At 38.5% G+C, this 72,089-nt stretch overlaps 4 protein-coding genes and 1 non-coding gene across 6 annotated transcripts in view; 1 reads left to right on the forward strand and 4 right to left on the reverse strand.

The window, feature by feature from the left end:
• The first annotated feature begins 7,980 nt into the window (after nucleotides 1-7,980).
• On the forward strand, nucleotides 7,981-8,901 carry LOC107762814 (LOB domain-containing protein 21-like). The gene has a single exon (XM_016581207.2). The coding sequence runs from the start codon at nucleotides 8,206-8,208 to the stop codon at nucleotides 8,728-8,730; it is 525 nt and encodes a 174-aa protein (XP_016436693.1). The 5' UTR covers nucleotides 7,981-8,205; the 3' UTR covers nucleotides 8,731-8,901.
• TRNAI-AAU (transfer RNA isoleucine (anticodon AAU)) lies at nucleotides 8,018-8,091 on the reverse strand. The gene has a single exon. It is a non-coding gene; the product is annotated as a tRNA-Ile (tRNA).
• Nucleotides 8,902-17,993: 9,092 nt separating the features above from the next.
• LOC107762812 (pentatricopeptide repeat-containing protein At2g40240, mitochondrial-like) lies at nucleotides 17,994-19,244 on the reverse strand. The gene has a single exon (XM_016581206.2). The coding sequence runs from the start codon at nucleotides 19,203-19,205 to the stop codon at nucleotides 18,225-18,227; it is 981 nt and encodes a 326-aa protein (XP_016436692.2). The 5' UTR covers nucleotides 19,206-19,244; the 3' UTR covers nucleotides 17,994-18,224.
• Nucleotides 19,245-37,042: 17,798 nt separating this feature from the next.
• LOC107762811 (uncharacterized) lies at nucleotides 37,043-40,888 on the reverse strand. The gene is made up of 2 exons (XM_016581205.2): nucleotides 40,671-40,888; nucleotides 37,043-38,030 (listed from the first exon to the last, which is right to left on the reverse strand). The coding sequence occupies exons 1-2, from the start codon at nucleotides 40,710-40,712 to the stop codon at nucleotides 37,347-37,349; spliced, it is 726 nt and encodes a 241-aa protein (XP_016436691.1). The 5' UTR covers nucleotides 40,713-40,888; the 3' UTR covers nucleotides 37,043-37,346.
• Nucleotides 40,889-67,611: 26,723 nt separating this feature from the next.
• The window catches only part of LOC107801015 (clathrin heavy chain 1), a 13,314-nt gene continuing 8,836 nt past the window's right edge, over nucleotides 67,612-72,089 (reverse strand). For both annotated transcript variants that reach the window (XM_075225303.1, XM_075225304.1), the window contains 8 exons: nucleotides 71,779-72,057; nucleotides 70,690-71,692; nucleotides 70,082-70,567; nucleotides 69,800-69,970; nucleotides 69,484-69,669; nucleotides 68,944-69,066; nucleotides 68,318-68,428; nucleotides 67,612-68,174 (listed from right to left, as the gene is read on the reverse strand). In XM_075225303.1, the coding sequence (XP_075081404.1) occupies nucleotides 68,013-68,174; nucleotides 68,318-68,428; nucleotides 68,944-69,066; nucleotides 69,484-69,669; nucleotides 69,800-69,970; nucleotides 70,082-70,567; nucleotides 70,690-71,692; nucleotides 71,779-72,057 (2,521 nt within the window). In that variant the 3' untranslated portion in view covers nucleotides 67,612-68,012. The remainder of the gene's footprint in view (nucleotides 68,175-68,317; nucleotides 68,429-68,943; nucleotides 69,067-69,483; nucleotides 69,670-69,799; nucleotides 69,971-70,081; nucleotides 70,568-70,689; nucleotides 71,693-71,778; nucleotides 72,058-72,089) is intronic.

A 72,089-nucleotide genomic window follows, 5' to 3' on the forward strand; every position in this document is an offset into this window, starting at 1 on the left:
TGAACTACGTGAAAGACGTGTACACGAGGTGACGAGTGTGTACACGGCTTATATGTGGAAATTTGACCATTTTAGACTCTTAGGTTTCTTATGCACATTAAAATGAAGTTGCCTTATCATGTTATATCCTCCATTGCTTAATTTACCCTTACATGCCTCAATTTGAAGTTATTGGTTGAAGTTGTTGCCTCTTTATTGCCAAGTATACTCTTATATGATTTAATTGAAGTTGTTGCCTCTTTTATTGCCATGCTATCTTTTCCATTATTGATTTACCCTTAATTGAAGTTGTTGCCCCTTTCATTGTTACATGTTATCTCTTCCATTGTGATTTATCCTTACTTGAAATTGCAGTTACATGTTATCTCTCTTATTGTTGAGTTATTCTTATTTGAAATCATTGTTACATGTTATCTTCCTATTGTTGAGTTATTCTTATTTGATATTGTTGTTATACACTATCTTTCTCATTATTGAGTTATTCTTATTTGAGGCCATCATTACTTGTTATGTCTTTCATTGTGAGCTCATTCTTCTGTTTCATTGTATTTTTGTAATTCTTTTGTTGATTTACTTACCATACTCCCGTGTTATTATTGTTGTTGTTGTACTCAGTATTGTTGAGACGAGTTCTATATGTGGTTGTGGTGTTGGAATTGTTTTTAAGGAAATGTTGTGGCATATGGGCACATGTGGTGCGAATTGTTATATTGTGTTATATTTTTGGCACACATGGTATTATTGAGAGGATTGTTGGTTGTTTGCACGTGAGTTGTCCGTACTATTATTATCATTGATATTTGAACATACGGCATGACAAGGCGGGGTATATATGTGAGTTTGCGTATGTGGCAAGACAAGGTAGGAATATTATATGCGCGGGTGGCGAGACAAGGCGGGCACTTACTTTATTATTGCACACGCGGAGAGACAGGGGGTGCTATGTCGGGGATGATTTGTGATGACTTGTGATGGCCTGGAGGCAATGTTATTGATGATATTTGTATAGTGGTGTGCCTACCTTGTGTGAGTTATGCATAATACGGTTTTTGTTGTGTTGTTTCCTATGTGCCATTTGTTGTCTCTTATCTTACTTGTTGACACGAGCTATGATATAACACTTGCACAAGCATACACCATAATTAGTCACTCATATCAGTCTAAGAAGATGAACCTTGATGTTTATTGATCGATTACATGTATTCTTGTATATCTTCTTTCTGTGTGTGAGTTGCACCATTAGCACGTGAGTTGTCTGTGCGGTTATGATATATTATTACTACTAGCACATGAGTTGTCCGTGTGGATATGCGATATTGTTACTATCTTAGCACGTGAGTTGTCCGTGCAGTTATGAGGTATTAATGATATTGGGACATGAGTTATCCGTACAGCACGTGAGTTGTCCGTGCAATTGTGATTTGTAATATGGGCACAAGATGCCAAGTGATTAGGATTCATGATTTGGGACCGGTGATTTGTGATTATAAGGTGTGGTACCTTGGGGAAATTCTTGTATAAACCTTGTGTGAAATCGGTTGTTTTATCGGGTTGTTACTTGTTTTCCCTTACTTGGTTTCTCCGGACTTTAACTGTATTCCGCTTACTTTACGTTGTTATTACATGTTTGCTCCTTGTTGCTAATTGTTGCTTTCAATTCTATTTGCAAGTATTATATTGTCATTCTCACCATGTTTAGCTTGATACTGATATTGCTCCCTGTTAGTTTTATGTTCATACTTGTACAGTTTAATATGTTTAGTAGGTGTCTTCACTGTTCCTCGTCGCTACTTCATTGAGGTTAGTCTTGATACTTACTGGGTACCGCCATAGTGTACTCATGCTATACTTGCTGCACATTTTTGTGCAGATCCAGGTACCTCGGAGCGTGTTGGTCATTAGATAGTTGATCGAGTATTGCTGGGGAGACTTCAAGGTATACCTATCATCGCGTTCGCGGGCCTCGGAGTCACCTTCTGAAGTTTATTTTGTACTGTTTATTTCTATTCCGGAACAGTTGTACTTAGATATTTTCTAGTGAACTCAGTAGAGCTTATAACTTGTACTGCCCGGTTTTGGGATGTTGTATATCTACCTTGGATTGTCGGCTTTGTATAGAAAGTTCTGGTTTATGTTTAATAGTCGATTGGTTAAAATTTGTTATTAATTCAGTAAGTGTTAGGCTTACCTAGTCTTTGAGACTAGGTGCCATCGCGACTCCTACGGAGGGATTTTGGGTCATGACATTATACCCCAAATATCTGCCAAAGTCCATCCAATAGCCTTCTTCCTCTTTTGCAATACCGCCAATATGGAATCAACCTGCAAGTTAGTCAAACAAGAGGAAAGAATAACCGGTAAAGTAGAGCAAAGGTCAAGAAATTGATACCGAAGGTGTGGAGGCAATGGTTTCAACTCCAAAATAGGTGGCTATTAAATAGAATACTTTGTAGGAGGAGTCTTCTTATTCTCAAGATCTAAAGATAATTTTTCGGGTGCATAGTTACACGACCCCATTCCTTCGAAAGAACTCACACACTCCATGAAACCATCCATCTCGTCATCATCAATGTTGAGCAAAACAAGTTCCAACATATCACCAACATTGATTGTAGCACTTGTATCATCAACAATAACATCAGTCACCAAATCACAAAAGAACACATCTCATTGCTATTTGGTTGCCACATAGACTTACACACATGAAATAGTAGTTTTTTATCACCAACCCAAAAATTAAGTTCTCCAGCTTCCACATCACAAAGAGCCTTACCCGTAGAAAGGAAAGGCCTCTCAAGAATGATAGGCACTTCATAATCAGCTTCACAATCTAGAATAACAAAGTCCACAGGAAGAATGAACTTATCAACCTGGACCAAAACATCGTCAATCACTCCAAATGGCCACTTCATGGTACGATCGGCCATATTCAACCTCATAGATGTGGGTCTTGGTTTCCCAATTTCTAAAGTTTTGAAAACCGAATAGGGCATCAAATTTATATTCTCCCTAAGATCACAAAGAGCTTTAGCAAAATGATCACTCCCAATTGTACAAGGAATCGTGAAAACACCGGAATCCTCCAACTTAGGAGCCATGGAATAAACAATTGCACTCACTTGATGAGTGACCTTGATAGTTTGAAAATTTATTGAACCGCCTCTTGGTCACAAGATCTTTCATAACGTTACATAAGCGGACATTTGTTCCAAAGCTTCTGCCAATTGCACATTAATAGAGAGACTCTTTATCATTTGAATGAACTTCTTGAATTGATTTTCACCATTTTTTTGGCAAGTCTTTGAGGATAGAGAGGTGGACAATGGTGCCTTAGCCTTTTATACTACCGGCTCCGGTAAGTCAATGTTGTGCTCCCTAGACGGGTTTATCTCCTCTTGATTCCCTTCAACACTATCATCAATGCAAATCCGAACCTCATCATTTGCTTGAACATCATTTTTTGGAATTTCCTCTTCTTGTATCACTTGGTCATCATCCACAAGTCTCCTTTCACTAGTTGTGGGTGCATTCTCGCATCTTCCACTTTTTGTGATAACTGTCATAGCATGTCCCGTATTGTTACCACCCTTCGGGTTCACCACCATGTCACTTGGTAGTGCACCTTTAGGATGAGAATTAAGAGCTTGAGAGATTTTTTCCATTTGAACTTCTAGATTACGGATTGATGTGTTGTGTAAGGCAAGTTGGGCATCCGAATTGGCATTTTTCTCCATCATTTGCTTAAACACTCATCTAATTGCTTGAAGAACTTGAACCATGGGAAAAATAAGGAGGTGGGTTGCTAGGTTGTTGATACATTAGGTCCTTTGAAAACTCGACCCCCAGTTTCTTGATTGTTTCCCCAGCCACTTTGATTGTTGCCTCTCCAATTTCCTTCATTGTTTCCACTCCAATTTCCTTGATTGTTATTGCGGTGCCAATTTCCTTGATTGTTAGAATTCCAATTGCCTTGGTTATTTTGTGGTCGCCATTGTTATTGATTGAAGCCTTGGAAGTTGTTCATTTGCCCTTGGCAATTGTTCACATGTTGAACCTCTTCTTCTTACTCATGATAAGAATCATCTTGATCAAAACCACAATCATCTTGCACATAACTCTCCACTCGGATTTGCATTTGTGGACCCTTGGTCCTCTCCTTATTAACCAACACATTTACTCCCTCCATAGCATGAACTTACTTAGGAGATTGCACTTGATTAAGTTGGGTTTTTCTAGTTGATACATTGTTGTTTTCAATTCAGTAATGTCTTGTCTATGGTCTTGCAACTCTTTGTAGAGGTGAATCATGCTGGGATCACCTTGTGGAACATTAGCTTGGGATTGCCAAGCCGACATCGTTTCTACCATCTCATCAAGAATCTCACATGCCTCCGCGTAAGGTGTTGTCATAAAGTTTCCACCGACCAATTGATTGACCACACATTGGTTTGTAGTATTAATACCACGGTAGAAAGTTTGTTGGATTATGTTGTCGGTCATATCATTGTTTGGGCACTCCTTCACTATTGTTCGATACTTCTCCCAAATCTCATGCAAATATTCATTGGGCTCTTGCTTGAAAGCCAATATTTCATCCCTAAGAGTAGCCATATGCCCCGGAGAAAAACTTAGCAATAAACTTTGCCGCCAATATATTTCTGCGGACTGCACTTTCTTCTGCGACTGCAGAATTACTTCTAGGGATCGCACTTTGGCATGATGCACTCATTCTTGCCTTTATAAGATGGAACACTCTTTTTTGAGTTAGAATTCTTCGTTAAACTCCAATCCTCCAACATGCCTGCAACTTGTACAATTTCATTAGTTCTGGAAACAAGAATCAACACTTTCGGACTAAAACTAAAGCAAAAAGGTACTAATAAGTGATTAAATCCACATTTATCGGGGGCAAAAATACTATAGAAGCTATTTTCAAAAGACAATTTCCCACTCTCATATCACTATAGAAGGTATTGAGTTTTTTTTTAATAAATAATTCCATAGATGAAATACTAATATTACTTTCCAAAATCAAGTCCATGAACCAAATGATAAAGTGCAGATATGGTTGTTTAAAAGTTTATTTATATTGGAACTATACATGCGCACATATGGGAGAACGTAAGAAATAGGATATTTTGATGTCATTACTGAGGTAACAGCCTCTCTGCCCCTCGGGGTAGAGGTAAGGTCTGCGTACATATTACCCTCCCCAGACCCCACTTGTGGGATTACACTGGATTGTTGTTGTTGTTGTTGTTGATGTCATTACTGATTTTTTGATTCCGATAAGAAAAGTCCTGGGAAAATAAACTTTGTCAGAATTTTGGGAAATGCTCCTGGCAATCGCCAGAATTTTTGATATGGTGATCATCAGATTTTTCAAAAAAAAAAAATGTCAATCGCCATAAATTTTCATATAATGATCACCGGGATTCTGCCACAAAATATGGTAATCGCTAGAAATTTTCATGTAGTGATTACCAGGATTTGTAAAATTATGACAATCGCCAAAAGCTTTTATATGGTGATTATCGGAATTTATCACAAAAAATATGGTAATCGTCGAAATTTAATTCTGACAACAACCTTCAAAATTCTCGCAGCAACCTCAAATCTAGCAGCGAGGTTTATCAAATATAAGTGATTTTAAAAGGATTCATTCGGCGTAATTTCCTGCACACACATTATAGTAAAGTTATTGCACTCCCAATCAGGTCAGAAGACAATTTAGTTAAATAAAATGATTTCTTTCCCTTAAGAAAAAACTAGACCTTAACCAAATTTAATGCAAACGAAATCCAAACATTTCTAACTAGGTTAGGAAAGTAAACTCTCACTAATTCAATTCTTAAAAGTTTCCAAACAAAGTAGTGATTGGAGAATCTTCAAATCTTGTTGACCTGTTGACTAAAATGATATCACGCTCAAATGTTGTAAAGCAACTTAGGTGGTGGAAAAGAAAATATGATACGCTTTCTTTAGAATCATTTCTTACTTCATAGTAGTAAATACTAGTGATATGATAATGACAGGCTTAGCTTATCACCATGTCTAAAATAATTAAAATGTTATAAGGAAAATATCCAAATTTACTTTTGTACTTTCGAATATTATCTACATCTAATCTCTTTACTTTCGAATATTGTCTACATCTTAACCCTCGTTTTACTATTCGGCCAAATTTACCCTATCGTTATACTATCCGGCCAAATTTACCCCTTCCATCAAACTTTTAAGAGAAAGAAATATTAAAATAATGCAATGGTTAGTAAACAAAATATAGTAAATTGAAGAATCTAAATTAGGTAGCTTGTCTAAATTCCAAAAGTATTTACAATACCCCAACTTTAATGAAATCGTTGCACCAAAGATATGGAGACTTTGCAAGTAATTGTGATAGAAGTTAAAGTTCTTTGGATACTTTATATTGTCGAATTCAACTTTGCTTTAATCAAATGCCTTAATCAAATGCCTACGCATTCTTAAGTTAGTTGATCGAACTGTATACTAACCAGACAATAACAATATATAAACATACATGATGAGCAGCTGCATAGAATAGATAATAAATAGACCCACTGAATTCTATGATGTGTATATGGTTGAAAACTAAATAGTGGAGCAAGAAGAACAACAAGTGATCTAAATAAAAATAAATTGGGAGATTTTGAATTACCTAACAGATTAAGGGCTAATTTTAAAAGTTTGCTGATGGTAGGGGTAAACTTGGCTGGATAGTATAACGGTAGGGTTAATTTTGGTCGGATAGTATAACGGTAGGGTTAATTTTGGTCGGATAGTATAACGGTAGGATTAATTTTGGTCGGATAGTAAAACGGGGTTAAATATAGACCATATCCAAAAGTAGATGAGTATATTTGATCATTTTCCCTACGTATAAACCTACTTCAAATGTTTCTTATTAAAGTTTGAACTCGACTCTACAATTATCATTTCAGAAAGAATAAAAGGACAAACAAAAGATTTAAAATGGGAGTGGCTTGTATAGGTTCTTTTTTACTAACAAAAGCAATGAATTGCTTGATAAGATATCTTTAGATTCTCACTTATAAGGACTAGAAAATAGATAAAAATCAAGATCCTACTAATTAGAAACGATGTTCGCTTTATTCCTTTCAAACTCGAGATCCATATAAAATGCAGTTCAGTCTTTGAATCTTTGTGTAGTCGAGGCGTGCATAGGTATTAGGTTTCCATCTTTTACAGAATATGACTTTGTGTAGGGTTTCCTATTCTTGTGAAATTTCTTTTCTTTCATAATCAATTGTAACATCTCATGTTTCTTTTGTGATATATCATGTCCCGTCCGCCTGTCAAGATATCAAGGAAAACTTTTATTTATTTATTTATTTATTCATGGAACAATATTGGTTAGATTTGCTCATATAATATCCGAAAATGAAAATTGCCGCTTGTTGGACTTTTTGTTTTACCTCGATAGAAAAAAAAGTTGTTGTTGCCCTTGATCCATAAGGGAGCTTTAATCTAAGGGTAATATCAAATAATATATAGACACAAGTTGGGGAATAAATTTTGATTGATTTTTGTCGAAGAATTTGAATGCATGGAGTTTATCCATTTCACAATAGAAATCCGTTAATTGCAAGGACAGATACAAAATGATTTGTTAACAACAAAGTGTAGAATAAACAAAAAATTGTTACATAGGGCAAAATTGAACAATTTTCCTTTTACTTATTTGTAGCTTTTTCTTGATCTGTCATATCTTATAATACTTCTCCAAGACACACACATACCCCATCTTGCACTACTTTCCATCCGCTACCCTTTTATCAGTAAAAGGGGTCAGTTTTTAGATTTGCTATTTCTTGCTTTTTCCTTTTAAAAATAAAAATAGAAACAGGACAAGAAAAAATTAGTTGCATTGCCATTTCTGAATTTTCCACAGGAAATACAAACGAGTACTTTTTCTTGGTGAAATAGGATAATTGTTTTGAGGAGGATAGGAAACTGTGGTAAAAATGAAAATAAATGGCCCATGCAGGTCTCGAACCTGTGACCTTCGCGTTATTAGCACGACGCTCTAACCAACTGAGCTAATGGGCCAGTTGGTTTGGTCACGATAAAGATTATATAAATTAAAATTAAAACACTGATACAACCCTACTTATAAAGAGCCAAAGTCGTGTGAAACCGAAGCTTTCAAGAAAAAAGGAAGCCATGAAGAGTAATGAGTCTCGTTCAAGCTCTTCTTGTGCAGCTTGTAAGTTGTTGAAGAGAAGGTGCACTTCCAATTGCCAATTTGCACCATATTTCCGGTCGGACGAGCCCAAGAAATTCGCCAACGTTCACAAGGTGTTTGGAGCTAGCAACGTGATCAAGATCCTGAATGAAGTGCCACAGGACCAGCGAGAAGACACTGTCAACTCTCTGGTTTACGAGGCTGAGGTGAGGCTCAGGGATCCCGTTTACGGTTGCATTGGAGCCATAGCGTCTTTGCAGCGGAAAATGGTGGAGCTGCAACATGATCTGATGGTTACTAGAGCTCATCTTGCTTACTATGAAGCTAAGCCTAGCACTTCTTGTTCATTCTTGGATTATGATCCCCTCAATGTCAATGTGCCTTCTGTTTTCGTGGACACGTCGCTGTCTGGTGGATTCTTGGATAACTTCACCCAGAACTCCTTCGGCATGGACAACAGTACTGGATCCACGAATGAATTTGGCCAATTCCCATTTCCATGATAACTTCATCTCGCTCTCTTCTTACAGTTATGGGTTGATTACGCATTTCCTTGTATATATAAGAGGAAGAGCGGCTCGTTAAAGGTAAATATATTCGTTTTTGTACATGTTATGATCATTTGCCTAGTAAATCAATCAAAGACTAATTTGGTCGTTTGCTTTTCTGATAAACTGCTATAGCCACATAATCATTTATGCACGGGTGTTGAAAACCACAAGCGCTTTGAGCCGATTCCCATTCTCCGGAAAGAAAACCAAACTCAACAAAATCACAAGGATATATTTTGAGCTTCAATAGTTATACTGATATGATTGATACAGAAAAGTATGAAAGAATTCATTTTTGAAGAAATTGAACATGTTTCATAAAGACAATCAAGAAAATAGCATAACCTAGATTAATTTGAGAAGGATGGAGCATGTAAACAATTTTTCAGCAACTAGCATGGCATTGCAGTTGCCCACAAGGCTCGATGCCCAAGCTCTCTGCATGAAACATTGCCACGAACAAATTCTGACATTGAATTCAAATTTGCGAAGTACATCATACATCAACATTGATTTCTTATCACGATTTATACAAATTCTGTAAATAAACTATGTTATGATGATAATCTAGTAGAATCTAATATACTGCAATGATGGAAAATTAATAAAGCAGTACTTACGTTCGATCACTGAAGCTCCACAAAAATTAAATCCAAATCCACAAGTATCCAGCAGCTTTTGAGAGGTACAGTACTAGTTAGCTGCTGGTACAAAGGATCCACAGTTCTTTTATTGGGGTGCCTGAAACTCCGTCCCAGCTTGCTAGGTGCTACATTATTGCTACATTATCCAGCAATGTACCCACCATGTGATAGAATCCTGTCAAGCTTCAGTGCTCTGCCCCAGCAACAATACAACAGGAGCCTGGAGCTGGCTTACACCATCAGTCCTTGTTCTCACATATGAAAACCAACAACAACAACCCAGTTGGAATTCCATAATTGGGGTCTGGGGAGGGTAGTATGTACGCAGACCTTATCCCTACCCTAGGAAGGTAGAGACATTGTTTCTTATAGACCCTCAGCTCAAGAAAGATGAGAAGAAACAGTAAAAATAAGCAAAAATATAAACAAAGAGCGATATTAACAACAAACACAGAGCTACAAAATGGATGGAAGGAAATAGTAGCAACAAGCAATAACAACAGCAAAATACTAAGCAACCGAAGCGAAGATAATCGGAAAACAGTAGGAAATACTAGCAATCTAAGACAAAAAAACTACCAGATTAACCTAAAACCATCGGTACGGAATAGAAATACGCTCGACTACCTACTAACCTTCTATCCTAATTCTCGACCTCCACACTCTCCTATCAAGGGACATGTCCTCTGTAAGATGAAGCTGAACCAAGTCCTGCTTGATCGCCTCCTCCCCAATACTTCTTAGGTCTCTATCTACCTCTACTTCGACCTACCAAAGCCAACCACTCGCACCTCCTCCTCACTGGGCATCTGAGCTTCCCTCCTCATATACCCGAACCATCTCAGTCTCGCTTCCCGCATGTTGTCCTCCACCGGGCCACGCCCACCTTCATCCAGATATCTCCATTCCTTATCTTATCCAACCTGGTATGCTCACGCATTCATCTCAGCATCCTCATTTCTGTTACTTTCATCTTCTGGATATAGGAATTTTGACTGGCCAGCATTCTGCCTCATACAACATAGTCGGTCTAACCATCAGTCTGTAGAACTTGTCTTTAAGTTTCGGTGGCATATTCTTATCATACAAGACGCCGGATGCTAGCCTCCATTTCATCCACCCCGCTTCAATACGATGTATGACGTCCTAGTCAATCTCTCCATTACCTTGGGTTACAAACCCAAGATACTTGTAACTTCCTATTTTGGGGATGACCTGTGAATCAAACCTCATGTTTATGTCTGTTTCCTCCCTCACATCGTTGAACTTGCACTCCAAATATTTTGTCTTACTCCTGCTCAACTTGAAACCTTTAGATTCTACGGTCTGTCTCCAAACTTCACTGTTGGATTTCGCTAAAGCATTGAGCTGGTGACTGCGAACTCTGGTTTTCCGAAGAGGGAGGAGCATTTGGTTACGTTCCAGAGTACGATGGCGAAGACTCAGATTGACTACCTCCTCCTCCGAAGGTGTGATAGAGGGTTGTGTAAGGATTGCAAGGTTATCCCGGGTGAGATCCTCGTGACGCAACATAGGCTCTTGGTGATGGATGTTGGTATCACGATAAAGAGGAAAAGAGGTCTGTTCAAGGACGATCGAGGATCAGGTGGGGAGCCTTGACTTAGGATAAAGCTCAGGAGTTGGAGAGGAGGTTATCAGCTGTGGGAGCATGGATGAGTAGCGGGGACGCGAGCGCCATGTGGATGACGACAGTGAATTGTATAAGGGAGGCGACGAGAGAGGTATTAGGGGTCTCGAGGAGTTACTCTGATGGCACAAAGGTGACTGGTGGTGGAATGAAGTAGTCCAAGGTAAAGTGGAAGTGAAGGCGAACAAAGAGAGGTATAAGGTAGCTAGGAAGGAGGTGAAGTTGGCAGTCACAGAGGCTAAGACTGCAGCATTTGGCCGTCTGTACGAGGAATTGGGGGACAAAGGCGAGGATAAGAAACTATTCCGGCTGGCCAAGGCGAGAGAGAGGAAGGCTTGGGATTTGGACCAAGGGAGGTGCCTCAGAGACGAAGACGATAGAGTATTGATGGGAGAAACTCAGATTAAGCGGAGATGGCAGACGTACTTTTATAAACTTCTGAATGAAGAAGGGGACAGGGATATTGTGCTAGGTTAATTGGGGCATTCCGGCAGTCACCGAGATTTTAGGTACTGTAGACGCATTAAGGTTGAGGAGGTCGTAGGGCTATGCATAAGATGAGTAGCGGCAGAGCAACCGGGCCAGACGAAATTTCGGTAGAATTTTGGAGTGTGTGGGTAGAGCAAGCTTGGAGTGGTTGACTAGGCTGTTTAATGTTATTTTCAAGACAAAGAAGATGTCCGACGAGTGGAGATGGAGTACGGTGGTACCGCTGTACAAGAACAAAGGCGATATCCAGAGTTGTAATAACTATACGGGTATCAAGTTACTAAGTCATACCATAAAAGTTTGGGAAAGGGTGGTGGAAATGAGAGTGAGAAGGACGGTGTCTATATCCGAAAACCAGTTCGGGTTCATGCCAGGTTGTTCGACTATGAAAGTTATCCACCTTATTAGGAGGTTGGTGGAAGAGTACAGGGATAGGAAGAAGGATCTATACATGGTGTTTATTGACCTGGAGAAAGCGTATGACAAGGTGCCTAGGGTGATGGATGCTCTGACGCACCATATTCAAGGGGAGGTGCCATGGTGCATGTTAATCGCGGATGACAAATGTCTGATTGATGAAATGCGAGGCGGTGGTGACGAGAGGCTGGAGGTTTGGAGACAGACCCTTGAGTTTATGGGTTTCAAGTTGAGCAGGACGAAGACAAAAATACCTGGAGTGCAGGTTCAGCGCCGAGTCAAGGGAAGATGGCATGGACGTGAGTCTTGGATCTCAAGTCATCCCCTAGAGAGGCAGTTTCAAGTACCTTGGGTTGGTTATACAGGATGGGGAGATCGACAAGGATATCGCACACTGTATAAGGGTGAGGTGGATGAAATGGAGGTTAGCATCTGGAGTTCTGTGTGACAAGAAAGTGCCACTGATGCTCAAAAGTGTTAGATCAGCTACGTTGTATGGGGCAGAGTGTTAGCCAGTTAAGAACTCACATATCCAGAAGATAATAGTAGAAATGAGGATGTTGAGGTGAATGTGCGAGCACACTAGGATGGATAAGATTAGGAATGAAGATATTCGGAAGAAGGTGGGTGTGATTCCTATGGATTTATGGATGACAAGATGCGGGAAGCGGGGCTCAGATGGTTCGGGCATGTACGGAGGAGAAGCCTAGAAGCCCCGGTAAGGAGGTGTGAGCGGTTGGCGTTGGCTGGTACGAGAAGAGGTAGAGGGTGGCCTCAAGAGTATTGGGGAGAGGTGATCAGGCAAAACATGTCGTGGCTTCAAATTTCCGAGGACATGGCCCTTTATAGGAAGGTATGGAGGTCGAGCATTAGGGTTGTAGGTTAGGAGGTAGTTGAGCATTTTTCTACTTCGTTTTGGGTGAGAGACTAGCCCGATAGGGTTTTGTCTTAGACTGCTAGTGATTGATGATGCGTCCACACTATTCTTCCATTTTTCATAGTACCGGGCCTTATTTACTTGTTATTGTTATTGTTTTCATCTATTTTCGGGTCCTTATATTGCTGTTATTATTTCTATGATTTCTGTTGATAAATTCTTATTTATTGTCTCTGTTCGTCTTCTTGAGCCGAGGGTCTTTCGAAAACAAGCTCTCTACTTCTCGGGGTAGGGGTAAGGTCTGCGTACTCACTACCCTCCCCAGACCCCACTTGTGGGATTACACTAGGTTGTTATTGTTGTATACAATGACCAGCTTGATGGAGCAAATAAGGGAAACCTCAAGACAAATATTTCATACACCGTGAAAATATTTACTTTAATAAATGACAAGTTACTGCACCAAAATTTACAAGCAACTACGTGAATTAAACTTCGATCAGCAGTGAACTTCACCGTCTGTCATTCAAGATGCAACAGCTGCTCATACCTACAACTTTCTAAATAATAAGCAAATAAACTCCAAGTGTATAGCAACATTTTTTCTTTTTCAAAATGGAAAGTATGTAGCAATATTAACATCATTAGCTGCAAATCATTAGGTATATAAGAAAACTTGGAGACCTAATTACCTAAAAACGCAACCACAGTGAGCAGAGGGATACAACTGGAGCCGGGCTTACATCATCAATTCTTTTTCTCAGAGATGAAACTATGATGTCAATTCTTTGACAGCATGCAGTGACCTGCTGATGGAGCAAATAAGGGAAGTCCAAGTACGTGCATTAATCATTCATCAGAGATAAGCCTCAAGGTGATTCTGTCATACACCCGATAAAAATATCTTTTTTCTACCTTAGAAAATGACAAGTTATCCACACAACAATTTACAAGCAACCGAGTGAATTAACCTTTGCACAGCAGTGAACTTCATTGGATCTCCTCTTTCTGGATGCAACTGCTGACATAAACTACAGCTTTTTAGAAAAGAAGCTAAAAACTTACGTGTATAGCAACACGAACATCATTAAGAAGTGCATACTTATTCAACTGCCAATCATGTAAGCAAGAAAAATTGAAGATTTTATTATCAATCCAAAAAAAAAATGAATGTTAAAAAGGGCATATCGAGAAATACTTCATACTATGTCCCATGTGCAAGCGAGGAGCAAGAATCCTATGGCAAAAAAGTGGTGCAAAGTACAATTGCACTATTTTTTCCAAGTTAAAACTGCTCAAAGTTTTGCATATGAGTGGGAAAGAAACCATGCACAAGCAGAACACATAACTCATATACAGTACCCTGGAAATTGATATGCACGAAATGATACTACAGAGGACACGATTCTGTATTACAAAATCCAGCAATTATTTAGTCTTGCTAAAACCGCTACTACAACGATGGAGCCACAAGCTCTGGTTCTGAGACTTCTTGACCGTAAATAAAAGTATGTTTTACTGAGATCAGACTAAAGAAGTAATGGGAGACTCATATGGACATGAACAGTTATTTTTTCCTTTCAAATGATGTACATTAATTTTTTTTATTTTTTTTTTTTTGAGAAGGAATTATGTATATCTATTTTAGTAACAAATAAAGCAGTTAGACATTCCACACTGATCTCACTGTGGGTTTGTCAGAGACTTCACTCACTATAACCTCTTATTAAAACTCATACCTTATACCAGTTGCTGTACCCAGCAGCCAAACACAAATACTAGTTTTCTGGATACTGTTTCCAAACCATACAAGAGATCAGACATTGAAGCCACAACCCAATCAAATCTCCACTTTGCTCAAACCAGTGTGGCTCAGACTAGCAAAATTCTCCAAATACAGTAAAAGCCTTTCTCATAGCAAAGAACTACTAGTCCAGCATATACTAATAAGTAGAAGTGCCATCTCCAACAGCAGTAAAGAGGTTAAGTAGGCTGTTCGACAGGATCAGCTACTCTTAATAAATTTGAACTGCATGGTAGAAGCAGCATTTCGAGAATACATTTAACAATCTCTGTTCACATGAAAGCCCAAATGCAACTTCTAAAATAATACCTCTTAGATCATGTGTATCCAGTATTTGAGCTTCAATTGCTTCAGATTTGCCGTAGTTACTTGCTCAATGCAAAAGCATGAGGAACAAAGTGATTACTGTACATAAATATAAAAACTGAGCTAAATTTAGTAGCTGGACATGCCCTCAAGGTACAAGTAGTTGAATGACCATATAGAAATAAAGGCATCTCAGAGATGCTTAATATATAAACAATCAAAAGAGAATTTAAATGGTAACCAGAAATTATCTTTATCAGTTCCAAGAATAGAAAGTTGTTTTTTTGGAACTTTAAAGAACACAAAATTTAATGCTCGAAAAGTTCAAAACTAATGAAATTGGATGGTGCCAAAGAAGAAAATTTAGGCCAAGTCACAAATGGCTGTAGTATTCATGGGGAGAACTTTTTTTTTTTTTTTTATACCCGTAGTGTCCGGGTCAGCTTGCGCGCACCTCCATTAATTTCACGTGATACCTGCTACCTCCCACTAGCAATAGGTACCAGGTAACTCTACCCACCAAGGCTTGAACAGATGGGAAGAAATCACCTAGTGTTTTTTTCCTTCACTGAGATTTGAACCTGAGACCTCATGGTTCTCATCACTTCACTACGCCACGCCCTTGGGAGCTTCATGAGAATAATTTTTCAGCAGAGGAAATATTTAGCAATAGGAGGGAACCTACAAAATGGCCAGCAGTATTTTCAACTGAAGTGAATTTAGTAGGATCAGGTCAATCAATAAATCATTTAATCAACCATGCATCGATCCCAAAATAGTCGGATCTTCTAATTCAATTAGCTCAGTGTGCATGGATTTCAAAGAATTGTAGGTCTTTCTACATAACTTCCCTCCATGTGAATTAAGGTCTGTGTCGTCCTTGAGCACTTCAATTATCATGGGGGCAAACCTACGAATTGGTGCATAGGTCTATGTAGGAGATAGGAATGGCAATGGGACGGTGCGGGTGCGGGGCGGTGTGGGTTTAAACATATGCGGGGCGGTGTGGGTTTAAGCATATACGGTTGCGGGGCGGGGTGGGGCGGGTTGAAATAAATTTTTTAAAATATTTTGCGGGTGCGGGTTTAAAATATTTATCAAAGAAGGAAACTCATTTTTGAGCCTTTCAGGAGATGAAACCGATGCAATATAACAAACAAAGTTTCATATTTGAAAGAAATGTTTGCACGTCAGATTTTCATCCTTGTATGGAAATTCTAAAACTGTAATATCTAACATATAGTTCTCAATTAATTCTAAATCTGTTTTACTAATCAAACTGAAATATCCATTAATTGATCTTGACATACGTTCTTTTCCAATTTCTAATATAAGCCTGAATACACGAAAAATAAAATAAAGATTTATAATATCAAATATAAAAAGTTAAGATGCATGAAATATTTATTAAGTAAAACGTGGGTACTGTCATGCTAAAGCAATAAAAATTGAACCGGTATTCCGCAATTGATTGTTTTAATTGTTCTTAATCTTTTTTTTTCCAAATGTATTCAGTTAAAAAATGAGCGGGGCGGGGCGGGGTGGGGGGGTGGGTGAGGGGCGGGGCGAGTGAATGCGGGTGCAAATACTATGCGGGGCGGGTTGAAATTTTGTGGGTTAAGACAAAACCCGCACCCGCCCCGCCCCATTGCCATCCCTGGTAGGAGATGATCAAAATATCCACAGGGACCTCTAATTTTACCCTCCACGTTCCATATTCTAATTTGGTCATCCTCTAAGACCACATATCCATCATAGTACCAACATCTCCTTTATTTTCAGCTGGTCTTAACATCCGGCCCAGCATTCACTCACAGATATCTCATTATTTTGATGAAGCATTCAAAGGTCTCTCATTTCAACCATCTAATTTGAATTAGTAAAATTTAGTGAGTAAAATGCCTACAAGCTGGTCAAGCTGAATCACACATACCTAGCATCAGCTTTGAGGACCATGCCAGATCTTCAGTTTTGCTTTCCAGGGAAACATGTACTACCTACGGAGACTTACAAGTTGAACAATTTTGTAGACTGAGTTAGTATCTCCAGAAACATCTAACATGCTGAAAACTTAGAAGACTGCCAAGGTTCCAGCCTTAAATTGATAATTTGTACAGCTTTTTTTACCACCTTGTACTTCAGTGGACTCATGGGGAAACAAACCCAAACTAATGCAAGGACGAATCAACCCTATAGAAATCAGATATCACATTGAATTAACAACAAGGAATATAAAACCCTAAACTTGCCTGCTAGCCAGCCAACTTGTCCGATCGACAGTTTCTGGAATAATGTGGAGCAAATAGACTGGGTAAGGCATTATACACGGCCAATAACCGATATCTAGCATTTTTAACTGCAACTTTAAAGGGCTTAAGGAACACCAGAAGGGGATAATTTCATAAGGAAACCTCAACACACTTCCAAAGATGTCTAAAGGGTATTTGATGCTTTATTCTTCAAATATGATAAATTGATCATGTTGACATTGAAAGATAAATGACAGGTTGGTTCAAAACCATTGCTGCAGAGTAAAATGGATATAACTAACTTGTGAGGGCACGAGTTTAAGTTGGCTTACGGCTTACCGGTAAGAGCAGGGTGTGTGGATGGACGTTTCAATCTTTCAACTTATGATAGACCATCCAAAATATCCTTTGAGTAGATACTGCCCTTTACCAACTCTATTAGCTGCTGCTGCTTCAAGTTCTCAAGATATTCTCACTGATCTTCCCATTTATCTTCTCAATCGAACTAGCCAAAGCAATCCATGTACGCCATTATATGCTTTTAGCATTCCCTTGAGGTACTTTTTTTATAAACAGTATTGTTCCTTGAAGAAAACATGAAGGAAAAGATATATTATTGTTTAACACCAACCATGTTCTTCATGGATCAATTGATTAATTTTATCTCCTTAATCATCTGGATGTGTTCGTAACCACATTGATCTTTAAACCTTGAAAGCAACATGGCCCGTTCCAAAAAGATCTAAAACTTGAACAAATCAATCTAGCATTAGAATCTAGATGAAAAGCGTAACTGCACAGCATAATATTTCAGCTCTTTTATTTATCTTTACAACTAATTGTATCAAATCAACGTTCCATTATGATGGATCGATGGATCAAAATCATAATCCGTATACATCATATAATGAATACTTCAAGAATTTTTTTTCTTTGCTAACAACACAACAAAACCAAGTCTATATATTTCAACAATGCTGCATTCATACTTAGTAATAATTATCTCAATATCTCATGATCTAACATACAATTCATAGAAATCCTTCAATCTAGGACCCAATGCCAATCTCCTTTCAGTCATCTCTTTCACCAGTTCCTTAGCTTCCTCGAATTTACCTCTAGTGATCAACCTGGTTGCCAGTATTCCAAAATTCTCCGAATCCAATTTCACGTCTCTCCCTGCATAGCTTCTAACAAACTCCGCTGCTTGTTCAGAAAACTGGTACTTCAGCAACGCGCCGATAATGTGGGCATGTGTGCAATACAATGGCGAAACTCCATCATCTACCATCCTCCTCAACACTGCCAAAGCCGCATCCAATTTCCCAACTCTACACGTGCCTAAAACCAGTGCGTCGTACGTCCTCGTATCTGCCCCCAGCTCTTCCTCCTCCATCTTCGCTAGAACTACGGCAGCCGATACCACATCTCCTGTGAAACAATAACCGGTCAGCAGAAAATTATACGCCGTTAAATCGGGTGCGATACCGTTAGATCTCATCACGTCCATCACGCGCCACGCTTCGTGGAATTCCTCCTTCTTCGTGAGCGCGTTGATTATGGGATGAAACGTGACATCGTTCGCTCCGTGCCTTTTACTCACCATGGTTTCGGCAACACGCGTGGCCTCCGAAATGCAGTGCATCTTCGAGAGACGCGCGATGAGACAGTCGTAGGAGCACTTTTTTGGGTAACCATTGTCTAAGCGAGCTATCGTATCCAATAGATCGTCGAGTATGGAGAGGTTAGTTGTAGAAACGAACTTGAAGGTATTGTTGGTGTTGAAGAAGCCATCGCTCACGCGCTTGTTGAGGAGGTGGTGGAGAGTGGCGAAATCTCCTTGCCGGCCAGCCTCGTTGATGAGCGCGTCGTAGTAAGTGCAACTGGGAAAGTCGGGTATCGTGGCGGAGCTGCAGATTGAGCTTTGGATAGCGAAGGAACAGAGAAAGCTAGATGATTTTGAGCTTGAGGAGAGCTTGCGAAGTGCTAGCATTTCTAGGGTTTCTGTTTCAATGGGGAATTATCAGTCATTTAAATAGGAATAAAAATTATATTATTCACTTATAAAAAATGATTAACCAAATCAATAATATAACTAATGTATTTAATTTTTACATTTATAAAGCCTTAAAGTATGGTTCTTTAAGTTTGGAAAATTAGGAATTCCTTCACGAATGATCATTTTCAAGAAGTCATGGATAATATGGGTATCCATATTATCTGCCGGATAATTCATTTTTTATTCGTCTCAAATACAGATCAGGTCGGATAATTTATCCTTTTTTTAAAATTACCCATTTAAAAATTCCCTTTTTTATTCGCTCATATCTAACTTGACTTGTCCGTTTGCCACCCCTGGTCGAGCCCATTGCCATTTGAGTTTGATAGTTATTTGGGCCATTTAGGAAAGACAGGATGCCACATTCCATGTCCGTGAACTGGAGCCCGTTTACTATTTTCCATTTCGGAAGGATCAAAGAATTCCTTTTTTTTTTATTTTTCACCCGGTGTTTGGTACCTGCATTGGAGCCCGACTATATCCGGATTCGCGTCGTATAGGGCCCCATTCGCAGGAAAGCCCTCTAGTTAAGAGAAGAGCAATCTCGTCCACTGCACCAGATACTTTAGTGGTGATCAAAGAATTCCTATCTTACCTTTCAGAATTATCAACGTACCGATTCATGGTAAGAAAGAAAAATAGGGTGATTATAAACAGGATTTTTCGGTAAAACCGTTAAAATTTTGAGAAAATAAACTCCACCTCCGAAATCCTGAAAGGGCAAGATTTATGGTGATCCGTAAGAGTAAAATCTTGCCGGTCGGCAAGATTTATTATTTGATAATGGGCAATACTTACCGTGATTCATTTGGATTTGTGGTAAAATCTAGGGAGGACGCCCAAAAGAAATATAAATTACAATTAGCTAAAGAATTTCAACCTATTGTTCAGTTGGGAGCCTAATTTTAATTTTTTAATTTTTTAATAAAGAAGGTGATTGAGTAAGATTATAAGTTAGATCAAACTAGCTTATAAGTACTTTTTGATTTACTAGTCTTAGAGTATGCGCTTTACGCGTGTACCTATACCATGAGTATACAATTTTTTTTAAAAATAGGTAACTATATTAAATAATTTATTTGAGTTATTGAATAAAAATTAATGAAAAAGATTTGAGCTCCTAAGAAATATAAATATTGATCCAATTTAGCTAGTTCAATAAATAAATAAAAATTGTCTTACATATGCGTTATTGTAATTTCTTAGGATATATGTGAATTTCTTATGAACATCCTTGTTATTTTGCTACCTAATACGAAAAAAATAACAAGTATAACGAACCGACCAGTCGTTTTGAGCTCTAGCGCCTGGGAGCAATTCGGCGCTTATTAGGGAAAGTTGGCATTTTGAAGGTTTAATAATTTCTTAAGTTTGGTTTGAGGTAGACCTTGGTGTTATCGATGTCTGTTTGGTATTCCGACCCTTGGAATATATTTGTATTGTGATTTATGACTTGTGCGCAAAGTTTGGCGTCATTCCGGAATGTTTTGATATGATTGGACGTGTTCGTCGAAGTTTGAAAAGTTAAAGAAGGATTTCGATGGTCGATTCGTACTTTCGATGTTATTTGGCATGATTTGAGGCCTCGAATAAGTTCATCATGTGTTTTGGAACGCGTTGGTATAATTGGTTAAGGTCCCGAGGGCCTTGGGTAGATTCTGGATGGTAAACGGATCGAGTTTGGACTTGGGGGAATGCTGAAGCAACTGTCATCTGGTGTAACAACACCTGCGAGATTTTGGCCGCAGAAGAGGCCAAGAGGGTCGCAGAAGCGGTTCTGGGCGAGCTGGGCAGTGGCGCAGGTGCAAGACCATTTTCGCATCTGCGATGGCGCAGATGCGGTGTCCTGAGCGCAAAAGTGGAATTGTTGGGAAGGCTGGGACAACAGATGCGGTCAAGTTTCGCAGAAGCGGGACCGCACCTGCTCACTAGGAGCTGCAGAAGCGCTACTGGGGCCTGAAGGAGGACCGCAGAAGCGGTATTTTGGTCGCACCTGCAGAACCGCAGAAGCGGTCGAGTGACTACAGGTGCGAGATGTCGCTGGGCAGTGAGATTTTTATAAAAACAGGATTTGGCCCATTTTCTCCCATTTTCAAGGGGAGATTTTCATCAAGCAACACAAGTTAAGTGATTCCACCTATTACAAGTTAAGTACATGGTTTATATATAAGTTTAAACATGAAAATTAGTAGGAATTTGAGATTTTGGTAGAAAACCTAAAATTTGATATTTTTAGATTTTGACCACGAAATTGGACATGGAATTGAGAATAAATTATATACTTGAGTTCATAGTATTATAGATAATGATTATCTTCGAAGTTTTTCGAAACGGGCACGTGGGCCCGAGGGTGACTTTATCAACTTTTCGAGCGGATTTGAAAATTATTCTAAATTGATTTATTATGAGTATTTAGAGTATATATTTATGGATTTGTACACTGTTTGACTAGTTTTGAAGCGACGGGCACCGGTTTGAGGTGTTAGAGAGGCTTTGGAGCCGGTTATGGAACTCCGTAGCGAAATAAGTCTCATGTCTAACTCTGTGAGGGGGAAACTACCCCTAGGTGATGTATTTGATATGTGTTACTTATTGCGGGGGTTACAGATGCACGAGGTGACGAGAGTCCGTACGTAGCAAGATTTGTGTAATTGTCCAGGTAGACTTAGGTTCACATCATGTTATACTTGTACTATAGGGGTTATCTTTGCTCGTTTATTTCCTTTATTTCTCATTATGACTTGAGACTACACTTGCGTAGAGTGATAGACTTTCCATTATAGATATTTGATGGGCTTCATGATTAGCCGTAGCCCACCCGAAACACACCCGACACCACTGGGACCCCGTCTAAGCATACAAACAAGTTCTATAACCTAACATGGACTCACTCGGGGTCTCAAATCATATCAAACAATGCAAAATGGAAAATCGCACCATGAATCGAACTATGAACTTCCCAATCTTCCAACTTCGAAAACTCGTGCCGAAACCAATCAAATCAACTCGAAATGATGCTAAATTTTGCAGACAAGTCCAAAATCACATGACGGAGCTGCTCCAACTCTCGGAATTGCATTCCGACCCCGATATCACAAAAGTCAACTATGTGTCAAACTTCTCCATTTTCCAAACTTCAATTTTTCTAACTTCCGCAGATTTGCCTCAAATTACTCTACGGACCTCCAAATCCAAATCCGGATGCGCGCCTGAGTCCAAAATCACCATACAAAGATGCTGACATCATCCAAAACTAATTCCGGAGCCGTTTACACAAAAGTCACATTCCGGTCAAATTCTCACCGCTTAAGCTTTCAAACTAGATTCCTTCTTCCAATTCGACTCTGAATCATCCGATAACTGAATTCAACCATGCACGCAAGTCGAACATAATATGAAGCTATTCAATACCTTACACTGCCAAATGGAGCTTAAATTCTCAAAATGACCGGCCGGGTCATTATAGTGGCCAACGTGCCAAGATGTAAGTTATAATTGTAGATAGTGGTGCCAATGAAAGAGCGAGTGTGAGAAAGATTATGAAATGAGCCTCGACTCGACTGTTTTAAAATGACTTCAAAAATAGAATTGCCTAAAAGCTTTTGGACTCAATTCATTCCCATAAGTGGTTGTTTTAACTAATGCTTTGCTTTATAAATATATCTAACGTGATTCGAGTTATTACATACTCAGGTGTTGAAATTGTACATTGTCGTTTTTGGGAAAGAGTATTTCAAGAATAAATAGTGTATTGTTTGTTTATGATTTTGATGTGTGTTTCTATTGCTGGTCGGTGTGCCCCGTTCTTTTGAAATTAAACTTGTTTGTGTTTAAAGTTTCCATTACTAATGAATTTGAGGTTTATGATTTTCGAAATATTCTATAATAAACAAAAGATACATGACACCGGAATGAAGTGGGGCTCACTAAGTCTACTGGGAAGAGGATGTACTGCTATCACTGATCAATGTTGCTTGTTGTGGAACCACCTGCATCTATAAAAGATGCAGCGCCCTTAACAAAAGGGACGTTAGTACCATGGAATAGTACTAGTATGTATAACTAAACACCATCTCAATAGAATTAATAACAATACAAGGAGGAACAATCATGAAATCAATAGAAGCCTCAAAAAATACCAAAACATCAAGTTAAGAACCACATAAGTTTTCAAGTAAATTTTCGTGTTTTTAGATTGGGAGATCTTTAGTACCAATATACCATCATTCACAATACCAACGTACTTTTACATGGAGTCCAATCACGTCCCGATCGACTAGGCTGACTCATTTGAGACATCAACCACAATCACCATTTCATTTACAATTTTCAACACAATCACCACCATGTGTGAGGCATGGCATCCAATCACGGCCTGATCGGCTAGGCCGTCTCACCCCAGACATTACCTTTTTTATCAGTCATCTCACTTCATCCTCAGTTCACATCTTTTCAATTCATTGGCACTAGTGGCACAATTATAGTATCATTCTTGGCACTTGGTCGTATTTCATATTTTGTGCTCACCTTATTCACTTTCAAACATCATCATCATTGTAAACAACAAGGCTTTTCAATTAAAGACATTAAGTAAACATGTGAGCAATTAAGATTTTTAGACATATAGAGATTTTTCACATAATTTGGCATAATAACCTTCATTCAAACTTGACTTAAAGTCGTAACTTTTATAACACACAACCCATACTTTGAACATATCCTCAAATGATAACATAGCATGATAAAAATATTTGGAACACATATTGAACATATATCTTTCAACTCAAGTTTACTCGGAATAGCCAATTTCATAATGATCAACTCGGGTCTTACATAACTTACATGAACACCGTGGAATTTAATTCTAAGAAAGGAGGTTAGCCAACATACCTCAATTGAGCTTCTTTAAACTCTAAAATATTACGGAACTCTTAGCAACTTCAATCTAATTTAGAAATATGACAAATTGAACTAAAATTAGGGAGATTATCATGGTTCTAGCTCATTTGAGCATTTTATCAAACACTAGATGTGCATTAAGGTTTCAAGACACTTTTTTATGGAGGATTCCCTCATCCCACAACCCATTCTTTATTATTTTTAGCTCACAATCTTCCTACACCTTTTGTTAACACATGCATGCAAAATAAACAACTCTCACACCCAAGAATTGCCTTGCTCATTACCTATTTGTAGTTAAATTTTCGAAATTAAGAATTATGATGTAGAATGCTACCTATAGGATGAAGGCCTAGTGCATTTTCCTTGTTAATCTTCCAAGATTTGAGTAGGAATTGGTGGATAAAGTTTAGGAACTCCCTATCTCACTCTATGCCACTCCCTATCTCTAGAAACATATGATTTTCCTTCTAAAATGACCCCAAAAAGTGTTTTATTAGAATGGGGACGGGTTCAAAAATTAGAAAAATAGGAGCCCCGACACAGGCCTGCGGTTGCATATGCGACCGCATGTTGCTTCTGCGATCCGCGAAATGGACTGCAAAATGGCCCTCCGGAACTGAGCAAGTCTGCCCCACTTTGCAGCCATTATGCGGTCCGCAGACCTGTTCCGCGACCACATAATGCGCCGCAGAACCTCCCTCCGAAGATTTTCCATGCTAAATTTGTGATCGGTGTACGACCCGCGAAATTGTTGTGCGGCCGCATAATGGACCGCGAATTGGTCCCCAATTTTTGCTCAATTTTCCACTTCACTCTCGCTCATTCTGCGGCCACATAGTGGGCTACAGAAATGCCTTCTTCTGCCAACATTTTTCTGTAACTCCTCAGTGCATTGTTCAACCTAAAAAGTTCGTACCGCATAGAGCTTGTGAGCTGCGAAAACTCTCTACAATCTTTAACTTTTAAGCCTAATTCAGCACCATGAAATTCTGAGTTTTCAGGTAAAATTTTACGGGGTCTTACAGCTATGAACCCATCTCACAAAGGAGAAACAAAACACACGAAATGAGCATAAAGTATCATATCCCAACATAATCCCCCTTCGATGCGTGACCCGATCCAAACATCGGTCCATATGGAATACCTCGAGGCATGAGTCTGACAATCAATAACCATATGCGTAATATTCAATAAACACGCGAGGTGCACGACTATAGCCATGGAGAAATGGATATCACTATATATATATATACCACAAATAAGAAGACCATAACAAAGGCACACTCAACCATTCAAGACCCTAGGAGCTATCCCGCTTGAATTCAGCCATAAAGTCCAAATAGTACTGCATCATGTGTGCAAATAGTCAAGAGTCTCACAACTGACCGTAGCATAGGAGAGTAACACATGGAACATATTAGAACACATTTGACTTGTTAGCTTTTTAGCGTTCGATCTTGGATTGGAGTTTTGATGGTTCTATTTTGTCCAGATGGTAATCTTGGACTCGGGCATATTCCCAGATTTACATTTGGATATTTCTAGAAGGATTCGACACTAATTGGCGAAAGTTGTAAATTTAAAAGTTTGGAAAGTTCATAAATTTGACCGGGAGTTGACTTTGAGTATATCGGATTCAGATTATGGTTCTAGGGATTGGAATATCTTCGATATGTCATTTGGGACTTTTGTGCAAAATTTGAGTTAATTCCAGGTTGATTTGATATGTTTCAGCGCGAGTTTTGGAAACCGAAAGTTCAAAGTTCATTGATTTTTGATTTGAGGTGTGGTTCTTCATTTCGATGTTGTTATGTGTGGTTTGAGGTCTCGAGTAGGTCTGCATTACATATGGGACTTGTTGGTAATTTCCAGATGGTGTCCCGAGGGGCTCAGATGCATTTCGAATTGATTTCGGACCACTTTAGAGTTTTCATGCATTGCTGGTTTTTGTTGTTGGATTTGTTAATCGCGGACGCGGTAGGTGGTACATGATCACGAAAGGTTGGATTTTCGCGCATGGGTTATCGCAGACATGGAAGGTGGTACGTGATCGCAAAAGGTTGGATTGGTTGATGTTCGCGTTCGCGCATGGGTTATCGCGGACATGTACGGTTGAGCGGGAGCTAGAGCTGGAGAATTCTTCATCACATTCGTGCAAGTCAGTTCGTGTTCGTGGAGCCTTAATACCAGTGGCTATCGTGAACACATAGTGTAATTTGATGGCAGTAGCATTTGTTCTTCGCGATCGCGAAGGATGTCCGGTGATTGCGTATGGTATTTCTTTCCAGTGATTATAAAGTACTCTATTTCGGGGGTTTCGACCATTTTTTACATATTTGGAGCTATGGAGCTCGGATTGAGTCGATTCTTGAAGCAATTTTTACCATGTGGATTGGGGTAAGTGTTCTCTACTAGTTTTTGATTTATATCATGAATCTATATTCGTTTTTGGCATTTGATCGAGGGTTTCAAAAGAGAAATTGGGAGTTTCTGTCTAAACTTTCCTAAAGTGAATTTTTGAATTTTTAACATTGATTTGGAGTCAGATTTGAGTGAAATTAGTATGGTTGGACTCGTAATTGAATGGGTTGTCAGATTTTGTGAGTTTCGTCGGGTTTCGAGGTATGAGCCCGTGTTTGACTTTTTGGTTGACATTGAGTAAATGTATAAAGATTCGACCTTTATCGATTGGGTTTGATTCCTATGGCATTATTTGATGTATTTGAGTTGCTTTTAGCTAGTTTCGAGCCGTTTGGAGGTCGGTATGCATGGGATGACATTTTTGAGCATCGTTTAGCTTGCTCGATATTGCATTTGGCTTGTTCAGGGTAAGTAACACTTCTAAACTTGTGATGAGGGTATAAAACCCCAAATTAAGTGTTATGTCATTGATGTTTAGGTGACGCGCATGCTAGGTGATAGGCGTATGGAGTGCACCATATGAATTGTGATTTAGTTGATTCCATAGAACTGTGTAGCTATCTTATTTGAACATTTTTACTGTACTCTATGTGTTAGAATACTTGGCATTGCCTAATAAGGGTGCGTATTTCAGAAGGTGCATTGTGTTCTGACTTACAAATACTTCATTGGTATTGTGGTACTCGTCTGGTTCATCGACTGCTGATATTTAGATCTTTTTTGCAATGTGGTAGGGAAGAATTATAGGAGTATTCCTCGTGGGATGATCGTGTGTGAGAGATGTGTTAGACATTCGGGCGATGGAGCTGGGATCAAATATGGTGGTTCATGTGTTCTATAGATATGGAGAACGAGAGTTCTCAGGAGAAGATTGATTCATGGTTGTGGACTGTGAGAATGTGGCCAAAGCTAGCCAGAGGGTATGTGTTAAGGTTAGGTCAATGTGGACTTTTGGAGGGTTATTTATCTATTTATGGATGACTAGAGTTGATTTGGGGCCATTGGTAGGCATAATGAGTATGTGTACTCCAAACCGGGTCTGCCATTCGGTTAGAGTTGAGCTTATTTGTGTTTTGTTATATTCTATTAGTGACTCTTCTATGCTACGAAAGGTTATGATCCGTTGGTTATATGCACACATGGTGCGGTTCTATTTGGGCCTTATAACGGAATTTAGGTGACATGGGTATTAGGGTGTTGAATGATTGATTGCGCATTTGGTTATGTTCTTTTGGACTATGGTTTTGAGTTATTTGCTTCTCAGGGGTTATGGTCATACAGTTTTGGTACTTGATGTCGAATTGCGCGAGTTATTGATTTTGAGCATGGTGGTTTGAGGTATTTCATATGGAACAATGTTTGGATGGGGTCACGCATTGCAGCGGAGTTATGTTGAGATATGATCCTTTGTGTTAGATTCATGTGTTATGGTTCTACAATGTGTGATAGGTTCTTAGCATTGTGTTTTCGCGGTACTTGTTGAGCTTGCGGGACGATTCTCTCATTTGAGTTATTTTCTATGTTTGAGTACACTTGAATTGTTCCGTATTGGTGCACGGATTGCACAGTTTATGGCTTAAGGTTGTATTGGTGGGGCATGTCAGTAAGGCGGATGTATTTGATAAGACGAGGTCGTCAGACCTAGAATGGGTGCTATCGGATCTGATTGCAATATATTTGGAAGGATAATGTCCCTGTTCGGCTTAGAAATTGGCTATAGTTCTTGTCGAATGAGAGGGAGCTCCATGACCCGTTGATCTGATGAGTGGTTATTAGTTGCTGCATGTTTCTTTCATCATCTGAGGTTTATTACCGATATTCAGTTTTTTTGAGCAACTATTGTGATCAGAAATTTTGCTACGAGTATGCAGGTCGTGTGGTATGTCATGTAATTACATCTTGGGTTATGGTTATCACTTGATACAGTTTGTTCAGACTTATACAGTGTATAGATGTGAGGCTCGGATCTTGTAGGAAATTCCGGATGATGGAAATTGGATTATGTGGTTTACGCACTAAGGTTGAAGTAATAATCTTCAGTTATGTTGTGTTGTCGGGCCTATATGGAATAGGGTGACGGAGATCACCCCCGGGCATGTGCATGGTAATGTTACACGACAGTTTGATAGCTTTGGAATAACTCTCGGCACGTTCGAGGGCGAACGCATGTATAAGTGGGGGAGAATGTAACGACCCGACTAGTCATTTTGAGAATTTGTACTTCGCTTGTAGCTTTGGGGAATGAGTATCTCCATATGATGTATTATGACTTGCATAAATCATCGGATTTGGTTTCCAGGTTATTTGGAACCGACTTGGAAGAGTGAATTTCATTGTTGAAGCTTTATTTGGAAGAGTTGACCAGGTTTGACTTTGTGAAGTTGACCTCGGAACGGAGTTTTGATGGTTCCATTAGGTCTGGATGGTGATTCTGGACTCGAGCGCATGCCCAGATTCACATTTGGATATTTCTAGAAGGGTTCAACACTAATTTGCGAAAGTTGGAAAATTTGAAGGTTTAGAAAGTTCATAAAATTGATCGGAAGTTGACTTTGAGGATATCAGATTCGAATTATGGTTCCGGGAATTGGAATTACTTCGTTATGTTATTTGGGACTTGTGTGCACAACTTGGGTTTATTCTGCATTGATTTGATACGTTCGACACGATTTCTATAAATTGGAAAGTTTTGAAAATTCACAAGCTCTATTCGAGGTGCAATTTGTAATTTCGATGTTGTTTGATGTGATTTGAGACCTCGAGTAGGTCCGTGTTATGTTATGGGACTTATTGGTATCTTCGGACGAGGTTCCAAGTGGCTCGGTGAGTTCAGTACGGGGTTCAAATCGGTTGGAGCCTTGTTGAAGTTGCTAAAATTTTTGGTTAATGATGTCTTCGCACTTGCGCATAAGGTACCGCAGGTGCGTGCTCACGTTAACGTGAAGCTGGTCGCAGAAGCGACATGGGAAAGGCTGGCTGGGGAGGCTTGTGCATAAGCGCGATCGCAAAAACAACCTTGTACATCACAGAAACGGCTACTGGTGGCCAAGGCTGTCTTGCAGGTGCGTGACTTTGTTCCATAGAAGTGAATGTCACAGGTGCGACCTACTGTCCGAAAATGCGGGAAACGCTGGGCAGAATGCTTTAAGTTCGAGGTTGGCCATTTTATCACATATTGAGCTATATACTTCAATTGAGCGATTTTGGAGGTAAATTTCATCATAAGGATTGGTGTAAGTATCCAATACTCGGTTTTGGTTATATTTCGTGAATATATCTTCAATTTTGGCATTTGGATTATGAATTTTAAAGAGAATATCAAAGGTTTTTGTCCAAAGTTTCTTAGTGCAAATTATTGAGTTTTGAACACTGATTTGGAGTCGGATTTGAATGAAACTAGTATGGTTGGACTCGTAATTGAATGGTTATCGAATTTTATGAGTTCTGTCGGGTTTCGAGGTGCGGGCCCGGGTTGGACTTTTGGGGTGATTTTTGGGCTTTGATTAAAAAATTCAACCTTTATTGATTAGGTTTGTTCCCTCTGGCATTGTTTGATATATTCGAGTTGTTTTTGGCTAGTTTCGAGCCGTTTGGAGGTCTATACACGCAGGATGGCATTTTGGAGCATCATTTGGCTTGCTCGGTATTGGATTTGACTTTTTCGGGGTAAGTAACATTTCTAAACTTGATGCTGAGGGTATGAAACCCTGAATTACGTGTTATGTGATTGACGTTGAAGTGACGTGCATGCTAGGTGACGGGTGTGTGGGCGTGCACCATGTGAATTGTGATCTAGTTGATTCCATAGAACTGTGTAGTTATTTTATCTGAATATTTTTACTGTGCTCTATGTGTTAGAGCACTTGAGTGTTGTCATATCTCAGTCTCTGTTATTATATATTGTCGCATCTCATATCAGTGACTTGGGCTGCTTAGCATGAGTGTTGTGAGGCCGAGAGACTAGAAAGATTGATTACTGAGTGAGGTTGAGGGACTGATTGTGAAGATATTGATACTATAGCACGTGAATTGTCCATGCATCACGTGAGTTATCCGTGCAACACGTGAGTTGTCCGTGCGGATCTAGGTATTTATATTATAGCATGCGAGTTGTCCGTTCAGATCCAGATATTAATAATATATCACGTGAGTTGTCAGTGCATCACGTGAGTTGTTCGTGCGGATTATAACGCTTGGGTTGAAGGAGCTCCTCCTAAGTCTGTACACCCCCGATGAGAGCAGTTGCTAGCAGTTATTATATTTGGGTTGGATCTGCCCTGTTCGGTATTGAGTGATTGAGTGTGTCGAGTGATTGAGCTTGATGAGTGGAAAGTATGAGACAGTGAGATTGAGTACTCTGAGAGTGTGAGTACATGTGTTGATCATTGAGAGCATTGTATTTCACATGCGTACTTGAGATACATGCATAGAGATGCATTTCCTTCTATTACCCAATTTTTGGTGACATTCATGATTTTACCTTTATATTGGCATATAGGCATAGAGATGTATTTTACTCATGTTATCTGAAAATGAAACATCTTAATTATTGCTGAAAGATTTTGGGAAAGATCACAATTTTCAAACTTACTCATATATTTTGGGGTTTTCGGTGAAGGATTTGGGATCTACTGGTATACTTGAAAAGCATGCCTATTTAACTGTGAACGAGCTAAGCATTTTATCTCTGAGTTGTTTCTTAAAGCACTTTTATTATGTTATTATAAACTGTTGTCGGTTATTGGTATTGGACTCCGACCGTTTTTCCAGCTCGTCACTACTTTCAACCTAAGGTTATGTTTGTTACTTATTAAATACATGGGTCGGTTATACTCATACTATACTTATGCACCTTGTGTGTAGATATTGGCTGCCGATGTTGCTGCGTACAGAGGGAGTTGGATCTGAAGATGTATCTACATCCCTGTCATAGCTGTCTCTTGATCCTGGTAGCCTTAGTATTTCAGATCTGTTCATGTATAATTCAGACAGATGGTGTATTTTATTTCCAACTAGTTTTGTAAACTCTATATTTTAGAAGCTCATGATTTGTACTACCAGTCCTTGGGTAGTTGTATAAAATTCAATTATCTAATCTTTGATTCACATCAGTGTTATTATATTATGTTATTTTGTTAATTGACTTACCTAACAGGTTGGGTTAGGTTCTATCACGACGGTTTGAATTTTGGTTCGTGACACGAACTAACCTTTTCACATCCTATATTTATTTTCTTCATTTTAAGCTCTCACACCATTATTTAAACTTTTCATATCCTCTCATAGATCCTAAGTCAAATCTTAATTTACTAAAATATCCTTCAGAAGTTAACTGACCATTTTGTCCTTATACAAAAAAATTACATTCATATTAGATGAGTAAAATTCAATTAATTATCAAGTCTTTCATCTACCTACTGATCTGCAAAGATAAGAACTTTAACCGACGAACTAACCTTTTGACATCCCATATTTATTTTCTCCTTTTTAAGCTTTCAGCCGTTATTTAAATTTTTCATATCCTCTCATAGATTTTATAAAGTGCACCAGAGTAGTGATCAGTGTTTTAAAAGGCAAGGGCGTGAGGCGGGGCGTTTTACTTTATACGGGGCGAGGCGAAAGCCTCGAAACATGGGGCGTAAGCCCCACGGATCTTTAATTTTTTAAATTTATGAATTAATAATATAGTATTACAACACAATAAAATATAAAAGATGCATTAAAAGTTCAAAAAAACTAAAAAAAAAATTAAAAAAACTCATATAAAATAAAATATTTAGCATATTTTACAAGTATAAATAATACTACTGTTAAAGTTACTATGAAATATAAATTAACTCCAACCTATTAACTTTCAATCAATTAAAAATTGTAATTTCTTACAAAATATTATCAAACTGCATATATTACCTCTTTAAAAGTAAATACACAATAAATTTTTCAATACCGTAATTTAAAATATTACTCTTTCATGAATAATATAAAATTATTTTTAAATAGTAAAATAAAAAATGCATGATAATTTTGAGAGACACAGATTTAAGACATGAAGATCTATCATGTAAAGATACAAATTTTGGTTATCTATTTTTAGAAGAAATATTCACCCTTACGATGTTCTCAATTAGTAAATATGTATGCAATAATATGTTTTGTTATTTGAGTTATTCACAATTTTCATATTTCTATAGATAAAAATAACTTTAATCATTCATTTGTTAAATAATTTTGAGAGTTAACAATACAAATTAGTGAATTCAACACATGATTTATATAGGAACGGTTGGGCGAGTCCCGAGCGTTGAGTGTTAGGCGTGTTTAGGGCGCACCGTCGAGCGCTTAGGGGCGTAAGCCTCAGAAAACTAAGCCCCACACATGAGTCTCAAGACGTTTTGATAGTGCCCCGCCCCGGGGCGAGCCCCGAGGCGAGTCCCAGAAAAGCCTTTTAAAACAGTGGTAGTGATCTACTTCAAATCAATTTAGCCTTCATTTTTTATTTTTTAATGTCAAATCATATATTATTTTTTCTGTAAAAAAAATCCATTTCTTGGTGTATTGCTTGCAACTTTTACAAAAAAGGTACAATACTCTTTTGATAGCCGGTGAGAAAGAATTCTTCCTTGACTTTCAATTCTCATTTTACTTTTTGTTTTTATTTTCTTTGTCAGTTAGTAACTGTGTTCAATTCACTGAAGAGGCTCAAAGTGAACAAGGATAAACATACACAAATGAACGAGAATAGATGATAATGTTGATAATTTTTTTGGTTCTTGTTTTGAGAGGTAGTCTTGAAAGGTGTATCAAAGTTTCCTCTAAAGTAGTCCTTTTTGTTGAAGGATAATAATAGAAAAACATATTAATGGACGTAAATCATCAAAATATTTGGTTTGAGTTTATTTAAAGCTCGTCTTGAGATATTAAGTGTACATTTAAAATTTGTACTTGCGCTTTACAAGGTAAATACTTATGAAATCTTTATACGTTATCATTTTTTTTTTCATAATTGACTTTTATAATTTCCTTTTTTTACCTTTTCCTAATCTCCTTCTTATTTTCTCCAACGTGACCTGTGGAGATTTCTAGTTCATAATTAGATGTCTGTACTTCTTGATTTTTGTGAATTATAACCACGAGAAAATATTCTTCTTTTCGACGTGCCTAAGGGAGCATGCAAGCAAACTGTGCACGCTAAGAGAAGAGGAGAGATGTTCGCAATTACTACCACAAGAAAGCCGCCCCCTATCTTCTAAAGAGGTCCGTCACTTCGTTCGTACCTTCTTGGCTTAGGCTTCCAACTGAACAACATGGCCTTGCCGCGCAACAACCACGATAGTAGTTACGGAACTACTGGGCCGGGAGAGGATAACCTCTTGTTCCTGCTCCTCTTTCTTCGCTTCGGGGACGGAGGTCCTACGGTAGGTAATATCGCTTGGGGATAACAACAGACATCACGAGTCCATTATTCAGATGGTCACTCAACTATCCGAAATTATCTAGCAAAATTATCTTTTTTTTGCTTGTAACAACAAAGTCACTTAACTATGCCTATAGTACTCAGAAGATCATTCAACTAGTTTTCTCAAACTTTTGATTGCCAAATACCTATTTTTTACCCTCAAAATTAACAACTTTTATCATTTTTTTTTTATAGATTTTCAGTATTATAATTTTTTCTCTTTTTAATTCATATTTTATTTACAAATTAAAAAATAAAATAATAATTAAGCGTATATAGTGTTGGAATAATAAAATATTGACCATAGTAAAAACTTAATTAGAAAAATTTGTTCATAATAATAATTTTGATATTAACAACAAAAACTAAAAATTTTATTTAAACAATTGAGAATGAAAGAAAATAAAAGTTTTAAAATATATATTCCATGCACGTACTATAAAAAAATTATTTAAAATAAAGGTATTTTTTAATATACATATTCTTTAATATTCGCTCAATTATATTATTATTTCGACATTATATATGCTAGAAAAATACTTTTTATTTTTTTTAAAAAAAATATTTTTTCTATAGGTAAGTCTAATATAGATTAAAAAGAGAAAAATCATAATATTAGAAAAGTGAAAAAAGAAGAAGAAGAAGAAAAAGAAGAAGAAGAATATAAAAGTTGATAATTTAGAGGGTAAAATAGGTATTTGACAATCAAAAGTTTGAGAAATTTGGTTGAGTTGCCTTCTAAGTGCTATAGGCATAACTAAGTGACTTTTCTGTTACAAACGAAAAGAAAGATGACTTTGGTAGATAATTTCAAACAGTTGAGTGATCATATAAATAATGGACTCTTCCCGTCACCTATCTATTAATTGTTTCTTGCAAATTGCGACTAGCTAACAGATTTAAGGCCGAGTTTAAGAAAATAAACAACATCTAAATTGTTTTGCAATGCAATCATTAAAAAATGTGAATTGTGCTAATAATTTGGACTTGGGAGGATTACATATATTGTTGACGTCACTGATTAACAAGATGAGAGTGTCTTTTGTATACATCTTCTTCTTCCACATCTATTTTCTCTTTCCAATATTTCCAGTTCAAAACCGTTTCATTTACCTTCCTCCAATATTTAATTCAATTTTTTTCTTTTTTCCTTTTTTGTTTTTGTTTTTGTATATAACTTTCTTCTTTAGTTTTCTTTTCTCTTTACCTCTCAAGTGTTACTGTTGGTTTCTTTTTCCCGTGTGGTATAAAAGAGGCAAATATGATATTTCTTTGACAACATTAATTTAATAGTTGACTACCATGAATTTTCGAAAATATTTTATATTTAAGAAAGATACTTTATCAAAACAAATAGCTATCTCTAAAAGAAAGAAAATAACTTGTTAGAAAATGATTTTCGTTTGTATATAATTTGAATTCTTACTTTATTTCGTTTGTCTCAATTTTCAATTTCGAATAATAATGTTAGTGTTCTATTCTTTTTTTCTAAAGTATAATGTTCATAGATGAGACAAATTCCAAAATTTAAATGGAAATTTGGGGATCAATGTCATATTTTCATGTTCACTTTAGGGGCCGCTCAAGGGGAGGCTAATAAAGTCTTTGCTTTAGGCCCCTAAATTTTGGGGCCCCAAAAATATTTTTAGTTGTGGGTTTTTTATCTTATTTTCACTTAGACAATATTGAAATTCATAGGAAAAAAATAAAAAGTCCTTATAAAAGTAGAAAGAATAACTGTCTATTTTTTAACAATAGAAATATTTTAGAAATTTGAGTAAGATACTCAAATCTTCATATTGGTAAATAACTTTTCTACCGTAAGATTTAAGGTACGCATTATAAATATGCTCTAACATCTTATTAACGTGAGATTTCTCACTAATGTGAATATAATATTATATTTATAAGATAACTACACTATAGCCATAAAGAGCGAAGTAAAGAAACCAACGTAAATATGTTTTATTTTTATATGCTTTTATTTCTATTGTGCAATTTAAACAAATATTTTTAAAAATAAGCAGGCAATTGCTAATTTGTTATTCTTCATATAAATTTGTAATAGTTATTATTTCTTCCTTTATTGGGTTAGCTAAATAAGATTAAAATTCATCATTGTCATCATTTTATATCAAATTTGGCTTTAACTTTTATTTTGCAACTGATACTTATTATTATAAACAATATTTATCTATTTTTTTTTAAAAAAAATACTCATTGTTACGGGGTACACGCGCAACGCGCGTGCCCAAACACTAATATGACTTATATGCACCAACTTGAGGAGAGTGTTAGATAATAAAATATATAGTAATATATTAACGTTCCACATCGGAGAACAGGTATTAGGGTTATGTAATATTTGTATATAAAAAAGACTCAGGGGTCGTTTGGTAGGGTGTATAAGAATAGTGCGGAATAATGTGTATTAGTAATGCAAGCATTAGTTATGCAAATAATATTTCTTATCTATTGTTTGGTGTGGTGTATTAAAATTATAATTCATTGCATAATTTTAAAAAAAAATAGTTGCTTACAAAAATGCCCTCCATATCCTCTAGCTTTAAGGGACTTTAAGGACAATTTTATCTTTAACCATGCTAATGCATACATTAAAGCCTAGGTATTACTAATGCCATGGTTTTCTATGCATTACTTATGTATTAGTTATACATAAGTTGAAAAAAGGTACCAAACAAGGTATTAGTAATGCATAAAGCTAATGCTTGCATTATTTTTTCTAATATCTCCTACCAAACGACCCCTTAATGTAATACAAAATAATGTCAATAATATTTTTCTCTCGTGCCTTTATTTCTCACATTCACCTCATTCCATTTTAGATTTGGTATGATGGGCCGTCTTAAGTTGACATAGTGATCCTTATTCTCTCCTTTGGCACTTTAATCCAACCATAAAGATGCTTGAAATTTTACATGAAGGTGCAGCCACTCGTTGGTACACCATACATATACAAGCTCGTGAAGTCCCTGTTAAAGAAGAATAGATACTGTACATTTAATTGATGAAGTCACAAACCAAACATTAAGGCAATAAGATGGTTAGATAATACAGTGTTGAAGAGCTACATTTTTGTATTCAACTATAGTTCGCCTTCGCAACCCCATTCTGCACCGCGCACCTGAGAACTCTGGAATTCAAAATAACCTTAAACTGGCACCACGGAACGCATCTGTTGTACACAAACTACTCATCTCGGGTTCTCGTGGATGGATAGACCAATACCATGCCCCAAAAGCCAAGAAGAAAACCAGCTATAGCAACCATCTAAATCAGTACTCATTGAAATGGATAGCACCAACTTTCCACACAATGTAAGTTGTAGCAAACATAATTGTGCTGATAAATATAAATGAAAATGCAACGAGAAAGACATCAAATCCTCCTGGAAACTCAAAAGTCCAACCTGGTTTTGGCATCCCTCTTTTGCTATCATCGAACAAATTCGTAGGAGCCTCTGGAAGTCCTGATCTCTTTTTCCCCTTCTCACTTTCTCGCAAGGCCTCAATTAATTTGCTTCCAAGCTCAGGTTTAGAGGCCTTTGATTCATTGTACCGGCTGAGGACCCTAGCTGCCCTAAGTTTCTCTCTTGCTGTCAATGGAGATCTCTTAACGGCTGGTTTTGGAATGGCGGAAGATGCTTCCTGTTGCAAGTTTGTGGAAGTTACAGACCCATTTGAAACTTTGGATGCTTGCACTACCGACTCAGTTTGACCATTGGACTGCATTTCACCTTCTGTTTTTGAAGATTCAGAGGATGATGGATTTACAGTAGTTGTAATAACGTCAGAGTCCTTACCATTAACTTCCGTTTGAAGACGATCATTTTTTGCAACTAAAAGAAAGAAACTCTGCTTAGTAACAGCTGTGCATCTTCTTAACCCTAGCACCTGAAAGGAAGATGGGAAGTGCGGAACCTTCTGTAGTGAGGCACTCCTAGAGAGATGGCAGTAGGCCTGCAGCTCTCATTGAGAAGAAACAAATAAATTGTTGTGATAAATTTGATGCCAAATTCATAAATCAATAAATGTGAGCATCACTCCTAGCCTAAACAAAAACAATAATTATGCCTCAATTGCAAACTACTTGAGGTTATTATATGAATCATCCATATCTATTTCGCTCTCTTTTGGCTCCTTTCATTCCACTACTCAATAGTTTGTGCTAAGTCAAATTCAAGTTATTGTGAAATTAGGGAATCTCCAATTCTCAGACATGCAACTAAACTGTCATACAATCTCTAATCAAACTAGAAAGACTCATGTCAAACAATGGATCTAATGTAGGTGTGTCAATGACAATTACCCCAATTAGTTAGTATTCACCTATAAGGACACATTATTGCATTTGGTTATTTACTAAGCTTACGTGGATTTCTAGAAATTGTAAGCAGTAAGTATTTGAAGAAACTTCCATTCAAGTGATATTTAGACTTACCATATCACATTTTAACACTTCAACTATTGAGGAGCTGCATCTGCTGACCAATACATTTGGAGGTCCACGTAGAACATGAACGGACTATCTCAAGCAATTTTCTCGCTTTTTTTCCTCTCCATATGTGGTATTTGCATATTCTGTCGGATGTGATCATTTCTAATCATGTCTGATCGCTCATATCTTCACATCCTAACTTGTGGATATATTGTACCTTAAAGGCTCAACATTCACTCCAATATGTGATTGTTGGTTCACTGCTATAATATAAAAACTAGCCTTTCATTTTGGTAGGGTCCTCCTATCGCACATAACCCTTATTCATACCTCCATTTCAACCATCCTATTTTAGTTTTGTGTTATATCTCCATCTGTTATATTATTCTCCTAAAAGACTGAGTGTATATATCAGAAATATTTGCATTTAAGCATCATAGTATAATCTAATATCACATGTATAACATCTGTCTTACTTATATTAAAACTCTTACTCGCTATAGTGCCTCTCCACAGTTCAAGTTTTTCCTTGCTAGTTTCATCAGCACAACAATGTTTGTGAATAGCATGCACCATGGCACCCCATTTTTGTATATTATTGGTTAACTAATCCATAAGTAAGGTAAAAAGGTATGGGCTCAAGCAGTGTAAAACCACATATATGGAAGCTCCTCTATATCTCCTCTTGGTATTCTTACACATGTCATGGCTCAGATATATCCTTTATGAAGTTTATGCACATTATCGGAGTGCATTTATTCTTCAGAGTCCACAAAAGAACTTTTCCTTGACATTTTATCATATGTGGTAGGTCAATGAATATCAATGGAAATCATGCTTCCATTCCTTATAAACTTTTATCATTTTCTTGAAAAAAATATAGCCTCCATCTTAGATTTAATAGGCATAAATCTGCCCACATTCGATCACCCTTTCCCGATGTTTAATCGTATGACTCATTAGGTTAATACATACAGCTTTAAATAGCTCACTTGTTCTCATTTATCGAAACAAGGAACTCTTTCTTCATTAATTTGGCATCTTTCAACTGTTAAAATGACATTGATTTGCTTAATAAACCATATTACTTCATGCTATCCAAGCCACTCCCATACATGTATATTGTACCATATGGCACAAGTTTGTCTATTCTTTATATTCACAGCATTTTTCACTTGTGCAAACCTAATTCTACGAGTGTAGTGAGGTTACTGTCTTAAATGAGATATCAATCTTTAAAGTTATCCTCGTAATTTGAGTTGAGCAATCGATCAAATAGCATCTGCCTCTCCATCCCTCTTTGATCTCACTGTCTCCTGTCAAAACTTATTGGGAATCATTTTTAATAAATTTAAGCTGATCCCTCTTTTCTGTCAATCATACTGGTTTATAAATTTCTTTCTCCTTTTTCCGCATTTCTAACTTTTGCCAGAAATCCCATAGGGTTTACCTCAGGCTTTGATTGCATCCTCTTAATCTCCACTCTTAGCTCTCTTACGCTTTTCAATAGCTACTCCATCTTTTTCTTTTGGTAACTTCATGTGCCACTAGATCTCTTTTTACTTTAAATGCTCTTTGCACTTCAACTACTACTTTCTTGATGTACGTTGTCATTTCCTTCCTCTGGGTATTGTGTCCGCTCCTAAGTCCCATGATCCGACTTTCAATATAGCTTGTCATTAAATGCTATTTGGTTTTTTGTTCCTAATTATGTGCTGCTTGCAACTCCTCCTTTTTGCCTACTCCTTTGCTTCATATCCAGAACCATCAAGCTATGTTGGGCACTAAGTCTATTAGCTAAGAATTAAGCTTGAATTAAGTTATATGCACTTTCAGGGTAATGAATTTTTCTAATTTAACCTGCTATAAGAGGTTTCTTATAATTTATTAAAGATTGCCAATCAATGTTTCATATAGTAAAAATTAAACTCATTTCTAATTAAGTAGTGTGGAATCATGACAATATCCCTAATATATCATTTACACGTTAAGGAAAATGAATTATTGCTTCTGCTACCTCATTTGCTAACTAATCACCGGCGTAATTTAGTACAGCAAAGCAATTTATACAACACTTAAGCAATGAAACGTGAGAACCGGGAACAAGTAAAGTAAAAGGGTCTACAATTACAGGGAAAAAGAAAGAGGAGGAGGAGACATACAGTTGAGCGAAAGCCTAGAACGGAATTCAAAGAAACAGCCATCAACTCCCTACTTATTGTGTGTGGTTGCTCAGAATGAGTTAAGGCCCAACCATGAAATCTTGCACGCCAAAGTTTGCGGGAAAGATGAGAGGGAAAACTTTACACCTAGCGCTCTGAGGATAATAAAATGAATGATGCAGATAGAGAGCCGTATTCATCCTCCAATATATTTTTCCGAGGAGTCCATTTATTAGCTGTACGCCGGTATTACTTATTTCCGCATAATATTTATTTCAAATCAAGTCTTTTGTATATATTTATATATATATAATAAAAGAAGGAAAATAGTCAACAATTTCTTTTTATTACGCAAAAATAATCATTTATATCCTCTAATAGCCCCCGCACCCCCCTCCCCCAAATTCCCACGTTATAGAAGTGGTGCAAAACTATCTATCATCCATTGGGGCCCTTCACTATGCCCACCGTCATCCTCATCTCACGTTTGCCTAACATTTTAGCGCCACATAACATGCTATATTACCGGCCCTATTTTAGCCTCTCCTACTCAGCATCTCCTTTGCTACTTCTTCTTCCACCAGCATCTCCCCTTTTACCTAATTACCCAAAAATAATTATATATGCCAATTTTATGTCTGTTGATTTTTAATGGTATTTAATTTTTCATGTCTACCTTATTAATTTATGCCAAAAATCTTTCTTGATTTCTTGTTTTAATGGCAGATTTAACTTTTCGTTTTGCCTGTGATTCTTAGTTTTTCTGTATGCCTAAGTTGTGGTACTATGATTTTTTTTTATCCACGATTTGGCATGTGATTAGCCAGATATGAAAGGTTTTAGTTTTTTATTATTCAAGTTTCGCATTCAATTATTCTATGTTAGTATGTCAAATTTAGAAACTTGGCCACCGTATCGGAGCAACCGCAATATCATGTAAATAAATAAATAACACGTACGAGGTTTCACATATTAGCTCTTGAGGCATGAATAAAGCTCTCTATCATGAGAGTCTCCAGTTCCCTAGAAATACTTTGAAATCTTAACTATCAGCACGGTTACAATCCTCAAATGTTCCATGATACTCTTCTATGTTACCTAAATAATATTCAAAAAATACTAATTTTGTGCGGGCGAAATTTCTAGGAAAAAGGCTGAAATTTTCGGTCACCTTGTTCTACCTCTTCTATGTGGAAAACCTTATGTATTTATAACGCAAGTTTTAAGGGTTAAAACCTTTTTTCAAAACCTGTTGGGTTTTCTTTTCCACCAGAAAAATAATTCCTTTATTTCCTATTCTTTAGGCACATCAGAGACCACAGAATTTAATTAACAAAGCTTCCAATTATGGAATTAATTTTCAATTTTCGAAATTAATATTCACCATAATTAATTATGAATTATTCCCACTAAAAATTTATAATTTCAGTTCTTAGTTCAATTTCACAATTGTTCTATCAAATCTTATTTAGCTTCTCATGTTAAGATCCAGATACTAATTAATTAAATTAAATTAATGATAATTTAATTTATTTATTATTTCCTTTAGGCTTATCAGGCCTATTGACTAATGAAAGAATCTCGCCTTTTAATAAATAAAAATAATAAATAATATACATAACTAATATTAATTATATCAAGATTAAGAGTATAAGTACATTTAATGACTAGAGAATTTATTTTATTAAGTCAGTATAAAATATTTATCTCTACTTAGTCCGTTCAATACATACAAATTGTATTAGCACGTGAAGTCAGAATTAAACCATCTTTCATAATCAAGATAAATTACATTTAATTTTATGATACAACATTTCTGATGGCTTGTCCAATTCCATCATTAGATTGTGAACTCAAACTTTGTACTTATAAGAACTGATGATTCAATCTTCTGTGTATAATCTAGACTCTATACACTAAGTCGTCTACTATATAAGCAAAGGACAAATACGAATATATGTTCAATTAAAACTTTATTAAGATTGAATAAATAATTTCATAATAAATACTATATTCAAACTCATGATTAATAGTATATATCTGACACGACCCAAAATTCCAACAAAGGTCGTGATGGCACCTACCTCCAAGACTAGGCAAGCCAACATGCAATAGGAATTCAAAAAAATGAATAAGATATAATATGTTTGAAATAACATTAAAAGTGGAATAAAACTTCAGAAATAGCTAATAAAATGATATCATAACATCAAATTTTTAGAACAAGGTAGTATAGAGTCATGAGCTCTAAAATCGGATACAAGAGATGTCTCAATAGTACAATACTGTCCGAATGTATAAATACCAATAGATAAGGGAAGAGGACTCCAAGGGCCTACGATGTACAAGCTGCGCTACCTTGAATACTCTCTATCAAAAGTAATGCTCACTCCTGAGATCCGCTGCCACCAACACCCAGATCCATACAAAAATATACATGAGTATAGTATGATTGCGGGATAACGTATACTCAGTAAGTATCAAGACAAACATCGGTGAAGTAGTGATGAGGTTCAAGTTATATGATACTCACTAGTCAATAACCTGTGCAATATATTGTCATGGTCCGAAATCCCAACTTCTGGGTCGTGATGGAGCCTAACATGCACTTGCTAAGCAAGCCGACGTGAAATAATTAACTAACCAATGTTAGCAGTTAAAAACAAAATAATAATATTTGTAACGATCCAATCGGTCTTTTAAGCATTTGCTTTTCGTTCAGCTATTTGAAGTCTTGAACATCATCGTATGATGTATTATGGCTTGTGTGAATTGTCGGTTTTGATTTTCGGGTTATTAGGAATTATTTTGGAAGAATGAATTTCATGATTGAAGCTTTAGAGTTGGAAGAGTTGACCGAGTTTGACTTTTTAGTATTTGACCCGGAAATAGAGTTTGATAGTTTCGTTAGGTCTGGATGGTGATTTTGGACTTGGGTGTATGCCCGAATTTGCATTTGGATATTTCTAGAAGGTTTCGGCGCTAATTGGCAAAAGTTAGAAATTTGAAGGTTTGGAAAGTTCATAAGTTTGACCGAGAGTTGACTTTGAGGATATCGAATTTGGATTGTGGTTTCGGGAATTGGAATAGCTTCGTTATATTATTTGGGACTTGTGTGCAAAATCTGAGTTCATTCCGGGTTGATTTGATATTTTTCGGCGCGGGTTTTGAAAGTTGAAAGTTCAAAAGTTCATTAAGTTTGATTTGAGGTGCGACTCGTCGTTTCAATATTGTTATGCATGATTTGAGGCCTCGAATAGGTCTGTGTTATGTTATAAGACTTGTTGGTATGTCCGGACGGGGTCCCGAGGGGCTCGGGTGAGTTTCTCATAGGTTTGGGGTGTGTTGTGCTCATTTTTAATTATGTTTCGACGTCGTTTCTTCAAGCATAAATGGTACCATATTAGGCAAATGAGTTCCAATTTCTGTTTTGATTGAAGCATTAGATCCTTATCATAATTACGGAACCATGGCAAAAAGAATCGTCGAATTTGAACATCGTACGAGGAGTTTATGGTCATTTTACTAAGAATTGGGTTGTCAGATTTTACAGATTAATTACGAAATTGCCACTGACTTCGTATTTTAAAAATCTGCACTATTTTCAAATATTGAAACCAACATATCTCCTTCATTATAAGGTCAAATGGAGTGATTCAAAAGTCTAATTTGACTGAAATTTCACTAGGAATCCATTGGAGGCATCAAAAGTAAGTTTCGAGATTATTTGGCATAAGAAACGAGGCAGAACAGTTGAGCAAAAAATATTTAATATCGAGGGTTTGTTCATTTGGTCATATTTTGAGTTGGGGAGCGCGGATTTGGGCAATTTTTGAGGTAATTTTTACCACATAGATTGGGGTAAGTGTTCTATACTCGATTTTGGTTATATTTCATAAATCCATCTTCATTTATGGAATTTGATTGGTGATTTCAAAGTGAAATTTGGGGAGTTTTGTCTAAAATTTGATAAAGTAATTTTTTGAGTTTTGAACATCGATTCGGAGTCACATTTGAGTGAAAGTAGTATGGTTGGACTCGTAATTTAATGGGTTATCGAATTTTGTGAGTTTTGTCAGATTCCGAGGTACGGGCCCGTGTTTAACTTTTTAGTTGACTTTGGGGTTTTGATTATAGATTCGACCTTTATTATTTGGAATTATTTCCTTAGGCATTATTTGATATTCTTGAGTTGCTTTTGGCTAGTTTCGAGCCGTTCAGAGGTCGGTACGTGCGGGATGACATTTTTGGAGCATCGTTTGGCTTGCTCGTTATTGGATTTGGCTTGTTCGAGGTAAGTAACACTTTTAAACTTGTTACTGAGGGTATGAAACCCCCGAATTACATGTTATGTGATTGATTTTGAGGTGACGCGCATGCTAGGTGACGTACTTGTGGGCGTGCACTTTGTGAATTTTGATTTAGTCGATTCCATGGAACTGTGTAGCTATCTTATCAGAACATTTTTACTGTACTCTATGTGTTAGAGTACTTGAACTGTAATTTATGCTAAAAATCATGTTTAGGCTATATTCTGGTACTATTGGGACCCACAGTGATCGTTCTTTGCTATTGAGTTATTTGCTTAATTGTAGTTATGTACTCAGTCACATTCATCTTTACGCATCATATCTCAATATCTATTATCGTATATTGTCACATCTCGTATCATTTATTAGGGCTACTTAGCATGAGTGTTGTGAGCCCGGGGGACTAAATAGATTGATGACTGAGTGAGGCCGAGGGCCTGTTGTGAGAGATATTGATGGGATCGGGCTGCACGCCGCAACATGATTTATTGATCCATGCTAGGATTTGGCTTATTATAGCGCTTGGGCTGGATCGGCCCCTCAGGAATCTGCACATCCATAGAGGGCGTAGTTTCTAGCAATTACTTATATTTGGGCTGGACCTGCCCTAGTTTATTTGCATTTGGGGCTGGGTATGCCCTGGTTCATTTGCATTGGGTTGGATCTGCCCTGTACAGTACTAAGTGACTGAGTGTCGAGCATTGTGAGTGAGATTACGAGACAAGTAGATTGAGTACTCTGAGAGTGTGAGTACATGAGTTCATCACTAAGATGCATTACATTTGACATACGTACTTGAGATACAGGCTTAGAGGTGCATTTTCTCACGCTACCCAGTTTTGGTGACATTTATGATTTTTCCTACATATTGACATGTAGGCATAGAGATGTTCTTTCCTCATGCTATCTTAAAATGAAACATCTTATTTATTGTTGAAGGGTTTTTGGGAAAATCACAGTTTTCAAACTTACTCATAAGTTTTTGGTATTTTTGGTGAAAGATTTGGGATATACTGTTATACTGTCAAAGCATGCCTATTTTTTATAACTGTAAACGAGTTGAGCATTTATCTCTAAGCTATTTTCTCGTACCATTATTATTATATCGTTATGAACTGTGGTTGGTTATTGGAGTTGGACTCTGACCCTTGTCCCAACTCGTCACTACTTTCAACCTAAGGTTAGGTTTGTTACTTATTGAGTACATATGGTCGGTTGTATTCATACTCACTTCAGAACCTTGCGTGCAGATGTTGGATACTGATGTTGTTGCGTACGGCAGGAGCCGGATCGGAAGAGGTGCCTGCTTTCCAATTATGGCTATCACTAGTCCTTGGTAGCATTAGATTCAAATTCTATTTATTTACATTTCAAACAGATGTTGTAATTATTTCAATTCTATTTTGTAAAATCTAAATCTTAGAAACTCATGATTTATACTACCAGTCCTTGGGGAATTCTTTGTATAAAAGCAATTCTATTATCTTTTCTTCTCTTAATAAATCTCATTAAATTGGATAGTTGGTTATTGGCTTACCTAGCGGGTTAGGATAGGTGCCATCACAACTAGTTGAATTTTGGGTCATGACAAGTTGGTATCAGAGCTCTAGGTTCATAAGTTCTACAAGTCATGAGCAAGTGTCTAGTAGAGTCTTGCAGATCGGTATGATGACATCCATACCTATCTTCGAGAGGCTACGGGGCATTTAGGATAAACTTCTCAACTTTCTTTCCTCATCATGCGGCATTGATTCAACTTGAAGCGTAATTCTTTGAATTCCTTCCATGCACTTATATGCACATGTGAGCGCTCGGTATCAGTTGTGCATCGATGGCTTGTGATTTCATGGATGAGGTGCGAGATGTAATTTCGGTGTGCTAATGATGGGCCATTCTAGAGGAGTTGAGGCCGGGTTTTGACTGTAGCTTGAGCACGAGGATTTTGATTGTGTGAGCACGTGCTTTTGTACTTATATGTGCGGTAATGTCCCTATGAGTGGGATTTGTGGCTCGATGAGTGGCTGGATAGCTATACCATGAGTATGATGTGACGGCAGAATATGTTCAGGCGGTTTGAATGTGACGAGAAAAGTTTTATTGAGATGTAAAAAAGGACTATTGGGTGATTGATTTATGTCTTGATGTTACGTATAATCTCGAGTTATGAACGTGTTGAAAGATGTTTTTTCATGTCGTTTAATTGTGGAATGAAGTAGATTTTCATGTCTTATTGATGCGTTCAGACTCAGGAAGATTAAGTGATTGCGGAATAGTTGCGGCTATTAAAGGGTATAGAGAGATGTCAGTTTGAGGTAAGCAGGTGAGTTATAAACTACGGGGTAATCTACAAATGGGTGATCCTTATGAATTTGTGATGAGGTCTTTTTTTTCTATTAGTGGGTTATGGGTATGGCGATTTGAGTTTGGATTGGTTGTAATAGTCGACCTGACCGTCACGAGGATGAATGTGAGATTGTAGATGATTTGAGGTATTATATAGTTTGTATTACATGAGATTATGAAGGATTTAGTTGAATCTCACTGCGATACTATGGCAGTAATAAAGTATGGGCATTGTGAGTTACCAAGTGTTTGGATCTATGGATTTGAGCGAAGTGGGGGAGACTGCTATCGATGATTTGGTTGCATTGTTACGTATTGTATTGGTTTCAGTCTGACGCATACTTGTGAATCAGTTATGACTTGCAAAGGTTCAGATCGAGGATAACTCGAGTGAGGAAATTTCTAGATACAGGTTGTATTACACTCTATGTGTATCTGTGAATCATGGAATGATTGAATGGTTATTCATGAGGGATATAGTGCACATGGAATAGGAATTTACTTGGTTGTTTAGATGTATGGATTACTTCTTTGGGTGTTATTGTGCTAATGGGGCACATGTTATTCGACCCGTTTGGGTGGTGCAATTAAGATTTGAGTAGAGTAGATGACTCTCGAGAAGGCTCTAATGGATTCAAGATTTATATGTAGCAATCGAGAATTTATTCGGAGTTGTATATGGCAAGATCTGGAATATGCATTGGATGGTGTCGGGACTCAAGGTATTTCAGTATCACTATGGATTCTATATTTCAGTATCAGGAAGGTAAATGAAACAATTTTAGGTTCACATGAGGTCTCCTCAAAGTGGGTGTCTCGATTGTGGTATTTTGGGGTGCTAAGAGGGAATACAACAGCTTATGGGCCTTACGGCGGTGTGGCTTTATGCTAGGGTCTCGTATGGTGCATTTTGGTGGAGGATCGTGGTGTTCTATCAAGGAGAAGTGTCAACTTGAGGGTAATTCAGAAGGAACTCGGAGAAATAGGACAACTTGGTAGTAGGTTAGATCAGAACGATAATGGATATGATCGGTCCTTTGGGTACTTATGATGTGGCGAGTCTCTACAAGTGTTTTGTGAAAATGCTCTTGAGTTTTGATGACCTGCGTAGCCTGGTTGAGTTAGAGAGATTCATTTCTGATGGCTTGGTTATGTGCAAACGAGGTTCGAAGAGTTTTCGAGATTTCTACCACGATTTGAGATGGATATTTCCTACCGATGTGAGGAGCATGTTGCATATTGTGATTTTCTCCTGGATGGGATCAAATGAAAGGTTTATGACTGATCGGGTATGTATTGTGCCGGTGACTGATGTGCCATAGAATTTCGGCATATTTGATACCAATTACTTAGATTTTAACTCGTCTTTTAATGTATTTTTAGTTAATTCTGATCAAGTTTGATTGTTTTGTAATGCATGAGCTTGAAGACCCAAAAACATGGAAAAGAAGTCAAAAGGTCACAAAAGAAGGGAAATGCTACAAGTATGCGACCGCATAATACACATGCGGACCGCATAACTCAGAGGTTGATCACAAACTGAAACAGACTTATTGGCCAAATGAAGCGAAGGATATGCGGTCCATTATGCGATCGCATAATACCTTTGCGAGCTGCATAATGGTCGCATAATCCCAGTAGAAGAAGCTACTCAACATGATTTATGATGGCATATGCGGTCGCATAACACACATGCGGACTGCATAATCGATATGCGGTGGAAGCTGGAACTGGTGATTTATTAAGTCTGCAATGAGAATGAAGAATATGCGGACCACATACGTGGTCTGCGACCATTATGCGGTCGCATAAGCTGTCTGAAGGGGCATTTTTGTCCGATTTTGACCACGATTTTTGGTCCATTATAAAAAGAATAAGTAGGATTTTTGTGGGTCATTCAAGTCTGAAAAGAGTCCTACATAGAGAGCATTGACTACTCCATTAATTTGGAATCTTGTGAAGAAGGAATCTTGCACTTTTGTAAGCTTTATGACTTTATTAAATACTTTGTTCTTATATTTTAGTATGAGTAACTAGTTTTAAATATTAAGGTTGTGGACCCTAGATGGGTGTAATGTTAATGGGTGTTTAACAATGAATATATATATATATATATATATATATATATATATATATATATATATATATATATATATATATATATATATATATATATATATATATAATGGTTGGTTGATATTTATTCAATTCTTGTTCTTTATTTATGGTTGGTGGTTGCAAACATTAATCTATTCCATTTTACTCTTTCTTTGCTTGGGAAAATGAGTTAGGGTTTGGTAGAATTGAATATCAAGAATTCAAGACTTTAAATTTTGTTTAATAAAATCGCTTAGGAATAAGTGAGTTCTACTTGGCATAAATTGGTTGTTCTTAAATTGCAAATCTTTTATATTTGGAAAAATCACAAAGTGAAAATACTACCCAACCGTTGGAAAATATTGGGTAGTCATTTAGAAATCATTTGCATATCAAAGGACCTTCCATTAGAAATATATCATATTAACACTGATAGCATTACATTCCATTGATGGGGACACAACCTTGGTTTCCTTAATCAAATTATTTACATTATCATAACACAATTAGTTATCTCCTTAATTCACAACTATATCATTCTCTTGTTACATTAAAGGAATAGAATTATGACCTAAGTCAAGTTTCACACTACTCAAGTAAACTTTTCACACCATATTCCCTGTGGGATTCGACCCCAACCTTGTTGGGTTATTATATGTGACAATGACTACCTTACACTATTTAATTAAAGTGTAATATGAGCATATTAGGTTTTAACGAGTAGGGTTTTAATGATGCATCTTATGTATTAATAATATCCTGGGGGAGTGTTATGAATACACTATATGGTGTATGTCTATTATTGCTCTTACAACTTTCTAAAGAAGTTTGTGATCAAGCAAACAACTTGCAAGTAGCTCATGTAGGCAGCTTGGAAGAAACTTCATGTAAACCTTGCAGAAGCTTCCTAAAGCAAGCAACTTGGAAGTACATCATGTCGGCAGCTTACAAGTAGTTCATGCAAGCAGCTTCCTGAAAAGCCTCACAACAACTTCATTTCTTCTATAAATAGGAAGCCAAAACATTTCATTTTATACATCAATTTCAAGAGAAATAAACTACGTCTCTTGTCTTGCATTTCTGTTATTTTATAACACCTTCTACTTCAAATTTATATTCTTTTAGGTGAAAAAGATATATCCTTTTTTTTCAAACAGATGATCTCCGCTAAACTACCATCTTGCTCTTTCCTTGGTTAAACCAAGCTCCGGTGGTAATCTAATCAAATACCTAGAGTTTAGGCCCTGAAATCATGCATAAAAGATCATCTCTTTATTGATTTAACAAACCTTGTAATATATCTTGCAAGTTGCAACTCTTAAACCAGTCTCCGCTTATTGAGGGGGAAAAGCCAAAATTTTTGCTTGTTCTTGGATAACCACCTGAGTGATATTGAGAATCGTTGCAAATATTACTGCCGCTTGATATTAATGTTATACTTTTAGTACATTACTCGCCCTATATTTTGTTGGTTTAGTTATTAATTATGCGACATTTGAGCTAAATTATGTTATATTATTTGTAGGAGCATCGGAAGAAAGAGTCGAATGAAAGTTGCACGAAAAGAGTACGAAAATGCAAAAAAAAAACACAAAAATGCCAAGTACCCAAGCTTGGCTAAAGGCCAAGCGCAGCCAGCTCTGTAGCCAGTTGTACCAAGATATAGGCCACGCATAGCCATCTCAATAGCTAGTTTGACCGCGCTACAGGCAATACATAGCCAACTCTGTAGCCAGGCTGACCGCGCTATAGATCTGGCCTCACGAGGTCTATAGCCCAGTGATCAAAAGCGCGTGAATTAAAAGACTCTGACCCGGAGTAGGACTCAAGGACATCGACCCTAAAAAAAAAATACTCCCTAAACGAGTTAAGAAAGGGTTGGACATTATTTTGGAGAAGAAAAAAGCTATAGAGCACTGTGTAGCAAGAATCAAACAAATTTTCCCTTTGTTTCTCTTTACTTTGTAGTTTAATATATTTGAACATCATGATGATTGTTTATACATTTATGAGTGGCTAAACTCTCTCATCTTGGGTTTGATGGAACCTATTGAAGGATGATTTCCACTACGTTTAATATAAATTTGTCGTTGATTTTTCTCTACTTGTTCAACTATATTTTCGTTGTTGTTGATTGAAGAGCTGTCACGACCCAAGTTCTCCCCTTCGTGAATTGTCGTGATGGCACCTAGTCTCTATGACTAGGTAAGCCTAACAAAACCTCAGAAATGAAACAAAAATGCGAAACTAACAATTAACAGGAAAATAGAGTAAAGGAAATTAAAATGCCGCTCGGCAATTTACAATAATAACACTCTCTCAACTGAACATAACACTCCCAAAATCCGGAATCTTATGAAATACAGAAGTACAAAATGTATTCTAATCTCCAGAAAGTCTAACAACGAAGAAAAATACAGGAAGTATGTAGCTAAAGGAGAAATAGAGAGGGACTTCTAGGTCTGTGGACGCGGCAGATATACCTCGAAGTCTCTGGATCACCTCGCTTCACGGATAGTATGGCTAAGCAGAAGAACCTGGATCTGCACATAAAAAGCATGTGCAGGAAAGGGCATGAGTACACCACAACAGTACCCAGTAAGTGCCAAGCCTAACCTCGATCGAGTAGTGACGAGATCAGGTCGGGGCCCTACTGGTTATATATGTAAAGATAAAACAATATGAAATATGGAAGAGAAGATAATTGCTAACAGTCAATGAAATGAAATCACAAAAAGAGCATAACTCAGTACACAGATAAAGTAAAATACTAACAGTCGATAAAGAATAAAATCACAGAAAAAAATAACTCAATACACAGAGATAGCAACAGGGGATCTCCCAGGATATCGTCCTGTACTCCCAAACGTAAATGTGCAGAGGATCTCCTGGGATATTGTCCCGTAGTCCAAATCTTAAATATGTAGAGGAATCTCCCAGAATACTGATCCGTAGTCCCAAAGTAAATATCCAGTACAAGGGGATTTCCCGGATATCATCCCGTACTCCCAATTATAAATGTGCAGGGGGATCTCTCGGAATACCGATCTGTAGTCCCAAAGTAAACATGCAGGGGGATCTCCCGGAATACCGATCTGTAGTCTCAAAGTAAATACACAACAGTTTCAAGAAAGAATCCTACAATTCTATTCAAGTTCTTATCAGGAAAATAGGAAATTTCTACTCTAAACATGCTGCACAAAATCCAAGTAAGAAGTTAAAGCAGGTAAGACAGTTAAGTCACATAAGCATGCTTTCCTAAGCTAAACAGAAGGTTTCACATACTAGTTTCGCTCAATTAAAGGAGAAACATAGATAAGTATTTAATGAAAATGGGGTTTTTCAACAATTAGCACGTGTACGGACTCGTCACCTCACGTACACAGCATTTATATAACAAAAGTACTAAAATCCTAAGGGAAGTTCCCCCACACAAGGTTAGGCAAGCCACTTACCTCGAACAAGCTCAAAATCAATCCGATATCATGCTCTTGCCACGAGTATCCAACTCTGAGTGGCCCAAATCTAATCAAATCAATTACATAACGTAAATAAAACTACAAGCAACTAATTTAACTAATCAATTCAAAGCTACGGCGAGAAATTAGAAAACGCCCAAAAATCCTCCCCGGGCCTACGTCTCAAAATAGAGTAAAAGTCACAAATTATGAACACCCATTCACTCACGAGACAACTCGTCCAAAAATCACTCAATTCTGACAACCAAATCCCAATCAAAACCCAAAAACTTGGTTGAGAAACTTTTCCCCCAAATCCCTATTCTTCCACTCAAATTATTAGATTAAATGAGGAAAATAATAATAGATTAGTGTATTAGAACCAAATTAGAGTTAGAATTCATTATCCAATCTTTCTCCTTCAAAATCTCTCCAGAAATCGCCCTCCACCGAGCTCCAATTTGATTTTAGAAGTTATGAATATCAAACCCTCGTTTTCTCTTTTTCTTCCCAGCGAATTTCGCTTCTGCGAGGGGTCCACCGCACATGTGGTCCCGCTCATGGGGCTCCTACTCCGCACCTGCGAAATTTCATTAAATGACCAGATTTCCGCACCTGCGGGTGCGGGAACCGCATTGCGGTCCTTAAGCTGCATCTGCGACCTCTAATCTCCAAGCCTCAGACCGCATTTACGGTCACCAACCCGCTTTTGCGGCACCGCACCTGCGGTCCAAACTCCACAGGTGCGAAACCAACAGGTTCAGCAAGTTCAGAAATTGCCCAAGTCCAATTCAACTTCCGTTAAACATCCGAAACTCACTCGAGGCCCCCGGGACCTCAACCAAACATACCAACCAATCCTAAAACATCATACGGATTCAGTCGAACCCTCAAATCACATCAACCAACATTAAAACCACGAATCACCCTCCAACCAAGCCTAATGAACTTGAAATCTCAAGAATTCTACAACCGATGTCGAAACCAACCAAACCATGTCCGATTGACTCCAAATTTTGCACACAAGTCACATTCAACAGTACGAAACTATTCCAACTTTCGGAATTGGATTTCGACCCCGATATCAAAATCTCACTATTGATCCGAAAACTTCAAAATTTCAACTATCGGTATTTCAAGCCTAAATAAGCTACAGACCTCCAAAACACAATCCGGACATGCCCCTAAACCCGAAATCACCCAACGGATCTAACGGAATTGATGGAATTCCATTCCGAAGCTGTCTTCACACTGTTCCGACTACGGTCCAAATTCTAAAGCTTAAACTATTATTTAGGGACTAAGTATCCCAAAACACTCCGAAACTCAAAAAGAATCTTCCCGGGAAATCACAATAGCAGAAATAAACATGGGAAAAGCAGTTAATAGGAGATCGGGGCATTAATTCTCAAAATGACCGGCTGGGTCGTTACATCTTCCCCTCTTAAAATATTCGTTCGTACTCGAACGAGCATAGAGACATACCTGAAGTGGTGAAAAGATGAGGGTAATGGCTGCGCATATCCTGCTCGGTCTCCCAAGTCGCCTCCTCGACCAGCTGACCCGACTACTAAACCTTTACTGATGCAATAATCTTTGACCTCAGCTTTCGAACCTATATGTCCAATATAGCCACTGGATCCTCAACATAAGATAGATCCTTGTCCAACTAGACTGAACTAAAATCCAACACGTGCGATGGATCACCGTGATACCTCCGAAGCATCAAAACATGAAATACCGGATGAACTCCTGCCAAGTTAGGAGGTAAGGCAAGCTCATAAGCAACCTCCACAACACGTCACAACACCTCAAAGGGACCAATAAACCTTGGGCTCAATTTTCCCTTCTTCCCAAATCTCATAACGCCCTTCATAGGCGAAACTCGAAGCAAGAATCGCTCTCCAACCATATAGGAAACATCACAAACCTTCCGGTCCGTATAACTCTTCTGTCTGGACTGGGCTGTGCGGAGTCTATCCTGAATCACCTTAACCTTCTCCAAGGCGTTCTGAACCAAGTCGGTGCCCAATAATCTGGCCTCACCCGGCTCAAACCAACCCACCGGGGACCTACACCGTCTCCCATATAAAGCCTCATACGGTGCCATCTGAATGCTGGATTGATAGCTATTGTTGTAGGCAAACTCCGCCAATGGCAAGAACTGATCCCAAGACCCTCCAAACTCAATCACACACGCACGGAGCATATCCTCAAAAATTTGAATAGTGCGCTCGGACTGTCCGTCCGTCTGAGGGTGGAATGATGTACTCAACTCCACTTGAGTACCCACCTCATGCTTAACGGCCCTCCAGAATCGTGATGTGAACTGAGTACCTCTATCTGAAATGATGGACACTGGAATACCATGCAGACGAACAATCTCGCAGATATAAATCTTCGCCAACCGCTCTGAGGAATAAGTAGTGTCACACCTCCTTTTTACGTACCCGTGAGGGTACGAGGGAGTTTTTCCAATTAAAGGACAATCGAAACGAGATTTATTTGTTTATTTCAGAGTCGCCACTTGGGAGGTTTAGGGTGTCCCAAGTCACCAATTTTAATCCCGAATCGAGGAAATTAATGACTTTATATTACAGTCTGCGTACCAGAAATCCGGATAAGGAATTCTGTTAACCCGGGAGAAGGTGTTAGGCATTCCCGAGTTCCGTGGTTCTAGCACGGTCGCTCAACTGTTATATTTGGCTTATTTATCTGTTTTTAAATACAATATGAACTTGTGTGCAAATTTTATCTTTAAACCGCTTTTATCACTTTACTGTTTTTATCAGGAATTGCAACGTTGTGAAAATGTATCTCGAACCGCGTTACAATCAATGTACCCGTGGTCGTCGACATACTTTGACTCCGTTGAGATTTGGATTTGGGTCACATCAATGCGTACCCGAGTTTAAAGAAATTAAATTATTAAAGACGCGCCTAAAGCGACTAGCGTATTTATTTTGGGTAAGACCGTGGAATTTTACTGACAGTCCATCCCGAAGTCCAAATAATTTTTAAAGCAAATATTGACTGAGGGCCCCGCAATTTGTATGTTTTATTTGGCGAGGCTCATCTCGTTCTTTATTTTTAATGAATTTGCAACGTCATGGACATGCATCTCGAACCACGTCACAGTCGATGTACCCGTGATTAGAAATACATTTCGACTCCGTTGAGAATTGGATTTGGGTCGTATAAATGCGCACCCGAGTTTAAGAAGGTAAGATTTATTAAGGCGCGTCCTAAAGAGTCTATTGTATTGTTATTTTAGGAGGGTTGTGAGATTTGCTAAACATCCCGTCCTGGAACCTAAATGCTTCGATAATATACATTTAAACAAGGGCCCCGCATTTGCACGTTTTGTTTATTTTCATCGAGGCTCATCTCGTTCTTATTTTAAAAGGATATCCTATAGCAACTACGTTTCTTATCGCGTTTGTCCTTATCAATTGAAAACAGTAGATAGTCCTAATTAATTACATGCTTGCAAGTTGTTTGTAACAACATTCAGAAATGCCTAAAATCAGAAACGAGGCTGTCCGAACAAGTAATCACGGGCCCAAATCCAGCCCAGCGTGATTGGCCAGACCTGGGCCACTGCTTGTTCGAAGCAGGCCGGCTGGGCCTGTTTTGGCCTGAACTCGACCCTTGTGAGGTTGAGGCCCTGAATTTGTGTTCCTGATCTTAAGGCATGGTTTTAAGAGTTATATATAGCAATTTATTGGAAAGGAAAGAACTTATTTAGTGTACGAATTTTATGCTTGGCATACATTACATGCTTATACTACACTATTGCACTAAATCTGAGATACAACCTGTTGCCTTAGGCATACTCTTATCACCATCCTATATACACAATCTAACATTCAACTAACATTCATTGATAGTTATCAGGCCTGAAGGCTATCTCCAGCATCCAAAACAGGCATAAAATTTCCTACATTACATGATATTTAAAAGGGCAAACTATGTATATAAACAAAATTCTTCAGGTCTTTCATTTACATTCATGCTCAAATTTCCAGCTACATCTGACAGTGTATTGGGTGTGTACCTGGTATAGGAAGGAAAGGAAGAAAGAGAGTGATCAGTTGAGTAGTATGCAACGAATACAGCAGCAGCAGACACACAGCAACAACACAGCAACAAAATCAACCAACAAAGATGAAGCTCCCGAGTAGTCGAGCAACAAACAACAAATCCCAGAAACAGAGTAGGAACCAGCAGAGACAGCAGAGTATTCAATGTAAACACCCCAGCAATTCAACAACCACAAGCAGCTCAAACAGGCAACCAACAGTAATTGGCCAAGACAGCTAAACCAACATAAACTCTTATGTAATTTTTCAGACAGTGTTTGGTTACAATATTCTGAGACTTTATGTTTCTTGTTTTTCTTTTCTGAAGACTAAGAAATGTCCAACCTTCTTTAAACTCAGTAAACCTTTCTTCAGACTAAAAGTTTCAGCTTTAAGACTAAAAATTCTTCCTTTCTGAAGACTAAAAGTCCAGCCCTTTCTAAGTTCTCAAATGGCCTATTTATAAGCCAAATGACTCAGTGCAGCTAGGCTGCCCTCGTGCTGCAACTTTGCAGCCTGCCCATACTCTGTTAAAGCCATGCCTAAGCATCTTTTGTGCCAGCCCCTTTTGTTCCCCACGCCTGGTCTTTTGTTTAATCAAGAGTTATGGGCATCATTTTATTATTCATTTCAAACCCCATACTCTTATGTCTTGCTCCCCATTGGTATTAGTTTAATCCTAAATTAGTACCCTACTTGTCAGCTCATTTAAACTAATCATTTTTGTTCTTTTCAAACCCCAGACTACCCCTGTTAAACCCTGGTTATCACTGTCTTGACCCTTTGCAGCATCAGGGCATTTTTGAACTGATGAAAGTTCAAATTCAAGACTGCCTAGACTGAACCTTTTCAGTCATTTTTCAATGCAAACAAACTATTTCAAACAATGTTGGGGCCTTCAATCAGTGGCAAAGTTCAATTAGTCATGCGACATTATTAGCTCGTTTGATTCATTAGTTATAGAAACTAATCAACGACATTTATCGAGTCGACTATACTAATTATAGCAGGTAATAATCAGTCGCTCACATAAACAATATGTTCAGGGACCTAAAGGGCATCAGACAATTTTGTGTTCAATTACTGGGAACCTATATAAGTTTATTCATGCGACGACTATACTAATCGGACATGCTTATCATAGGATACATTTAAATCATACACAGAAAACAATCGACCAAATAAAAAGGCCTTTACAGAGAAGAAAGAAATTAAGAAACTGTCAGAAAATAACAAACTATTATCACAAAGCATGCTAATGACTTAATCAGCAGTTGATATAAACGAAAAAGGAAAGAAAACTTACCGACAAAGTTTAAAATCAAAACGGACCCACATCAGACTCAACTTCGAACTCTTGAGGCCGAACAAACTTTAATCAGGGTGTTCTCACATGAGAACACCTTGATTAAGGTCTATTAGACCTCAAACCCTTGTCAAGGCCGGCCGGATTCCCCAGGTGCATGTGTTCTAAGGTCTGGATTTCCAGATCAGATTTTTAGGGAGTTGTGGGTAGATTCGGACCAAACCAAGCTTGGTTTGGTCACGAGGAAGGTCAGGGGAGTGTCTGGTATGAAGATGGGGTGGTTTGGCATAGGTCCGGGTTCGACTCAAATCTTCAAATGAAGATTCGAGACGAAGGAAAGTGATTCGAGTCTAGGGGGTAACAGATCCATGTTCAGGAGAGTGAGGGGGTCTTAGGGTGTTCAGGAGGTGGCCACCGGCGTCCATGCCGCCGGCTTTAATGGCGAGGGAGACGGGGGCGGCTAGGGTTTCTAATGGGAGGTCCGGGTTTGAGCTTGGGGACGAAGGGGTGGGGTGTTGGTATAGGGGGCGTGGGTGTAAGGGAAGGTTTATATATGGTCTATGGGATTGGATCTGAGCCGTTAGATCAGATGATCTCAACGGCTTGGATCTGAGGATGAGAAATGAGACGGGGTCGCTTGGTAGTTAAACGGGGTCGTTTGGTTTAAGTGAGGGGTTGGGTCAGACTGGTTATTTGGGTCGGGTTTGAACATGGGTCGCTGAAAGAGGTCCTGAACCGTTAGATCGGCTGGGACGGACGGCTCAGATTGATTTGCCTGAAACGACGTCGTTTCAGGAGGTGCCTGGGCAGGCCTGGTTTGGACCGGGTCAGATCGTTGGTTTGGGCCTGTTTTTGTCTTATTTTTTTGGGCCCAAATTGATTTCAGCCTTCTTTTGTTTTCCAATTTAAAAAATAAAAATAACTAATAAAACAAATGAAATTAAAACAAATAACAATATAGCACTTCAACATAATTATCATACCAAATAAAAATGTTTAAGTAAGTTAAATCACAACCTAAAACGAACGACGCACATATATTTATATTTTTGAATTTTCTTTTAATGACATATATTTTTTGTATTTTGTTTGATAATGATTAAAATGCAAAATGGACAGACCTACAAACGACTAATAACACATGTCACGGAAAAAAAAATCGAAAAATTGTACAGCGAAATCATCCGTCACTATTTTTATTTTTTTTGTTTTCCTTTTGGAGTGATTGCTCGTGAAGCAAAAATCACGTGCTTACAAGTAGTACACACAGGAATAAAGTGATCGGACTTGGTCAGCCGATCCACAATCACCTAAATAGCATCGAACTTTCTCAAAGTCCGTGGGAGCCCAACTACAAAGTCCATGGTGATTCGCTCCAACTTCCACTCTGGAATCTCTATCTGCTGAAGCAACCCACCCAGTCTCTGGTGCTCATACTTCACCTGCTGACAGTTAAGGCACCGAGCTACAAATCCAACTATATCTTTCTTCATCCGCCTCCACCAATAGTGCTGCCTCAAATCTTGATACATCTTCACGGCACCCGGATGGATGGAATACTGCGGACTGTGGGCCTCCTCTAGAATCAACTCCCGAAGCCTATCAACATTGGGTACACATACTCGACCCTGAATCCTCAATACCCCGGCATCACCAATGATCATATCTTTGGAATCACCATGCAGAACCTTGTCCTTGAGGACAAGCAAATGAGGGTCATCATGCTGACGCTCTCTAATACGATCAAAAAAGGAAGACCGAGAAATCACACAAGCTAGAACCCGACTGGGCTCCGAAATATCCAACCTCACAAACTAGCCTGGCTAGGGCCTGAACATCCATCGCCATGGGCCTCTCTACTGCTGATAGATAATTCAAACTCCCCAAACTCTCTACCCGGCGACTCAAAGCATCGGCCACCACATTGGCCTTTCCCGGGTGGTACAATATAGTGATGTCATAATCCTTAAGCAGCTCTAACCATCTTCTCTTATGCAAATTAAGGTCCTTCTGCTTGAATAGATGCTGCAAACTCTGATGATCAGTGTAGATCTCACAAGGAACATCGTACAAATAATGACGCTAGATCTTCAAGGTGTTAACAATAGAAGCTAACTCGAGATCATGGACTGGATAATTCTTCTCATGCACTTTCAGTTGTCGGGACGCGTAGGCAATCACCCTACCGTCCTGCATTAATACCGTTTCAAGGCCAATCCTCGAGGCATCACAATAGACAGTATAAGACCCCGAACCTGTAGGCAATATCAATATTGGGGCTGTAGTCAAAGATGTCTTGAGCTTCTGAAAGCTCTCCTCACACTCTTCTATACACCTGAACGGAGGACTCTTCTGGGTCAACCTAGTCATGGGTGCTACAATAGATGAAACTCCCTCAACAAAATGACGGTAATAACCTACCAAGCCAAGAAAACTACGGATCTCTGTAGCTGAGGATGGTCTGGGCCAACTCTACACTGCTTCCATTTTCTTCGAATCCACTTTGATCCCTTCACTCGATACCACGTGACCCAAAAATGCCACGGAATCTAACCAGAGCTCACATTTTGAGAACTTTGCATATAATTTCTTTTCTCTCAAAGTTTGAAGCACTGTCCTCAGGTGCTGCTCATGATCTTCCCGACTCCGGAAGTATACCAAAATGTCATCAATAAAAACAATGACGAACGAGTCAAGATATGGTCGGAATACACTGTGCATCAAATGCATAAATGTTGCTGGGGCATTTGTCAGCCCAAATGACATAACAAGGAACTCGTAATGACCATATCGAGTCCTGAAAGTAGTCTTCGGGATATCTGGCTCCCGAATCTTCAACTGATGATAACCTGAACGCAAGTCAATCTTAGAAAACACTCAAGCACCCTGTGACTGGTCAAACAGATCATCAATACGAGGCAAAAGATATCGGTTCTTTACCATAACTTTGTTCAACTGCAATAATCAATGCACATACGCATAGAACCATCTTTTTTCTTCACAAACAGGACGGGAGCACCCCAAGGTGACACACTGGGCTGAATAAAACCCTTATCAAGCAATTCTTGTAACTGATCCTTCAACTCCTTCAACTCAGGAGGAGCCATATGATAAGGAGGAATAAAAATGGGCTGAGTGCCCGGTAACAAATCAATTCCGAAATCAATATCTCTATCGGGTGGCATACCCGGAAGATCAGCTGGAAACACATCAGGAAAATCCCTCACTACTGGGACTGGATCAACTATAGGGGTCAATATTGACATCTCTCACATAGGTTAGATATGCGTCACATCTCTTCTCAACCATTTACTGAGTCTTAAGAAATGAAATAACTCTACTGGTAGTGTGATCTAATGTACCCCTCCACTCTACTCGCGGTACACCTGGCATAGCTAGCTTTATGGTTTTGGCATGACAATCAAGAATAGCATAATGGGGAGACAACCAGTTCATGCCCAAGATAACATCAAAATCTACCATGCTGAGCAGTAATAAATCAACTATGGTCTCAAAACCACTAAGAGCAATCAAACACGACCAATAAATGCGGTCTATAATAAGAGAATCTCCCACAGGAGTAGAAACATAAATAGGGGAACTCAAAGAATCCCGAGATACGCCCAAATGCGAGGCAAAATAAGAGGACACATAAGAATAAGTGGAGCCTGGATCGAATAGAACTGATGCATCTCTATGACAAACCAGGACAATACCTGTGATGACAAAATCGGAGGCGACAGCCTCAATACGGGCAGGAAGGGCATAGTATCTGGCCTGGCCTCCCCCTCTAGGGTGACCTCTACCTCCCCGACCTCCACCTCTAGCTGGCTGAGCAGGTGGGGTAGCAACTGGTGTTGTAATCATAGCTTGAGAACACTACGGAGCACGCTGTGGCTGAGAAATCTACGGAGGTGCACCCCTCCTAAGTCTGGGGAAATACCTCACCATATGGCATGTGTCACCACACTCTAAACAAGCTCTGGGAGGATGTGGCGGTTATGATTGGCTCGGGCTAGGTCTGTTAGACTGACCACTGAAAGCACCCCGTGCAGGAGGCACACTAGATACTGGAGGTGCATAGTAAGGCTCCTGAGGTCTAAGAGGAGCTGGAATACCACTGGGTGCTGGAAGAGCTAAATGAACGGGGCGACTCATATAACCCCTACCATGACGAACTGCAGCTGGAGAACGGGCACCAGAATAATCGGCCGACTCTCGAGACCTCTTGGCCTCCCTATCCTCTCTATCCCAAGCAAGCATGCCCTCTACTCTCCTAGCAATGCTCACCACCTGCTAATAAGAAATATCCATCTCCAACTCCCGGGCCATGCTGGACCTGATGTTGGGAATGAGCCTCTCAATAAACCGGTGAAATCTCCCACGAACTGTAGAAACCAAGGCCGGTGCATGTCTAGCCAAGTCATTGAAACGGACAGTATACTCCGGAATAGTCATAGTACCCTGGCGCAAATGCTCAAACTTTGCACGCCAGGCGTCCTTGAGGCTCTGAGGAACATACTCCCTCAAGAACATATCTGAAAATTGGGTCCATACAAGGGAAACTGCCTCAGCTGGACTATCCAACTCAAAAGTACGCCACCACTGATAGGCTGCTGCTCGAAGCTGGAAGGCAGTAAAAAAAACCACTCGATCCCAATATACCCATAGTGCGGAGGATACGGTAGCACTCCTCCAGAAATCCTAGAGCATCCTCTGATGCTAAACCACTGAATGTAGGAGTTTTGTACTTCTTGATCCTCTCAAGCCTCTGCTGCTCATCCTCTAAAGCTGTTGCCCTGTCTTCAGGCTGAATTGGGGCTATAGGCGGTACCGGTATAACCTATGGGATCTGATCAACTTAGACTAGCTGCTCTGGGGTGCGGGCAGTGGGAGTCTGTGCTCCTCCCCCGGCCTGGGATGTGGTTGCAGCAAGGGGAATCAACCTTTCTTGAGCTATAGTGGTGTACATGCTCATGAACTGTGCAAGGGTCTCTTGAAGAGCTGGAGTAGTAGTAGTAGTAGCAGTAGCAGTAGCAGTAGCAGTAGCAGTAGCAGTAGCAGTAGCAGTAGCAGTAGCAGTAGCAGTAGCAGTAGCAGTAGCAGTAGCAGTAGCAGTAGCAGTAGCAGTAGCAGTAGCAGTAGCAGTAGCAGTAGCAGTAGCAGTAGCAGTAGCAGTAGCAGTAGCAGTAGCAGTAGCAGTAGCAGTAGCAGTAGCAGTAGCAGTAGCAGTAGCAGTAGCAGTAGCAGTAGCAGTAGCAGTAGCAGTAGCAGTAGCAGTAGCAGTAGCAGTAGCAGTAGCTGCTCTGGGGTGCGGGCAGTGGGAGTCTGTGCTCCTCCCCCGGCCTGGGATGTGGTTGCAGCAAGGGGAATCAACCTTTCTTGAGCTATAGTGGTGTACATGCTCATGAACTGTGCAAGGGTCTCTTGAAGAGCTGGAGTAGTAGTAGTAGTAGTAGGCATATCTGGTTCCTGGGCTCCGGCTAGAGCTGCTGGTAGCGCCTCGGTAGCAGCTCGCGCTGTTGCTCTGGCTGCACCACGTGCGCGTCCTCGGCCTCTACCCCGGCCCCGACCTCTAGCAGCTGTAGCAGGGGGCACGGGTACCTGGTTATCTCTGGCAGCCAGGTCCTCACCATCTGTGAGAGAATAGAAGACAGAGGCTTAGAGTTTTGATATCAAAAATCTCGCACGACAAGGAAATCAAATGAAGTGGAATTTTCCTAACAGTTACATAGCCTCTCGAAGATAAGTACAGACGTCTCTGTACCGATCTGCGAGACTCTAATAAATCGGTTTGTGATTCATGACTCCTATGAACCTAGAGCTCTAATACCAACAGTCACGACCCAAGTTCTCCCTCCGTGAATTGTCGTGATGACACCTAATCTCTACGACTAGGTAAGCCTAACAAAACCTCGGAAATGAAACAAAAATGCAAAACTAACAATTAATATGAAAATATAGTAAAGGAGTTTAAAATGCCGCTCGGCAATTTACAATAATAATACTCTCTCAACTGAACATAACACTCCCCAAAACCCGGAATCTCATGAAATCACAAGCTACAAAAGTACATAGTGTATCTAATCTCCAGAAAGTCTAACAACAAAGAAGAATACAGGAAGTGTGTAACTAAATGAGGAATAGAGAGGGACTTCTAGGTCTATGGACACGGCAGATATATCTCGAAGTCTCTGGATCGCCTCGCCTCATTGGAAGTATGGTTGAGAAGTAGAACCTAGATCTGCATACAAAAAATATATGCAGGAAAAGGCATGAGTACACCACAGCGGTACCCAGTAAGTGCCAAGCCTAACCTCGATCGAGTAGTGACGAGGAAGGTCATGGCCCTACTGGTTATATTTATATAACAAGGTGAAACCTTATGAATTGTGATAGTATAATTAAAATACTAACAGTCGATAAAGAATAAAATCACATAAAGAAATAACTCAGTACACAGAGATAGCAATAAGGGATCTCCCAGGATATCGTCCCGTAGTCCCAAACGTAAATGTGCAGAGGATCTCCCGGGATATCGTCCCGTAGTCCAAATTGTAAATATGTAGGGGAATATCCCGAAATACCGATCTGTAGTCCCAAAGTAAATATCCAGTACAGGGGGATCTCTCGGGATATCGTCCCGTAGTCTCAATTATAAATGTGCAGGGGGATCTCCCAGAATACGGATTTGTAGTCCCAACGTAAACATGCAGGGGGATCTCCCGGAATACTGATCCGTAGTCCCAAAGTAAATACACAACAATCGTAAGAAAGAATCCTACAATTCTATTCAAGTTCTTATTAGGAAAACAAGAAATTTCTACTCTAAACATGCTGCACAAAATCCAAGTAAGCAGCTAAAGCAGGTAAGACAGTTAAGTCACATAAGCATGCTTTCCTAAACTAAACAGAAGGTTTCACATACTAGTTTTGCTTAAATAAAGGAGAAACATATAAGTATTTAATGAAAATGGGGTTCTTCAACAGTTAGCACGTGTATGCACTCGTCACCTCACGTACACGGCGTTCATATAACAACAGTACCAAAATCCTAAGGGCAGTTCCCCCATACAAGGCTAGGGAAGCCACTTACCTCGAACCAGCTCAAAATCAATCTGATATCACGCTCTTGCCACGAGGGAATCGAGGGAATTCCATTCCGAAGTCGTCTTCACACTATTCCAACTTCCAACTATGGTCCAAATTCTAAATCTTAAGCTCTCATTTAGGGACTAAGTGTCCCAAAACACTCAGAAACTCAAAATGAATCTTCTCGGCAAATCACAATAGCATAAATAAATACGGGGAAAGCAGTTAATAGGGGATCGGGGCGTTAATTCTCAAAACGACCGGCCGGATCATTACAAGAGCTCTCAATTAACTATGCATATTTAGTGTGTACTGCTCGAGAGAGAGTACGCATTTAGATAGTTGTTGAACAACATCACTCCTAACGTATTTGAAAAATCAATACGGAGGGTTTAAAGGTGGGATTAGAAATAACAAACCTTAGTGCGATCGTAGTGAGCGATAAATTAGTGTCAACTAGCGTAGTTCGAGAGAATATATCTAGAAAATTGTGGTAGTTGCTCGAGAGAGAATTACGACATCCAAAGTACTCATGATCGATAGAGAATACTTAGACGAATTTATAGAAAACGTAATGGAGGAGATTCTGACAATTGGAAAAATCAAAATCCTAGATTTTTCCAATCTTATCTACAACATTTGCTCTGTTAATTATGAATTACTGCATTTTAATTACTTTGCCCTTAGTTAGTAAACACTCAAACCATTATTTAATACTTTTGAAGGTTGATTACTTGAATTCTTGCGAAACAAGTGGATGTGATTAGTAGGCTAATTCCCTATGGGATTCGACTCCGGACTTGTAAACCGGATTATATTTGCAACAACCGCTAGACCTTTTAGGAGGCATAGTTGGGCGTGATCAAATTTTGGCGTCGTTATTAGCGACTTAACAATGTAGTTGTAGCTGTATATATTGCTAGGTTTCAAGTTTGAACTTTTATTTTGTTTTGTTTGTTTTTTTATTTTATTTTATTTTATTCTATTTGTTGATTTAAGAAACATGACATCTTGGAATTATGGTAGTTTAGGTGTTGGTGATTCTATTTTTGATCCTCATGCATATTGTGAAGGAAATCACTCGTAGCAAAATTATCGAAATGTTCCCGAAAGCGAGTTATGTGCACCAACTCAATCTTATTTGTGGAATATGTGTGATGTATGTGGTGGTCAAGATGGTCACTTTCATGGTTATGTTTATATTTATTATCCTCCCCCAACCCCTTAGTGTGATGGTTTTACTTTTTCTTGTGAAGTTAATAGGAACAAAGAACCCGGGGATGATGGCCTGAAAGAAATCAAGGATATGCTAAGGTACCTTGTGGAAAACATTGAAGAACCCAGGGATGATGGCCTGAAAGAGATCAAGGATATGCTAAGGTGCCTTGTGGAAAAAAATAACTAAAAAAATAACTGCAGATAGAAAGGCAAGACGCAACTATTCTCAACTTGGAGGCTCAAGTGAGACAACTGGTTGAAGTTTTTAATGCTCAACAAGCCAATATTATGGATAGTAGCCAAAAAGAGCGTGAATTAGATGCAAAAAATTAAGGTGCTAATGGAGAAGATCGGAGTAGAACACCAACAATCTATCCAACTAGAATTTGAGGATGCTGATATTGAAGAAGTAAAGTCAGCCAAGGACATTGATGATACAAATTTAGTTGACTATAGTATGATTGGTGTTGAGGATGCCGAAAACCTTGAAGTTCAGGTATTTGAGCATGCTAGACCTCATTCCAAACACTTCTCTACCTTGTGTTCGGGTGGTGAAATGAAAATTGATCCTTACAAGCGTAAAAAGGAGTCAAGGGAAGAGGTAGATTCAAAGATAGTAGAAAAATAAAAAATGGGCTCATTAACACCTAGTAGTGACAAAATAGATTAAAAAAATATTTATCCATCTATACTATCCACTTTTAAAAACAGGTCAAATATGAATAAGAACCATATTATCCACTTAGAAAATGAATAACTAATGAGTATAACTTTTACATTTATAAAAACTCAAATTGGGGGTTCTTAAGTTTGGGAAACTAAAAATTCTCCCAAAAGTGATTATATTCAAGAAGTCATGGATAATATGGATATCCATATTATCACCGGTTAACCCATTTTCTATCCGTATTAAATATGGATCGGGTTGAATAATTTATCCATTTTTGTATTACCCGTTTTCGACTCACCCATATCCGACCTGACCCATCCGTTTGCCACCCCTATTAACAACTAATAAAAAAATGGGCACATTAATAGCTAAAAGGTATACCCATCAAGTTGACTATATATAAAGCGTTCAAACAAGACTATCCAAAAGATGACTAACCTGGATATATAGTACAAAACTTTGAATGCCCTAGTACAAAATACAATATATTGCATCTTCTTCTTGGTTCTGAATAATATGAAACATCCCCAATTTTCTGCCTAACTGCAAAAAATGCCTACTAAAAGAATATTACAAGGAGTTATTAGCACCCTATGACACAACAGAATGGTCAATTTATGTAGCCTCCATTTGTGCCCCTCAGCAATCAACAACTGCAAACTGAAAGAAGTAAGGGAAACAGCCCTAACTCTAACAAAAAAGGGCCTGAATTGTCTACTTCTCTCTTGTAGTGTTTGTTCACACCAGTATGTGAAGCACCATTAGATTAGTAGGGACCCATGGGTGGCATACCAAATGGAGGCATGGGAGGCATTCCCATTCCACCCATTGGAGGTGGTGGTGGTGGAGCAAAGCCTCCTCCCATACCTGCACCTCCCATACCCGGTGGAGCAGGCAAAGCCAGGGGCAGCAGCTGTGCATACATATTCTGCAACCAAAATGAGAATAAGGTTAGCAATGGCTTATTTACAACATGATGTTGCACTTATCAAAAGCTTTAGCAATGTTGGTTATGTGACCATAAAGCAGTAAACTAGTAATTGCTTGCTATATAGATTACACAATGAATACCTGCTGCTTCATAACGTCCTTCTCTTCATTCTCTTTGGCTTTTGCTTCATTTTGAGCCTCAATTTTATCTTTTATTAGCTCATCAACCTTGCCAGTGTATTCGCGAATAAACTGCAAAAGAGACAGAGAAAGAGAGCTCCAAATCAGAAACTAGTTGCAGGTTACACTAGATATCAACAAGCAATAGAAAATCAGAAAACTAAAGCAGACAGCAAAAACGATTACCACAAATGATATAAGCTATAGGACATAATAATGATATGACATGCGAGGCATCTTTATATTTCTGATATTTGCCCCCATCATAGTGAACGACTATAAACAGGAAATAATGAGAAATAGAGCTCCAGAAGAGATGCATAAGAATATCATGTGAAACAGACCCAAGGGAAACACAAAACCCCCTTTTATTTTTGATAAGTACAGATTGTTTTTTCTAGAGTGGACCAGACATCCTTGTAGCCCTGGCAAGGATAGCCTGCAAGGATGCACTAGCATACACATCCATCAGAGTTAAAGGGCTAAATGTCCAGAAGGACAATGAATGGATAAGAATTTTCTCCTTGAAAGAATATAAGCAAGCACACACATACACACAAGCTTAGGTCAGGGAGTCAGTGCGTAACCTGTAACAGGTACGGGAATGCAAAGTCGATCATATTATTCATCCACGCAAGCTCAAGGGCAACATCCGGGCGAATCAAATCATAACAAACAAACAGGCACGATGCAAAGCATTCTTTCTTCCCCTGCAAGAGCATATAACAAGAATTTGAAGCATGAACCCACTTTCCATCAATTTTGTATAATATTTAAAGTTAAACAAATAACCAAAACTCACAATTTTCAGATATCAGTTATTACAACTTACAAGTTAGACATGCATTAACCAATGCAAAAATAAATGCTTTCCAAGTTACGTATCGACTTTTCCAGACCAGAAATATCACTTCCAAGTAAAATATGACCAATTCTCCTGAGTCTTTCCCAAGCAATAAATCATTATGCATCTGGTAATCTTCGCCAGCAATACTATTAACTTTTTCCATTTTCTGTATTCTCACTTACCCTTTTCTGTTGGTTTGTTTTTGTCTCTGTGTGTGTGTGTGATGGTGGTTGCCGGGGGGGGGGGGGGGGTATGGATGTTTTATTTAAACCACCGTTACCTGTTCAATGAAATAAACAAGCAAATCTTCAGCAAGTTCACGATCCCCGGATTGTGAGGCAGTCTCCATTGCATCTTTGTAAAGATTATCTTTCTTCGACAAAGCACTGGATTGCTTCCATCGACCAGCCCTTTTATAGATATAAGCAGCAACCCGCCTCATCTCAAGAAGCTCATGTTTCTCTATCTGCTCACTCAGCCAAAGAGAAGTGGAATTATTATCAGAGCAAATCAACTGATATCATGCAAGGCCAAAGAGAAAGGCCAAGTTGAGAATGTTAGTTTCACCAAGTTGAGATAGTTTCTCTATCCTTTACCTTCTGAGCAAGGCCAATCTGGTCAAAGTTATCATGCAAATCAACTGATTCACGTAATCTATCATAGTCTTCTTCTTCAACATAAATCTCATTAAGGGCCTCGTTTACAGAAGAAACATTGTTACTTTGAACAGCAATCATGTAAGGCTTCACTAGGCGAAGATGACCAGCCTGTTATCCATCACAACAGAAAAAGATAAAAGGAGAAAAGGAGGGGTTAACATCAAACAATCTAATCCAACAATCCTTGTAAGTAAATAAGGGTTCTAGGAGAAGTAAGACCTTTCTCATTATGTCGACTACACGGGTGTGGTCCACTCTAAGTGCAAGAACATTTAAAAGATCATTGATAAGATCAGGATGCTCTTGCAAATAGAAATGGACGGCCTTGTAATAAAGCTCCACATTAGCAACTTTGACAACAATATCTTTGAACTGCATATGATCCCAAGCATCCGGAGAATGATTCATGACAGTAGTGGCAGCATTGTCAAATTCATCATATTGGATATACAAATATGTAAGTTCTTTCCAGTGTTGCTGCTCATCACAGGCACGGATAAGCTTGGGAATGTTGAGACGGGTGGAAAATAACTTAATGTGTTCCATGAGCTTCTCGTAACGGTATCTGGCATAAAGGACGCCAAGTTCTGTGAAAATACCCATATGGGCACGCTCCAAACCCAGCCCACTCTCCATAAGGGAGATCAATTCATTGAAACATCCTCTGTTTTGGTAATATTCACTCACTTCCTCCAGATCATCCACCTGCCAAAGCAAAAGCAGATACAATCTTTCAACAGTATTCCAGGTAATCTCAATGCAATTTAAATAAGAATGTTGACACAGAAAGGATCCCTGGTAACTTATGAAACACAATGCTAAGTTACCTGTACGATAATGTTAAGCCCACAAATCTGAGCTAAGCGGAACTCTTCAGCGTCAACACAAGCAAAGCAGACTTCTTTCCACGTTTTTGCACTATTTGCTTTACGTGCTGCATCAACAGCACCTTGGAACTGATATAGCTTCACAAGTGTACTAGCCAACTTGGCCCAGTTAGAAATAAAAGCAAATATGATCTTTGCAGCCTCGTATAAGGCTTCATCATACAACCGGTCACCAACATTCGGTAGATTAGCAACATTTGGCATGAGAATGAACTCTTCAATGTCGCTCAATCGATCTATTTTAGCATATGCATAGATTAGCTCACTGTCAACCTTGGGCTCTTTTGACTTCTGCCTTACCATCAGCAGATACTTCACCAAATCATGGTAAACATCTGCATCCTCTGCAGCACGAATGACATCCAAAAATTGGGTGGTATCATCTGCACGAATAAACGACTCAATAGCATCACTGATTAATCCTTCTCTCAGTTGAGCTTTAGCCACTTGGCTCCAAACAGCATCTTCTTCAACTCGGAAGGCAAACTCCACAGCCCGATTTATATCGCGGATATTATCTAGCAGAACATTGGCAGCCTGGACATTCAAATTGAACTTCTTGAAGATTGCAAATGCTTCTTCATAAAGTTGGGCTTCTACAGCTACCTCCCCTACTGCAGGTCCATCAAAATTATCAAGCCTGTTGATATAGTCCATAACTCTTGAAGGGTCAGCTTTAATGGCTGTCAAGATAAGCAAGTTTTGCAGATTAAAGTTCCCACTGAATGCAGAGTTCTGGAGCACAATCTTTTCAAGAAGCTCAATCAGTTCATGCGGAAGATCGGCAGTCATGAAAGCTTTAACAGCAGCAGAAACTTGTTCTGGGCTTTTGCTCTCAGACAGAGCAGTGGAGACAACCTGATCAATAAGCTGCCTTCTGAACTCGTTTTCAGGGTTAAGAACCTTCTCCCAAAGGTCAGCATCCATTCTCTCAACGACATACCTAAAAAGATTAGGACAATTTGGTTTGTTCTCTAGACATCTGACAAATCAGCAGTTATAGAACAACTAACTACACGAATAACAAACCTGGCTTGCAGTTTGAACAAAGAGTTCTTGTTTGTTACATTGATAAGTTCATCATCACAGTTCCCTCTCCGATATGCAACAACAGCAAGGGTAGGATCGCGCTTCTCACAATATTTACCCACAACACGTGAATCATAATATGGATTGGTCGTCAGGAAGTGCTCCGGGTTATTGTTGCTATCTATGATGATCTTACCCAGAGCATTGTGTACATGCACATCTTGGCTTCCTTCACTCACAAGATGCTCCAAAAACTGAGTAAGCAGTCGGAGGCGGTTCCTGACAACCAAGAGCAAAAGCTTAACATGCTA

Source organism: Nicotiana tabacum, chromosome 11 (genome assembly GCF_000715075.1).
Source record: "Nicotiana tabacum cultivar K326 chromosome 11, ASM71507v2, whole genome shotgun sequence".
Taxonomy (NCBI): domain Eukaryota; kingdom Viridiplantae; phylum Streptophyta; class Magnoliopsida; order Solanales; family Solanaceae; genus Nicotiana; species Nicotiana tabacum.

Bases quoted from the DNA above. Each gene is read 5' to 3' on its own strand.
- LOC107762814 (XM_016581207.2), top strand. From the start codon at position 8,206: ATGAAGAGTAATGAGTCTCGTTCAAGCTCTTCTTGTGCAGCTTGTAAG.
- LOC107762812 (XM_016581206.2), bottom strand. From the start codon at position 19,205: ATGCTAGCACTTCGCAAGCTCTCCTCAAGCTCAAAATCATCTAGCTTT.
- LOC107762811 (XM_016581205.2), bottom strand. From the start codon at position 40,712: ATGGCTGTTTCTTTGAATTCCGTTCTAGGCTTTCGCTCAACT. The intron at 38,031-40,670 runs GTATGTCTCCTC...TGAGAGCTGCAG, and splicing joins TTCTAGGCTTTCGCTCAACT to GCCTACTGCCATCTCTCTAG.